The sequence below is a fragment of the Sabethes cyaneus genome, chromosome 1 (assembly GCF_943734655.1).
Source record: "Sabethes cyaneus chromosome 1, idSabCyanKW18_F2, whole genome shotgun sequence".
Lineage (NCBI taxonomy): Eukaryota > Metazoa > Arthropoda > Insecta > Diptera > Culicidae > Sabethes > Sabethes cyaneus.
The window spans coordinates 14554306-14623932 of NC_071353.1; the positions used below are offsets into that span (position 1 = coordinate 14554306).

Consider the following 69627-nt stretch of genomic DNA (forward strand, 5'->3'; position numbering starts at 1 on the left):
CATATGTAGAGCTGCCAGTTGTTCAAATTAAAAACTAACCCCGTTAGTTTGCATGAGGAATCGTTCACACGAACGGGGGTCCACTGTATTTGGGATCTATGGTCACCGCCGACAATAATACGAGTAAGGAGTTCCAACGACGCATTCAAGCTGGAAATCGAGCCTACTTTTCCCTCCGCAAGACGTTTCGATCTAGGAGCATACGCCACCGCACAAAGCTGATGATGTACAAAACGCTGATAAGACCGGTAGTCCTCTATATATGGACTTGAAACAGTAACTTTGCTTGCGGAAAACATATGTGCACTTGCTGTTTTTGAACGAAAGGTGTTGCGGACTATTTTTGACGGAGTGCAAACGGAGAGCGGAGAGTAGCGGAGACGAGCAACTGGCAAAAGTTTGGAGACTACGGTGGGCCGGTCACGTCACCGGACGACTGTGTAGTGAGATCCGTTCTCTTCAAGAACCCCACCGGCACCAAGAATAGAGAGGCTCAACGTGCACGATGGCTCGACCAGGTTGAAGCCGACTTGTGTGTGTGACTTGCGAATTGGTGGCGAGTAGCCCAGGACCGAGTACAATGGAGAGGAATTCTTGATACGGCAAGAGCCACCCCGGCTCTCGGCTGAATAACCCAACAAACATTTTTGATGAATAACAGCTTGTCAAACGCTTGTTACTTAGTAGTTAGCTATACAATGGTTGAACAAGCTACTATTCAAAATAAATTGTTTGTTGGGAAGTAAGTAAGTAAGTGCAGCCGAAACGAATTTTTTAAAACTCAACATTCATGATTTGGTGAAAAGAAATTCAACATTCTTGCAATTTGTGTTGTTTAAATAATCGTAGTAAATTCTAGAGTCAACGAAAAAATTTTTTTTTGCGCATGTCAAGGAGGGCTATGATCAGTAGAATCAATATATATAGAATGCCAGTGTCGCTGTTTTTCTACGGGACTCATTGTGGTAAACATGATGCTAACAATCTGTATCAAGTCTGTGAATCGGGAACTTCATTGTCAAAGTTGCTCATTGTTATTTATCTGTTCTTTATCTGTGCGCTGGATGGTGCTGTCATCAGTGCGCTCATCGCTGTCTTTTCATGCCAGTGAAATGTTTTTAAACGCTAATTTTCTTTTCGCCCGGATGAATTGAATCCCAAAACTGCGCCTTTTTGCACCGATTTTGACGTAGGACTACGTCTTACGGCAAGTTTTGAGATAGGGTGTCATTCCAAAAAATCGAAAAATGCGAGCGTCACGAAAAATGAAAGGTTTTGAGCGCTAATAGCTCAGCGGTTTTCCGATCGATTTTCAATATTCTTACACCAATCGATCGAAAAATCTTCTAAGAATTGACCCAAATGAAGAAAACTATGGATTCTTGATGTTGAACTATTGAAAAATTGAAAATAATGAACCTCTGTTTTACCAGAATTCTCGCTTCGTGATTGGTTGGAAGATTCTTTACGATGATCTAAACCTATACCAATTTGATATCTGTGCTTGGGAAGTAAGCCAAAACAAGTGACAAAGTTTCCTAATTTCAACAAAATTTCTTAACACCGCGGTTCAACCTAGACCATTTTGATGTCCTTGCTTGGGAAGTACGCCAGAGAGAGTAACAAAGCCCCTCGTGCCAACAGATTTCTTACCAACGCGATTAAACCTAGTCCAATTTGATGTCTGTGTTAGGGAAGTGTGCCAGAAAAAATGACGCAAGTTTGTTGTCCCGAAAGATCGCAAATTCTTTACTGCGAGACGATTAAACCTCGGCGAACTTGATATCTGTGTTGGAAAAATGTGCTACAGCTGTAGTGTTCGGTTATAATACGACTTTGTATGAATACGCATGCTTGCCGTTTCATTGGAAGTGTAGTGGAAAGATGTGCTGTTGTTAAAATAGGATTGAATTGGTAAAATCCCTTCAACGTGGGAAACCATGGATAATAAAAACAATCTTTAATTTCAGTAAGGTAGCAGGAAAGCAATATTTTGTGTTCTAGATTTTGTTAAATTGTTTTCAAATGCACAATCTTTTGAGAATTGAACTTATGCAATGTTACTTCTTTGATAAATATTACATACAACGCATGTAGCATGTATATATGTTGCATATAGCATGTATACATGAAGAATCGAATGATTACACGCATGAATACATGCCACTATCACTACAAAGAGACTTACGTAGTCCTGCGTCTCCTATATATGCGGTCGTGTCTTGTACACAACCCGTCTGATTTTTTTCAGAAATTTGAAGCAAGCGAAGTTTACAATCACATTACTTGGCAGCCATATTCGAAATTTCAAACTGGTTGTCAAAGTTTGACAATGAGATTCCCCTTTTGATGAATCTCAGGCACACACACATATGCATATGTACTGTAAATACATTATCTGAATATGTATGATGTTTACCACGCGCACTGCAGCGACACTGGCATTCTATATATATTGATTATACTGTATGATCTGACGGAAAACCTCTATTGTCGACAGTCGCCCGCCGAGCTTGTGGCATCCAATAACTTAATAAAACTTTATGAAATTATTGCTGATTGCAAAAAAAAAATTACTGTCAACAGTGCGCAATTGCTCATAAAACTGCTGTTTTAAAATGAAATGTTTCGGTGTCTTTGGCGCCCTCATTACTTGGAATATAATGAAAAAGTGTGCCGAAGTTTGCGAAATTTTTGAAATGTTGCTCGAGATATGCCAGAACCGAGGCCAGAACGCAATCCTTTAATACACAACTTGATATATAAAATTCATATACAGTAATGATTCGCTAATTGGAGGTTTGTTAATTGAGTGTTTGTTAGTTGCTAACTGAGAGAGAGAGAGAGAGAGAGAGAGAGAGAGAGAGGAGCCAACTTAGTGACAGATGGATTGTTTTCGTTTTCCTCTTATTCTTATATTTGATGCAGAAAATTCAAATAGCACGATTTAAATCAAGTTATAGCATGCTCGGGTTTGCGAGGGGTTTGAGATTTCATATCATCGCAAATAAATACTTCCCCTTTTTTATTCAATCAAGCTAGCCCGGTTCACACCATAGTGACAGTTCTTACCCGGTTTCACCCGACAGTTCGATGCACAAAAACAATCCCTCAGCTGGCTCTACTCTCTTAGGTTGCTAGCGAATTATTGCTGTATTTAATTATTTATTTAACACCAAAAGCTTTTAATTTAATGTTATACCGATTTTACAGCAGTACCGTACTAGATGTACAGCAAAATATGTTCAGTAAAGAGGTTTGTTACATAAGTGTCATTTTGTCACGCTATAGATGGATTGCTGGACAGCTCGGGAAAAGCACGAAATTCGGCAGGGATTCCAGCGATAATTTTTAACTGTGTCCGTACAAGCGTTCACAGGGTTGAGCCACGTCATTGCACGTTTGAAGAAGCTGCGTGCTTGCGTACTTTGGCATCCTTCTCGCTCATACCTTTTCTTCGTTCTTTTCTTTTTCGAAATCGTATCGAAAACAAAAATGGCGCCTGGATAGTTTGTTGAAGTTGTGAGAACGTTTTATTGGTAAACATTCAACCAAAAATACACTATTTAGATGTAACCGATTTGAACTTAAATATCGCTAATTTGTACGTAAATGTATGAGAAATATGAAGAGGTTAGTACAACGAATTGTCTTGCAAAGTAAAATGTAATTTTTTGCCAGTAAAAGGGCCTAAACAAAATGCCCAGGTGCCCAGTAGGACTGGGGGTGAAAGTTACTCGCATATATGCGTAAAATTATGCAATAAGGTTCTTAACTGGTTACCGCCTTTGGCGAAATATTAAACTCTTTTTAGAAAACTAAATGCATTGGAGCTACGACGGTTGAAAGAAAATGAGCAATTTCCGGAAAGCGGGCAGAATGCTGGCAAGCAGGGAAGTACTCGGAGGAGGCGCTCTTCCTACCGAGAAAGCCCCATTAAGAACGTCGGAACGTTTGGTCGCAGTGGAAAAAAATTAACACGCCGGGAAGATCCCCGTGAGCATCAAGATCTAGCACGAGACGAGATAGCGCTGATGTTTATGGAGGTGGGGAGTGTTTTTGTTGATAAGCGCTGTACACTGAAAGAATTTACATTTCTATTTTCATCATTGTTTTAGGTTTCCGAAAAAATTGATCGATGTTTTGATTTTGATCTCCAAAAATGGTTGAATCGATACGAAAATCTTACTCGTAATTCAACAAACTTCCCAGAAGCTGCAATGCTGATCATGAGTGCGGCTCAAATTTACGGGCGCAAAGTTGACTATTTGGAGGATATCATTTTACATATGGACCAGGACCAGAAAGGTAGAGAAGTAAACGAGGGTGACGATAAAAATGAGAAACAGGAAAAAAATGTTGGCGGAAGAAGACGAACGGCTAGGTTTCAGCCGCAGTCGCTTTCCGATTGTTTTAGTGATTTGGAGTTTACGTTCGTGGACAGAAAGGTGCTCCCTATTGATTCACTGGTTACGACTGTGCAGAAGATGACAGTTGACAAAAGAAACAAATTTCAACAAATGCAGGAACTCTGCAATGAACTAAGAACTATGCCTGCCAAGCAACGCAGACAGGAAATTTTGAATCGTCTCAGAGATGAGGCCAATATTCCTTCGATCTTGTCCAGCCACACGGCAGCTAGAAAGCATCAAATATTAGACTTGGAATCCGGAGAAACAATAGGAACGCGGTACGATTATCAAATCTATCTGAACTTTATCGATGTCAAAACGGGATCTTTGACACCGGAACACGATTTGAAGAAGTTTTTCCAACGCTGCGATGTGATAGATTATCTCTATGAACAGCAAGAAAGCGAACGGGAACGTTGCGAGCGCACCGGAAGACCAGCACCAGAGATGGTTTTCCCTTTGAAACCTCGTGAGTTTAAAATGTATATTCCTCCGAACTATCTCAAAAATAAGTATCGAATAGAGATGAATGATACATCGGATTTCGACAATGAATTGCACCAAGCTAAGAGCAGCAATTACCGAACAGATCCAATTTTGAATTTGATGAAAAGTAAATTTGCCACTCGATCTTCAGAGCCGAAGAAAGTTCCACAAGCAAGCGATGATGAGCCCTCATTTTGCAATGTATTTTCTTCATCGGCAATCGGAACAGAAATGAATAGTGCTGACGTCACTGCTGAGAATTTGGAAAGTGCAAACCAGGATGAGTGTGAACCATCCGATAATGCTATAGAAAGAACAGACACTATGAATAGCACTGAGACATCCTTTAATGTATCCAACAGCACGATTTCTATGTCCCAAGAGCAAGAAACCGAAGTATCTGAAAGCAATCCTGAAAATGAAACATCTCAGTGTCAGGAAAGTGAGCCTTCTACTAGAGAAGAGTCGGTATGCGAACCATCGCAGACCACAAACAGCGGAGAAAATTGCCTTCATCTGTCCAAAGAGTCCTCCCCGGAACCGGAGTTGATGGCTCTCGAACAGCAGTCAGCCCAAACAGCAGACAAAAGTCCACCGGAGAAAACAGCATCATCACCTGTTTGCCCTTCGCGGCTTAGCTACGAAGACGAAGGTATCGGTGCGGATCGAGAAACACCGCCAGATCAGTTCTCTTCACCGAGCTTTTCTCGCACACCATCCCTGGACGTTCTCAGTGACTGCATAGGGTCGTTACCGAAAACACCGGAACCCCAAACGGTGCCTTTCTTCGGAGGCGGCGTCGTTATTCCGACACGTAACACCGCTGGCTCACCGCGAACTATCACAATCAAACCGGTGCTGGTTAAGCTGAACATGCTAAAGATCCCGGAATGTTATTTGAAAAAACATTTGCTCTTTACGCTGCCGGTAGAGTACAGGAAGATGAAAAATGATGTAAGTAATGATTGAAATTGTGCCAGAAGGGTGGAAACCTGATATGAACTGATGGGTTTTTCTTATTTCAGTTGGTTCGTAAAAGTAGCAATCGCAAGAAGGATGTATTAACGGTGGCAGTATATGATATGAGTTCGGGTATCCCTAAAAACTCGAAGTGGTTTGGTCGGCCAGTAACACCGGAACCGGAAGGTAGGGTCATAAAACTTACTCAAATTCAATTGAACGGTATACAATTAATTTATTCTGTTTCTTCACAGATTTCTACGGATTTGATGATTCAGCTGATGTTCTGGATGATTCAAGGGACAACAACTTACACAGTTTAAGTGATGAGTTGCAGTCCAACATATCACGGTCATCCACACCGGAGAGTGACTTTTATGGTTTCGAAGACTGTGATTTGGAAGTCCAAAAAAGAAAAAAGGCAGATCATGTCCAATCCAAAGCTGCAGTTGAAAAAGACGTCCAAAAAAAGAATACTGAACGTCCAAAATCTATAGTAGCGGAATCGGTAGCAGAAGTTGCGGCCGAAAATCCAGAACCAAACGCACAACTTAACCCAATTCAGCAGCAAGATGCCGAGAAACCAAATTCGCAACATTCGACACCGACTAGAACTTTATCGCGTGATTCGGGAATTTCCGACGACCAGAACGATCGTCGGGGGAGTCGTTCTAAGGAAACTACTCCGGAACCAAGTAGTCCGTCGTCAAAACAAGACCTTGGCAACATGGTAAGCCAAGAAACGGCAACCGAACTGTCCACCTCAGCAATTGCAGCTGAGCCGCAGCCTACTGAGACGAACGAAAAATACATCCAAAGCGTGACAGAAGCAAAAGAACTCATTGAGAAGGTCAACAATTGGCATCGAAAATTGAAACCGATATTGTTCCAGTCTGAGCAGCGTAATCACTTCGATATTCACGCCTACGGGACGGAGATTATAGAGTCGTTTGCTCCGCAAACGGACGCAAACAGTTCTGCTTCGAACATTAGCTTTGCGCAAATTATGGACAATAAACAGCAGGACTATACGGCTCGGTACTTTCTGTCCATGCTAATGTTGGCCAACACAAATAATGTACAAATTGTAACGCGCAACCAGAACCCGAATCGGTTAACCACTAAGGAGGACATTGAACTTCGATTGCTGAGTCGGAAACGTCACCACCAAGAAATGGAGAGCATGGGCGAGAGGATACCTTGCGACAATTCGGGCAAAGTTGTTAAAAAAGGAAAAATATCTCGTGGAATCAAACGCAAACGGGAGTCTGAGGTCGCAACAAACCAGGAGGGCAACGGCGACGAGAGATGTTTGCGAGATGATGACGAAACGGAGCACGACTTTCTGGATAAAATTCGTCGACTCTATCCGGACATCAATAGCGAAGAAACGATGCGCAAACGAATGGCTTTCCACCGCGGCATGCGGCGATGCGCTTATGGACTGCCTGCGGACGCCGAAGAAGCGAACAGTAGTTTGCAAAACTCCACTGACGAGCAAGAGCATGTGAGTCAGGAAGAGCCTATGACGGAGGAGCTTCTATCAGTTGATTTGCTGACAAATGAAGCTGTTATGGTGCCGATGATTGTCGATCAGGGTCCATGTTACTCTAAAAGTATCTCGATTGCGGAATCTGGTTACGGGTCAATGCTCGGAGATGGCGATTGATAGTAGGGTACGTACCTACGACAAACATAAGTGGACATATACAAGAGACAACTGTTCTGTATGAATTTTGAACATATTTTCTTCTATAACAGGCACTTGATAGATAACATTCACACTTGGTACGCTCTACTAGAGCGTACCTCTATTGTAAGTTTAGGAAAATTAGTTTTAAGCTAAAAATTCTCAGTTTAGATGTTATGCAAATATTTTCTTTGCTCGATTTTGCTTCACTTTACGAAGTACAAAATTAATAATAAAGTGTATTCTGACCTTAGCACCTTAGCGAGATACCACCCGAGTAATTTACTTTGCATATAGAGGCGTCCTATTGTTTGATGACCCGAAATTGTTAGACTAGTTTGTCTTTCGTACTAAAGTCTATATTGATTCCCACAAAGAACGAACAAATGCGTTTAGACTGTAAAAAATTATATACCTATTACAAAAGCATTTCTGTTGTTTTGCATTTTACTTAACTTTCATGCCAAAATATTTTCATTTTCTATTTTGCCTGACTAAAATAATTTTAAGCTAAAACGCTCTTTAGAAGCACCGACCTTAGAGAACCCAGTGACAATTCGAAATAGCAGAATTTATTATTTACACTTTATTTGATCTGACGAGATGTATGTATTAGAGTAGTTTATTTCTCACAAAACTTTCAACAACTTTAATCGATTGTGTATCGAATTTATTGAACACGAAGAGTTCAACAGAAGTTGATAAATAAAATGATTAGTAGTGGAATTAGAAGAGTATATTGTATAAGCTATATTTTGTAATAAAATTGAACATGAAATCGAATTTAATCTGTTGTGTTTATACTATTATCGGATACCACTGTTGTAAACCCACCCACAAGAACATATGTGATTTACGTACGTCTTTAACACTGGATCTATTCTTTATCGACAGACTTCGTGCCGATTATTAGATTACCTTACTCCTTACTGACTCTAGCAGCTCCACCCAGTCGAGAATCGAAGGTACGACGACTGGCTTGTTAGACGAGCATCGTACTTCGAAGCTAAGTGGGCGGTTGCCCATAGATTTAAACGATCTAATTGTCTTTCGAATAGAATTCGCGGTCGGAGAGCATTGTTACATACGAGATATGCAATAGAAAGCTATTGACACCAAATCACTTTGCGGGCTTTTCTTTCAGCATAGTTATTTCCAAGCAATTAAAGTGCAGTCTTAAATGTCTAATATTTTAAACCGAGTAATATCTAATTTTTTAACCTAACAGTAAACAAAATAGCTATTTAGGCTAAGAACAGGTTGCTTTATGTACAAATTTGTATTCTTTTTTGTCGCTGAAATGCCTACAGATCATTTGCATTTGCTATACGGGTAACATCGGGTCCTAGAGTAACAATAATTCACTTTGAAAACACAACTAGATGAATGAAAACAATCCAAAACAACATACCTCCATTACACCTTCGTGTTCCAGTTGCTTCCGTCTTCCGGCAGCAAATTGTTGGTAATCAACAGCACAATATCGACAATCCACCAGATGCCGATACCGCCCAGGGTGAGCAGCTTTCCCACCGCAGTACCGGTTTGCCCCAGGCAAAACCGGTCCATACCGAGAAAGCCCAACAGAATACTGTACAGCAGTGTGGTCACGAAGTAGTGATCCGTATACTTGACGCACGGAAAACCATCCCGCATGAACTCACGCGGACCAAAGCATTCGATGTTATCGAAAACCACACACTTAACACGGGTGGTTTCGACGTCATCATAGTGCACGCCGCCAAACTTTACACATCCGTGGCCCTGCTCTTCCTTTGCCGTCCGGTTGCCTTTGTGGTCCAGCGGTTCGTCGCAATCCATAAACTCAAGAGGCAGGAAGGAACACTTGACCAACGGTCCCAGCGGGTTGAACTCGTTCGACTGATTGATCGACGGGTTGTCCTTATCCTTTGTTATCTGAGCCGTTTCCACAATCAGAATACTCGTGAACAGGATCAAAAATAAGCGATTTTCAATCATATTAAATTTTCCTTTTCGCTAGCTGCTTTTATTTACTTATTGCTTTAAAAAACAAAAAAATTTAATGTTTATTCTGTTTGTTTGTCCTATTATTGTTAAGCTCACTTTACACTAATATACACGCGCGTTTCTTTTTGTTCAATATGGAGTAAAATTTAAGTTTCATTTGCTTGCACATAGATGTGCTGAGTAACAACGGTAGCTGAATTGCTAAAGCAATTGCTGTTTACGGGTTGGTTTAAGGCGATTAAAGCTGCATAAAGTCAGCACTTAAATGGTGTTTGAACAAGCGATGTTTAAGCTCACGTTTAAGCTATACTTTAATTTTTTGAAATTAGCTTTTTAGTGATGCATCCTGAGTTCTGTGAAAAATACTTGGCATCTCTGTTTGCATGTTTTTTTCTCCCTGCTCGTTGTTCTGTTTTGTTTTGTTTACCGTCTGGATTCGTTCGTTCGTTTGAGTTTGAGTTTGACTTCAGTCAGTGCTGTTTTTTCTGGTGCCGGTAGCAACTTGGTTAACATCTGAGAGATGTCATTGATTAATAAATAATTACAACATATAAATCAACTCACCAAACTTAAGTATGAAGTGCTGCTGTGTTGAACCATCCTCTCGATAAAATGAACGTAAAAATATACGTGTCTTCCAAGCTGGTAGAGCAGTGCACTTTTTGCCAGTTGTATGGGATAATCGAAGTGCAGCGAGATGAAATCCGTTTTGTGGTGCTGGATGACAAACTTCGACCCGGTACCTATTTGGTGGGAGAAATCTGCAGTGAATCAGATTATCGGCGATTGATGCGGCAATCGGATTCTAATGACAGTCGGGATTTGCTACTGCTAGAGGAAAACTTCCTGCGTCTTTCGATCTCAGATCGTGGCCGCGTGAAGCATGTTACCATCAAGGTAAAGGGAGTCACTATAGAAACACTAAACAAGGTGATGATCGTTTACGACGAGCGAGGTTTCTCTAATTTGGCCGAAGGAGGCCTGATAGACGACGATGATGACAATGATTTGCTACATCTGGCGCGGCTCATCAAATCCTCTAAGCCTCAGTCTAATTCGGCTTTGCAAGACTTGCTGGGCTGGGCTAGCTCCAGTCAATTGACGAATTTGATAGTTTATATGCTGGGGCCACTTGTGACTCTGTTACGAATACTTTTTAAAAAGACAGCCTTGTTTTATCATTGCTCAGAGTGGAATGAAAGCATCAAAAGCAAAAGTTTTAATGGGTAACAACGCTTTTTATCTTCCCATAATTTCGTATAACTGGATATAAATTTATTTCCAGAGCAAAATGGGCCTTACTGTTCGATATAGGATTTGGTGTAATCGTGTTATCAATGGTTCTTTACTTTGGAAACCCTGGAGTACATTTCATGGAATACGCCGAGGTAACATTTAATAAAAATACTCCCCGCCATATCACATGTCAGTCAATAAATGCTACAATTTATTTTCAGCTTGTAGTAAACCACTTGCGAGAACTCCTGCAGACACTACGTGGCAGTCCTATCGGTTTAAAACTTAATGCCCCACTGAACGACTTTTTCCTGAGCTGTTTTCTGTACCACGTGGATTTGTGGTGGACATTTCTGATACTTGTTTCGCCCGCAATAAAATTTCTTTTTATACCACTGTCAATATTGGGCCTGCTGGGTCTCTCATTCCAGCTGGCAATGCTGTCGGACCTCCTAATTCTGATCAGTTTGCATGCTCATTGCTTCTACATCTACGCGGCTGTGTAAGTTTGTTTGGTATCATTCACTTCTGTGTTTCAATCCAATTACATATACAAGATAATAATACATTGCAGTCTATACCGCATAGAAATAGGGGGCATTCGTGCACTTTGTCGGATAGTTCTGGGCAAAAAGAAAAATGTACTACGGAATCGTGTTGAGTCGCACGAGTACATGAACCGTCAGCTGTTTCTGGCAACTTTAACTTTTGCAGTTCTGCTTTTCCTACTTCCAACTATACTAGTGTATTACGTCGTATTCGCCACGGTAAACCATTTAGCTTAGTTTAAAAAAAACTCTAATAAGTATTTAATTCGACAGCTCCGTTTTGCCATCTACTGTGTATCGTACATACTGATGACTGTAAGAAGGATGATACTTCAGTTTCCGTTTGACGCTATGATCCTCTGGATGCGGGGCGCATATACGGACGTGGACAGTTTGGAAATCTATAACATTGGTTCGAACGCACATGAAAACATTACCATCATTTATGTAGCTCCCAAGGTAAGCAATTGTTTCTGGAAAAGCCGATCTCATCGATCACAGAAAGGGATCGGAAATAATCAGTTTGACGAAATGGCTGCGAAAAGAAATACCATTACGATTGGACGCTTTTTAGTGAGTCTAATTCGAGGGGAGATGGTTGCCTTTATTCAGCCAGATGAAAGTAACTATCGGAAAGATTTTAATATAGAATAAATATAATAATTCAATTTTATGGTATAGAAAATAAAATCCGAAATACTGTAAGGGAGTATCATTTATCCTCACCATCATCAGAGAGGGTGCATATATCAGCTCCTAACAATCTACTCGAAATTTTAGGCATCGATTTGATAAACCAGTTCGGTCTATAGAATCAACTGATCACTGCACTCTACAATCAAGTTGTAACTTAGCAGACTCAAAATGTTGCTGCTCTCGGCGCCCATTTCCCTAATGTGTTTACCGCGGAAATGGGGCCTGTATAACAACTCAACTGAAGGATAATTTTAAGCCGGTGTTTCGACCAAAACGATCGGTAGCCTACAGCATTCAGAGCGAAGCCGGAAGCCGAATGGAACGGTTCGCTTGTGCGCGAATTACTCAACTGGTTTGAATGTTGTGCTAGTCCCGCGCTCCCTCTGCTCGAAGACTTCTTTAACTGCCAGCTACTTTAGTCACATTGACTTGTCGGACCTAGGTCGGACGCCTACCTCCAGTAGCCTAGCAGGTCGATGACGCAAATCAACCCCTTCTTACAATGAATATGCACAAAGGTCTCTATTTTTTAATCTAACTCTAACTCGAACTGGAGGATAGCGTTCACAGGTTCATCAATGAGTCGTTAAAAGTTTTTCCGGTTTTTCCACTCTCGTTCAAGGCTCTTCAGAGTAAAACCAAAGGTAACGTAAATCTGCAGCAAGTCATTCGTTTCGGCAACGAAGGCTAGTCATCGAAAAACAGCATAACCGATCCCGCAGTTGAACAATTCTACCAACGTCGAGAATGTCTTTTCGTCGTAACAGAATGCCTCTGTTACAGCAAAAAGGGTATTCGTCCCGCCATCGTTTAGTAAGCGTGTTCTCCAATAGCTGTGCAAGGGGCACCCCGGAGTTGACTGAATGCGTGCCGTTGTTCGTCAACATGTGTACTGGCCAAACACCGATGAGGACGTAGCGATGCTTGCCGGTTCGTGCAGTGAATATGCCAACGGGGCCAAAACACATTGGAATACTACCATGGAATGCTGCCCTATAGCGGCAAAACCGTGGCTGCGCTCACAGACTATGCCGGTCCGCTGGATGGGAACTATTTTCTCATTCTGGTGGATTCATACACAAAATGATCTGAAGTATTACTAACCAAAGAAATTACCACAGGAACCTGGCGAATCTTATCGATACATATCGAAACGTTCGCAAAAGAAAATCGTCGAAGGGGGGTCTCGATAAAGCCATGGACACCTTTCTTATACGCTTCTATGCTTTCTTCTATCCCACCGTAGTCACGCTATTGCCGCCTGCGTTCATCAGACGTTCCGGTCCTACGTGTGAATACGGGGAAAGGGGCTCCCAAAATTCTCTTCACGGCAAGTACACATTCGTTAACATACATTCGACGACTGATTCGTACCGTGTTTCCAGTACTACGCACCTGCATGATCCGACCGGTCCTTACTGAACGACATCTTGATGACGACTAACGGCACTCCAACTGCTGAACTTTGGATATTCCACCAGAACGACCGTGACCTCAGACATCCGCATGTCTCATCGCCCAACGTGATACTGGGACGCACTGTAGATGGAATTATGGACGCCCCCGTGACGTAAATATTGCCCCTCCGACCGTCTCCTACAACTTCGCCCATGCTGATTTTGGGGACATTCTAAATGTGTTAAGCAGCATCAACTGGAGCACAGTTTTGGATAATAACGATACAAACACTGCTGTCACGACCTTCTCAAATATCTTGAACTACGATCCCCACGTTCCCAAAAGAACTGTTCCCGCTCTGAACCAGACACCCTGGCTAAACACTATGTTGCGTCGTCTCAAATCCGAAAGGAAAGCTGCTCTAAAGAAATTTTCGAAGTACAGGACCTTACCCCTCCGCAACCACTTCCTGATACAAACGCCTGAGTCGTTCTTGCTTTCGAAGCTACCTGAGACATGTCGAGCGAAGATTGAAACGTAACCCTAAATCTTTTTGGAAATATGTCAACGAGTAACGGAAAGATGACGGTCTACCCTCGGTTATGTTCCTGGGTGATAAAACAGCGAGCAACTTTGAGCAAATCTGTGAACTGTTCTCGATGAAATTCTCCAGTGTATTTACTGATGAAAGTTTGACAATTGCACAGATATTCACTGGGACTGAGTATGTTCCTTCCCTGGGCCATTCATTGAATAGCCTCACCATCGATGAAGTGATGGTTACATCGGCCGCCGCGAAGTTGAAACTTTCTCGATTCTTTGTACCGGACGGTATACCATCTGTTTTCCTGAAAAAAAAAATGCATCCATGCTCTCGCCACTCCAATGAGCCTTCTTTTCAGCTAATCCGTCAACTCAGGTGTCTTTCCCTCAGCATGGAACTCGGCATACATGTTCCCTGTGCATAAAAAGGGAATTAGGGAAAACGTATATAACTATCGAAGAATCTCAATTTCGAAGCTGTTTGAGCTCGCCATGTTTGAACCACTATTTGCATTTTTCAAACAGTACATCTCTGAAGGAAAGGACCGCCTACCGGTAGAGCTTAATAAGCCTGGCGGAGAAACGCTAGCAAAGGCTCTATACTGGGTTATTTCGAGGGTTTGGGAGGAGGAACATCTACCGGAGGAATGGATGGAAGGAGTGGTTTGTCCCATCTACAAAAAGGGTGATCGACTAGACTGCTGCAACTATCGCGGTATTACGCTGGTAAACGCCGCCTACAAGGTGCTTTCCCAGATCCTGTTACGCCAGTTGTCATCGATAGCACAAGGTTTCGTAGGGAATTATCAGGCGGGTTTCATGGGGGCTCGCGCAACTGCGGACCAAATTTTTACTATCCGACAGATCTTACAAAAATGTGGGGAGTAGAACGTGCCCACGCATCACATCTTTATTGATTTTAAAGCAGCATACGATACAGTCGATCGAGACAAGCTATGCCAGATAATGCACGAACACGGTTTTCCGGACAAACTGACGCGACTAATCAGAGCTACATTGGATCGAGTGATGTGTTTCGTACGCATCTCTGCGACACTCTCGAGTCCCTTCGACCCGCGGCGAGGGTTGAGATAAGGTGACGGTTTATCCTGCATGCTGTTCAACATCGCTCACGCTCTTGAGGGCGTGATCCGACGAGCGGGCATCGAAACGAGAGGCACGATTTTTACCAAGGGTAGCCAACTTCTAGGCTTTGCAAATGGCCTAAATTGGCCCAAAAAATAAATGCGTCGAAGACCAAATGTGAAAAGAAAAGGCTCAAAGAAAACAAACGCGCGTCTCCCACGGACGGTAACCGTTGACGGCGGAACTAAAAGTGGTAGAGGAGTTCGTGTATTTGAGATCGCTGGTGACCGCGGACAACAACACTAGTAAGGAGATCCAGCGGGGCATCCAAGCGGGAAATCGGGCCTTCTTTGCCCTTCGTAAAACGCTACGATCAGGAAGCATACGCCGCCGCACGAAGCTAACAATGTACAAAACCATTATTAGACCGGTAGTTCTTTATGGACTTGAAGCCGTGACGCTGTTTACGGAGGACACACGCGCCCTTGCCGTGTTTAAGCGGAAAGTGCTGTGGACGATATTTGGCGGAATACAAACTGAAAGCGGAGAGCGGCGGAGGCGTATTAATCACAAGCTACAGGCACTGCTTGGGGAGACTCCCATCGTACATCTAGCGAAAGTTAGCAGGCAACGGTGGGCCGGATACGTCGTAAGGATGCCGGACGACAGTGCGACGAAAATAGTCCTCTTCAACGACCCCACCGGCACCAGGAACAGGGGAGCCCAACGTGCACGATGGCTTGACCAGGTCGAAAGCGATTTGCGACATCTGAGACGACTAGGAAATTGGCGACGAGTGGCCCAAGACCGAGTTGAATGGAGACGAGTGCTTGAAACAGCACGAGCCACCCCGGCTCTATGCTGCTGAAGAAGAAGACATCTCTGATAACCAACATGGGTTTATGCCCAGCGCTCCACGACTACCAATCTCTTGACTCGTACATGCTACGTGATAAATAGTTTCGATGGTCGGTCGCAAACAGATTTCATATACGTTGATCTTTCCGCAGCTTTCGACAAATTGAACCACCAAATCGCCATTGGCATTGCCAAACTGGATAAGCTTGGCATAGCTGATCCGTTGCTGCGTTGGTTCCGTTCATACCTATCCGATCGCCACTTAAAGATGAACCACCTGGAATACCACAAGCAAGCCATATCGGTCGTTTAATATTCCTTATCTACTTCAATGCCGTCAACTACCTGCTTAAAGTTCCGCGACTCTTGTTTGCTGACGACCTCAAGTTATACTCAAAAGTTGAAAATCTATCCGACGCCGCTGTCCTTCAGGAGGAACTATCGACCTTTGCCAAATGGTGTGTCGACAACCGCATGCTGCTAAACTCCAACACGTGTGAAGTCATCACATTTTCTGGAAAGCTGAACTCGTTCGCTTTTGACTATAGGCAGTCAAATACGCCATTACGTCGCGAAAACTGCGTCAAGGATCTGGGGATACTGCTCGACTCTAAACTTACATTCAAACAGCACATCGCGTTCATCGTGGATAAAGCCTGCAGGAACCTTGGGTTCATTATGCGTATCGGCAAGAACTTCAACGATGTTTACTGCTTGAAAGTTCTTTATTGTGCATTAGTCCGCTTCAATCTTGAATACTGTGCTCCAGTTTGGAGTTCCTACTATCAAAATGGAGTTAGCCGAATCGAGTCAGTGCAGGGGAGCTCTTCGGAGACATCCATGGAATAACCCTTTCCAGCTGCCAAGCTACGAACAACGCTGTAGGCTCAACGACATAGACCCCCTTCATGTTCGTCGTGATATGAATAGACCAGAAATTGTCTCCGATTTATTGACCTCGTGAGTGGATTGCCCGTATATATTGGAAAACCTTGATATTCTCGTCCGGAGTTGTACATTGCGCAATAGCCGCTTGCTACACGTGCCGAATCGACAGACTAACTACATCAGCTTCAGCACGATTACCGGTCTACTGCACCACTTTAACCGTTTTTACCCCACTTTCGAATATGACGTCAGCCGTAACGCGCTGAAAAACCGTTTTTTATCAATAGCACGTAGTTTTTAGGTTAGGGTATCACAAGGCCTGTTGATGTATAAATAATTAAGCAAATTGTCAGATACTGAACCATGCGTTGTCGCAGCGCACCTGGAGTAAAATCTCCCATTGATCTGACGATACCGGGAAACGTGCAAGTACCTCCTGAACAGTTGGGGTATACGTCCTACACTTCAGCCAGAGGCCAGTCTCCAAGCACACCTGTAGCAACCGATTCCTGCTACTTCAAACAAGTGCTCTGATGGTCCCACCATCTTCCCCATTCTAGTTTATTTATGAAATGTGGTATATATGGATAAAAATAGAACAATCTCACCAGCAGTCCTTCGAATGGAATAGAGTTGCGTCCTTTTAGTTTCCATACGTGCTTCTAATAATTAATTTAATTTTTTCTTCTGGTATCCAATATCCATGTGCAGTATTAACGCTCGCATTGGTCAAAATTTTATACAGCAGGAGGTGCTTCATAAGCTAAAATGAAAAAAATAATTAAAATAACTTATTTTATGTTTACCTATTAACAAGGTCCTGTGGCTCCGACGTCTGCCCAAAACCTCGATTTTGAGATCAGACAGCCAGGAACCATCCAGAACCTCCTAGCTTGACTACTCAACAGAGCATTACCGGGTATGGCCACGTGGAGGCGCTAGGTAGGGGCTTGGGATAGCTAGAGTTATATTGGACGCTCCTCATTTGCCTTCCCCATTTCATACCCTTTCACACTCCATAGTTTCACTGTACACAAACTGGGTTATTATTGTGCCTAAAAATAATTGTTTTTTCCGCTTTTCCATACATTTATTATACGTTGTACCAAATCATTTGCTTAAATAGCTGAACATATTTTATTTAGGTATTTTTAAAACTTTGTGAAACAATGTTCTCACAATTTAACTTACTTCCGTTTTGGCATTAGACGGTGCGTAATCAATCACGGTTTAGCACCCTGCGGTGGTGGCAGCAACCGCGACTAACATTGAATTAGTTCACTTTGCAATGCTAGACGTAACATTTTTTTCTATTTTTTGCGGGATTCCGTTCAGTGTTCAACTTCGTCATGAATTTGTCCCTAAGAAAACTAGAATAATCAATTCGTTACCGTGTTTGAATGCTTTATTCAATTTATGTTAAAATCCGTAGTTTACCTTGGCACTTAATAACTGAAGGTAGGTATATTTCATGCACTATTCTTGCGTTTTCTAATGTTGATGACAATTAAAACCTGTATACAGTGCATTATTCATCATCTAAAAGTAATCTGTAAATCACCAATCGTTCGGTATTTCTTCGCTGAATCTGCTGAGGCGCGCAAAATTTCACCATGGTGTCGCGTTTTCCTCTGTTAGATAATAGTGTTTGTAATTGTAATGCGAGTGATCGGAAAACACCCGATCGATATCTAGCCGGATATGCCGAAGATGTTTGCGACAGCTATTTCGTCGCATCGTACCATCCGATCATTAGTTCGATCTCGTATCGGGTGACATTGAGTAATCGGAATCGGCAATTTAAAGCAAACTACAATTGTTTAACAAAATTTAATCGATCAACTGCGATCAGGAGCAATACACGGTGAAGAGTATATAAAATAGGTTGCTCCTTGCAAGTGGGTTAGTAGGTCAGTCACAGAAGACAAAGGATAGAATGGATATTCCGGTAGACGCACAGGAGGTTGGTTTGCCGCCGATTGAGTCGTTCGCAAACTGCCAGTATCATGTGCGTGTCAGTGGAACAACGGAATTAGACAAACGTGTGATGTCGTTTGTGGATAACCTTTGGGGGTTCGAGGTGACCGGCGGAGTTGATCAGTTCGAGCCATTGACGGTTATTTCCGTCAAGCGGGAAGGTTTGGCTAGACGCGCAGGTATCCGGGTCAATGATGTGATCACCAAAATTAACGAAACAAATGCTGACAAGCTCACGTTGGCCCAAGCGCAGGAACTGATTGCGGAGTCTGGTCGAACAGTGAAAATCTTTGTTAGAGGGTATGTTATGGTAAAATTCTCATTTGGTAATCATTCTCATCGACCTTTTCCTTTTTCAGAGAAGTCGAGGAGGAAAGCGAAGATGAAATGACCGTTGATTTTTGGTTCAAACCTTGTAAGTACAGTAGGCTTATGTTTGGTTCATTCACAAACATGTCTCAGATCACGCTTCATTTGGACGACAAAGGGTTTTTGACGTGATTCGCGACAAAATGCACTTTATATGTTTCTTTCTCACATCCGACCCTCGAGACGAGCTCATCCTTTCAATGTCCTCTCCCATCCTCAAATTGTGTACGAAGACTGGAGCAGTGCTTCACCTTTGTTGATCGAAAGTTGGTTTCTTTTCCTCAGTAAGCGATGCGGAACGGGCTTTGCTGGATTGGGAAGCACGAATGCGAGCTAATCGAAACGTAAGTTTAGTTCTAGCTGTGACTTTAACGCCAATTGATAACTGAACTCTTTTTCGTTCTAGCCGGACAAATGGAATGGACTGTGGCCGTGGAATGATCGAAGGAAGGTGATCTACAAGTAAGTATGGTATGCAGCTCTGTTTACGGCTGGCGCCCAACTAAGGACGGCTATCAGCTGTCGGGCTTTGGCAACGATTCTCGAAACTAGATACTATGTAGTCAACTATGGTATTTTTGTCAATTGCAGGGAGTCCAATTGCTACATGGTGCCAAGTGTTGCCGAGGAAAAGCGAGAGCGGGAGCTCAAGCTACGAGTATCCGAAGCGGACTACAAAAAACATCTGGAAAACGAAAAGGCAGAATCCGAACGAAAGCTCGAGGAACAACGGCTAGAAGAGGCTAAGAAAGCCGAAGAGGAACGACGAATCGAAGAGGAAGCATTTTTCGCTAAATTTGAAGCGGAACAAAGACGTTTAGAAGAGCAAAACCCTCAGACGGCTCAGGAAACTGATCAATATATTGAAGAGTTGTTGCAACAGGAAGAGCTACGAACAGCTGACTTTGAGGTTGAAGTGAGCACTGACTTTCCGACGGAGGACCATTGAATTATTGAATCACATAGGATATAAAATTTTAATTTAAGCTATGAACATTCGAGAGGTGTTTAATATTTACATGTAAACAATAAACACACATTTATCTGTAAAAGGGTTGTCAACGATACGGCAGACAATATTGAGTTTGATTTATTTTATTCCATCCTAAAACCCTAGCTCTAAATACGTTTCTTCTGTATAGAAGCAAAGAGAATGGTGCAAGTCTATATTTATCAATCGATCGAAGACGACCCGCGACACGATGAAGCACGTTGTCCCCGTTCTAACCGAATATCAGACGACGTGCTGCGAACAGGACGACAGGAAAGTGCACTCGACTCGAATGCAAACGAGTCAGAATAGATTATCACACGGAACTGTTAACACGCGCTCGTATTGTCGCCGGAGTTTTTGTATCCCTTCGGCAGCTCGCTTCCAAAATCCGGTCGTCGACTGTCAGTGACTTCATCTACGAGTGGTGCTTTTAAGTTAGTTGCTGAAAAGTAGGAAAATTTACTTAAAAGACACAATTTTTCTATTCGCCATAACCTAGGACGAATACGTAATCAGTTTTGTGCAAATAGCTGAGACCTCTCTGCGACATGCCGGAGTTTGTGATAGAAAAGCGCAATATTCCAGTGCTAACAATTGCATCTAACAGCACTGACAGCGGTGGCAGTCATGCTAACAACGGCAATGGAACCGGCGAAAATCCGCTTGGTTTTCGCATTACCGGCGGGGCAGATTTCGAAATGCCTATTACAGTGTTTCAGGTGAGATACTTCGACGGTTTAGATGTGCGCCGGGAACGTAGTTCGGGAGCATCGCTAGTTGAATCAGGGAGCGGTCGGTAACCGGTCGTCAGCTGCTAGACGGCCTACTGGTGGAAATAGACGAAAGATTAGTGACGACATGTTCTAAAAATAAAAGTTGATATTTAAAACGTCACCTGAGTGAGTGCGTTTACGCAGTATGCTGTGGACACTTGGCTTATCATGCACGAACAGAAAACGCACGCATTGATGTTGATCGTGCATTTGCATAACCTAGTGTACAACGAATTGTGTTGAGATCTACATTGCATACAAGCTTTTATGTGATATTTAAGCTTTCGATAGGGTCATGTGCCAATGCTTACCGAAAAGTTGGTTTAAATTAAAAATCATGCTCATTAAACTGTTTCCAATTCCAAACGGTTTTTAAACAATTTTTTATTATACCCAGTCAATGTAAAATTTTAATTTTAGGAAATCTTAACTTCCCACAAGTTGTTACAGTTGTTAACAAGCTTTTAATTTTAAACAAACAATTAATTTCCGACGTCTGCAGTTTAAGCTTTGAATAAAATTATACCTAATATTCAAAATTTCGTTATCCGATCGAAGGTGGCAAGCCTCACGTCTGTGCAACAGTACTGTCGCTTTCTTCAAAATCAATTCAAGGCCTTTGCTACTTGATGCGACGTGAACCGTCTGTAAGTGAACTCGGAAAAATGCTAAGCGACGTTTTCTCGAGAGAAAGATCCGATCCTGTTTGATTATAAGCTCGAAGGCACAATAATTGAATGTGTTTCGCCTAGCAAAGACTTGGGTATTATCATAGATTCAGAGTTCAGAGTACGATAGTAATGCCCCTGCTTCTGGTAGGGAGCGCCCACCGGCCGAGCTTTATAAACATGACCGAGAAATGCTGACAACGGCTCTACACTGGGTTATTTTCAATACCGCCTACTAGGTACTCTCCCTGATCCTGTTACGCCGTTTGTCACCGATAGCACAAGTTTTCATAGAGAACTATAAGACGGGGTTTATGGGGGCTCGCGAAACTACGGACCGAATTTTTACCACCCGACAGATCTTGTTGAAATATCAGGAATACAACGTAATCGACTGATCAGAGCTACATTGGATCGAGTGATGTGTTTCGTACGCATCTCTGGGATACTCTCGAGTCCCTTCGAGACGTGGCGAGAGAAGGTGACGGTGTACCCTGCACGATGTACAACAACGCTTTTGAAGGGGTGATCCGACGAGCGGACACCGTAACGAGAGGCACGATTTTTGCCGATGGTAGCGACGGAGGAGGCCATCTACGCCACACTGAAAGCGGGGTCTAGGAGGATTGGGCCAAAAATAAATGTGTTGAAGACCAAATAAATGAAAGGAAGAGACTTAAAGAAACGTTAAATGCGTACCTGTCAGACAGTAGCCGTTGACTAGAAATGGTAGATTAGTTCGTGTATTTGGAATCACTGCTGACCGCGGACAACAACACTAGTAAGGAGATCAAGCGGCGCATTCAAGCGAGAAATCGGGCTTACTTTATCGTTTGCAAAACGCTACGATCAAGAAGCATACGTCGCCGTACGAAGCTGACAATGCACAAAACCCTTGGTAGACTGGAAGTTCTTTATGGACTTGAAGCGGTGACGCTGCTCATGGTGGACATAGCACCCTTACCATGTTCAAGTGTAAGCTGCTGCGGACGATATTTGGCAGGGTACAAACTGAAAGCGGAAAGTGGCAGAGGCGTATGAATCATGAGCAACAGGCATTGCTCGGAGAGATTCCTATCGTACATTTGGTAAAGCCCGGTAGACTACGGTGGTCCGGTAGCAACCCCACCGGCACCAGCAACAGGGGACTCAGCGTACAGGATGGCTCAATCAGGTCGAAAATGATTTGCGACTTCTGAGACGACTGGGAAATTGCCGACGAGTGACCCAAGATCGAGTTGCATGGAGACGACTGCCTGAAACAGCACGAGCCACTCCGGCTCTACGCTGCTGACGACTACGACCACGATAGCGCTTATATGAGTTTTGCGTTTGAGAATTTTCCGCTGGAACATTCTCCTTTATCTTTACATCGACGCGACGATTCGGCAATATAAAATAATCATGCTGAGAACATTGAATTATACGTATGCATTAAAAAAAATGGACTTTTTTCGGATGGTGATAGAAATAAAACTAAGACAGCTAATTGAGTTTGATAAACTTCCCTTGGAAGATAATGGACCCTTGGATAGATATTAGATTACTTGCAAAAAAATCTATGCCCATGTGGTTGCGAGCGACCTTCCGGTAGTTAACAGGAACATTCGCCATGGCGGACGAAAACATGCGTGTAGACTTGTTTTTGAGATCTTTCTTCGTTTTATATATCAATTCCTCCTCAGTTTGCGCGACAAAATTGTTGGACTAGATCTTACGCTCCAGGTTTGCCCAGAAATAGTCGATGGGCCGCACGTCGTTGGAGGGTTCGCCGACTTCGATATTCAGCCGCTCCATCTCCTCCAACGATCGCTTCGAGTAGTGGGCCGACGCCAGATCCGGTCAGCACACCGCGTCTTCGTTCTTACGGTATTTCTTGCAATTTACGGCAGGTATTTCGTTCTATAACTTTCCCCGTTCCCGACCAGTTCGGAGCGAATGAAAAGCGGCTTTGACATCCCCTTCTCACTGATTGTCAGCTGCTTGAGTGAGCTACTCGACTTAATTACTCGATTCGACACCTTGACAGTTTTGCTTGACTTACTACTCGACTCGACTGCTCGATCCAACTGCACGATTGAACTGCTCGACTGGACTGTTCGACTCGGCTGCTCGACTGGACTGCTTGACTGGACAGCATGATTCATCTGCTCGACTCAACTGTTCGATTCGACGCTCGACTCAACTGCTTGACTTTACTACTCGATTGGACTATTCGAATCGGCTGCACGACTCAACTGCTCAACCCGATTGCACGATTCAACTGCTCGACTAGGCTACTCGATTTGATTGCTCGACTCAACTGACAGCTTGATTCAACAGCTTGACTAGACTATTTAGCCACTCAACCCGACTGCTCGACTCAACTGCTTGACTTAATTGTTTGATTCGACAGCTCGACTTAACTGCTCGATTCAACTGCTCGACTTAACTGCTCGACTAAACTGCTCGACTCAACTGCTCGACCGCACCGCTTGACCCGACTACTCGACTCAACTGCTCGACTAAACTACTCGACTCGACTGTTGGAGTCAGCTGCTCAACTGGACTACTCTACTCAACTGCTCGAATAAACTGTTCGACTGGACCAATCGACTCTATTGCCCGACTCAACTGCTCGACTCGACTGCACGAATGAACTGCTCGACTTAACCGCTTGACCCGACTGTTTGACTAAACCTTTCGATTCGACTGCTCGACTAGACTACTCGATTCAACTGCTCGACTGGATTACTCGACATAACTGCTCGATTAAACTGCTCTACTGGACTGCTCGACTCGATCATTCGATTCAACTGCTCGACTCGATCGGACTGCTTAACTGAACGGCTTGACTGCTCGGCTGGACTGCTCGATTTAACTGCTCGACTTGACTGTTCGACTCGACTGCTCGACTCAACTGCTTAACTCAATTGCTTGATTCGACTGCTTGACTCGCCTGCTCAAATCGATTGCTTGTCGCGATATTATATGGTCGATGTTAAATCAGACCGGACCAAGTCGCAAAATTTTAAAAAATGAGTTAATGATAGCATATGATCAAAAATTTTCTTAGCAACATTTTTCTAATCAGACTACATAAATGTTGCAAACAGCCAGAAGTTTTTATTCAGTCAAATAAAATCCAATACGACCATAAAAACTATTTGTTTCAGTTTCCGGCTATGACTCTTTTATGTACAACATCTTAGAGCTATATCACAGACAAACAGACATAACTGTTGGAAGAAAAATCAACAAAAATTATCGTACCTAACATTTAGCCTGAACACTAGCACCATCTATGATCGACATTCCCAAATATCAAGCAGTAAGAGGAGTATCCCTCGAAGTAGCAAGTATTTTTTATGGGGAATTCGCCTTCTTTCGTCTAAGAGCGCCACTTTGACCAAAACGGAGGCATTCCCAACTAAGCCCAAATTTGAAATGACGGTTTAATCGGTACAAATGGAAAACGAGTGTTACATCTGTTTGTCTGTGGCTATATTATGCAATATAAGAAAAGAACTCAAAGAAATAATACAAAGATTTAACATCTTCGCAAACACTGGCCAATGGAATGTATCCGCAGTTTTCTGAGTTCTGAACAGACATTTATATTTTCCGGGTCGTAAGATTCGGGCTCAACTAGTTTTAAATAAAGTAAAGAACGCAAATGCTTGCTTAAGCTCAAAGAACGGCACAAAAACGTATGATCTTTCATCTGGCATTCATACGTATGATTTTGATTCTTACGGCGTCACCCGAATCTGCTTATTCGGTCAGAAAGCCATAGAGCATTTCGTTCAACTGAATCGTACAACGACTTGAAATCCACAAACGGTATCTAATTTTTGAAAGTGCTTATGTCTCCAGCTATTTTTATTTCTATAAAAATTTCCATGGTGGCCTAGAAAACTTATCTTTCGCTGCTGCAAGACGCACTCTATCAGATGGAAGCCAGGCATTTTGATTCCCGGTTTAAGGTACGATTGCTGTTGACACTGCGATTGTTTAGGTTATACAAAATCCAGTTGAATAATAATAATTTATAATAAGGAATAATAATTGTTGGAGTTAAAGTTCACATTGTTATTATTGTTATTTCTACGGTGATTGTTGATGTTACTGCTATTTCAACGGTTATTGCTACATCTACGGTAGTCGTTGATGTTATTATAGTTGTTATTAGTGGCGTTATGATTCCTGCTGTATTTATTATTATTACTTCGTTGGCTGATGTGGCGAGAATTTAGTTTTCCATGATTCCGCCTCCTTCGGAATCTTCCTTTTCAGAATAATTCTAAAACTGTCATAAATTAATGACTGCTGTAAAATTGATTGTAAAATATTTTAAAATACCATTGAACAGCCAAGGGTTAGCCAACAATTTTCAACGACACATCTCAGTATCGTCAGCTTGACCACATCAATACGGTTTATTATCGCAAACTCAAAACCTAATTGGAAGAGCCGGTATGTGGTTTAAATTTAGACATTGAAAGTGCCAGTGGCAGTTGTTTTGGTTAATATCCTTGTCCTGTCATGGCGCAAGTTATATTGATGCACGAGTCGATCGTGAAGAATGTTGACCCTCACTGTTGGAAATGGCATTCACTGTTAGGAACACTGTTAGGATAAAATCCAGAAAGTTCACAAAAATTTGCATGTTTACAAGTTCACACAAGTTGACTTGTAAGTAAAAGTGCTCTTTAATGCTTATTATTTTTTATCAAAGTTATACGAAATTGGCAGTGAAGAGTTTCGTGTTGAAATTCAAAAGAAGATTCACTTTTTACATCCTTCCTTATCCTGATATATGCAGATTTGTCGACCAACTATTGTGACGAAACATTATTTAATTACACGCTAGACGTCATACAATCAGTCGCAGAGGCAGCAACCGTTTCAAATTCAACAACAGAGTTCTCATTCTCTTAGTATCTAACCCGATCGTTCACGTGAGAACAATGTTAAAAATATTACCATACCAACACCACCGAATATTTGAAAATTAAATAAAACAGAAAAAAAAAATCGATTGCGGCGTGTTAAAGATGACCCAGGCGCAAAGATCTGGTGTTCGAGTGTATATCGCCATACGTTTGGGTTCAGTCGTCGGTTAATTGTTCAGTCTAACGCCAATATTTTCCCGCTGGCTCGTCTTGTGCGCGGATCGAGTACTATTTTACTCTTTTAGCCAGCCAGATTTAACCGGACGGTTACTGTTTTTCGAAATTTAATTGGTTCCGAACGAGCATGGCTCTGGACGAACTAAAACTTGCCGCGGAAGGCAGTGCCACCGATCAGCAGCCGGCGAAACGCGACGATGCTCCCGATTACTACAAACGGCCCAAGTTCAAGCGGAACATTATTCCGTTCGATACCGAAGACCTAAGCGTGCGGGTCATCCGCGAACGGTTTCTTATTCCGGACCAGGTCAAGGAGAGCAGCCCAGCCGAGAAAGCGGGTCTCAAGCTGGGCGACCAGATCGTGAAGATCAACGGAGCCGATGCATCGGCCATGCGGCTGGCAACGGCCGAATCTGTTATCAAGCAGGCCGGGGAGCAGCTGCACCTGGTGGTGGCCAAGTAAGCGAATCAATGTGTGTGAAGATATTTGTTGAAGTTTTGCATGGACCTTTTCTCATTTGTGCTTCAATTGTGCTGTTTTTTTTTCGTTTGGTGCATAGTTCGGTTGAGTTTTATCTGTGAAAATTAAAGCAATGAAATTACGTTTGTGTCTCGCAGTAATGTGTGGTTTATTTTTAAAAAAATTGTTTTACGCCTCTAGGCAATTTTTGATTGTGAGAATGTGTGTGGTTGAAATTGGGTTTGAAATTGTGCCCGTTGACGTCTAGGAATCCAAGTTTTTAGGAAACAAAATAGATCAAGGACGTTTTAGGGATTTCCCATTGAAAATTTGTTTGGACCTCTGCTGGAATTATCGGATTAGCTTGCTTTTTGTTATTTCGTTTGAAATATCTAACTCTTACTTTCATTTCAAAAATGATCATTTTCTTGTTTTGATTTTAAAAACCAAATCTTTAAACGAACTTATATGAAACTGATTATGGTTGTGATTTATCGATATTACATACGTTAACTTCGTACCAGAGCCGGCGTTTAGGCCGGAATCCCGAGCAAGGATTGACAACAAAAGTATATCAAAATTATTACATACTCTGCTGTTGATATCAACTAGAAAACATGTTTTGTTACCAACTCAAAATAGCAATAATGATATATCAGACTTTGCTATCATTTTGTTTTCATTTTTATTGAAAGAAAATGTGTTGACAGATACTATTTATGATGTAAATAAACCTTCAATATTTAAGTTAATCTATTTTCACATAAATTTTTTTCTAGTAAAATGGTTCAAATTATATGATGATAGCAAAATGATGATGACATGATAGCAAAATGACTTCTAATTCTGCTTTCCTATTAATATTGTGTAACAGCAAGATTAGTATTCCGTTTGATATTTTTGATAACAAAAATAGTATTCAATTTAATTTCACGGCGTAGAATTTTTGCAATCAATTTTGATATTTTAACCGCTAAGTCGACCAAAATGAAATCACACCGAGTATTTAAAATCCGTTACATCAAGATATCAAATTTTGTTTTCAATTTGGTCTAAAACTTTGCTCGAAAAACCCGTGCGGTCGCACAGAGCCTTGCGCTTGATGATGACTAGAGCAAAATGTTTAAAAAAAATCTAGAGGACCGGCTGCATACAACACAATTTGCTGTTCAGAAATATTTGTATGATTTCCATTGCTTCCTTTTGTCTTTTATTTAAGTGCAGAGCACGACAACAACTTTTTATCATTTTTGATATTGACTTATACTGGTCAAGTTAATTTGTACTTTTTACTTCTTACTAGGGAGTAAATGTGTTTTTTGTGAAGAACGAACATTGGAAGAACTGGGAAAAATAATTAACTGTCCAGGTAGGAGGGACATGAACCCACAACTCTCAATCTCGCATCGAGTGCGATACCACCGGTCAATTTACCTGGCAGTTAATTATTTTTCACATTTTGTATATCATTTTTCCCAGTTCTTCTAATGTTCGTTCTTCACAAAAATATATTTACTCCCTAGTAAGAAATGCAGAGTGTAAAGTGTTGAGGAAACATCGATGACATTAGGCCTCGCTGCTTTGGAATGAGTATAATGTGCCAAACGACTCGGCTCAGCTTGCACGCCGATTGTTTACAGAGGCTTCGATCAAATGGGCTCTTAGCTCTTTTGAACCAATGAAATCTTCATGTTCGGAGCGTCTTCTACCCATTTTTTTTACAGAAAATAGATGACGTTATAATACCCGAGCTCATCAACCTGCCAGTTCCGTTTTGGGTCATTTCCCGAAGAATTGGCCGAAAGTAGAGGTGGTGTTCATACCTCAGGGAGATAAAAAAGAGAATACTATGCGTACGGCTTTCAGACCAATAAGTCTGACACCAACGTTTCTTATGTTATCAATATACATACCAAAACGGCAAGTCTACAGAAACTGCACTGCACCGTGTAGTCACGTTAATTGACAAATTACTCACATAATAGGAGACGGCACTTTGTGCTTTCCTTAATATTGAAGGAGCTTTCGATTACACATGTATTGCTTCAATTATTACGGCTCTCTTTCAAAACGGAATCGACTACACTACAATGAGCTAGATTCAAGTAATACTTTTGAGTAGGGAAATCATAGCATCATTAGGAGATACGTCGGTCACGATTTCGGTGATCAAAGGATGTCCACAAGGAGTTCTCTGGCACTTGCTTTTGGACACTGGTGGCCGACACACTCCGTCACAAGATATCTCAGCTTGGTTATGAGACTATTGCTTAGGCCGTCGACGTATACTGATTGGTGTCAGGCTGAGCTTCAGCGATGAAGTCAAACTCCTCGAAATAATTATGGGTAAAAAACTTAATTGGGCTGCCCGCCTAGATTATGTTGTTGAGAAATCACTCCGTTGAAATCAAATACAGGGTTGTATTTGGAATTGGGGCATATGATTACAACTAAGCTCAACTCCTTCAATGGGTATGAGCAGTCCGTAAACTATGAGAACAGTCAGTTTCTGCCCCAAAAGAAGATCATTCTAGGTTCGAACAATATACCAAAATACAATTTCGCTGCTTATTGAGAAACTAAGAAAAAAGTAACTCAAATTTAAAAGCGTGTTATTAATTCCAAAACTCAAAGATTCCGTAAATGTTAGTAAACGAATTGGTATGAATAAATACAGTTTGAACAAAATTCATCTATATTGTTCTGGCAGCCGCCTAATATGCTGAAAATAGGTCTTCTATACTATTTACCTACTTCGAGTTTTTGGCAAATTCGTGGTTTTCGCTCTTTTATTTAATAACAAAAGTGAATAATAGGAGTTTTCTAAGATTATCTTTTATCGATAATGAAAAGATAGTTTATAGATATTGACGCTCAGTAATTGTTTGAATGCAGTTCTTATCAAAATTGGTCCTAATACTATTTTTTGTCTACATCTCGAGCGTAGACGAAGACAAGCCGTAACATTCTATGTGTTGGCCAAACTTGTACTTATCAACATGCTTCCCCAATGCAGTATGAATTCGTTAATTAGCTCACGACTGCAGTCCAGCTGATTCGCTAGTTAGGCCGACTTACTAAACTCAAAGAATTGTGACATTCAAGTTGGAGCATGGCCCAACTAACGACCTACCCTATTAACGAACCCTCAACGGAGTTAATTAGTTTACCGGCGCTTTCAGAATTGCCGCTAAAATTAAAACAAGAACTATACAACAGGTTTCACAGGTAGTTAGACAGCATGGCGCCAAACATTAGTCGCTCGTGTTGGTTGGAACACCTGATCCACGAAGTTTTGCCAAAGTATAATCACCTGTCCATTTAAATATGTGACAACGTGACGTACTTCCATCATTCCGAAAGCTAATGAAACAGCAGTATTTGACAACTGTCTCTTTCCCAATCTCCGCACGCTGTAAAAAAACGAAACTGAAAACCATTTGAGTCTATGTATCTATAAGTTCGTATAACCTACATCAACATGAATCTCAGGCGATTCGGAGAGGTTTGTAAATAGAATCGTGTCGCGGTCAGTCAAACAAACATCTATATGTATTCAGGCAAACTGGTGCCCGCCTGGCAGCGAACGCTCAAGAAAATTATACTTATTTGAAAACAGAGTAGTAAACCATCTGGGATATTCGGATGCTATTTTTGATCCCACGAACCACGACTATCCGACAGCAAAATACTTATGTCGTCACCCGCTTCGGCTCGTGGATACTATAATCATTCGATAGCGCTAGAGATACTGTATCATTGAATCTTTTCTGTGTAAATATTGATCAATTGCGTTGGGTTGGTGAACTATACAGTCTGATAGCCTTCACCAGTTTGTTTTTGATACTGTAAATTTTATTGAAAAGAAAAACTATGTCGTCTAGGCTTATTTTTTCTGTAAATATCGTGAAGTTATATTAAGCAATTTTTTATTTTACTTTATTATATCGTGGTAACAGAGGTATTCAATCACAATCACACTATGAGATATGCACTTTTACATCAATTCATATCGAGGAAACTAGGGTAAAATGCCCTACTATTGGCCAAAGCACAGAAACAGACAATTTTCCCGAAGAAAGCAATATTTTTGGTTACTCATATCATGATGTATGACGTATATGCATATACGGTAGCGCCGACCGAGGAGAAAATTCAGAACTATTTTCAGTGCCATCTCCGAGATGACAGTCATTTGTCATTAAAGGTGACTGTCAGTTGAATAAACTTCTCGAAGACCGCAACTTTCTAGGTAATCAGTAGCGTTCGTTACAGCCTGTACAGTAATATTGCATATACGGTAGCGCCACGCAGTGAGGCAATTCTGCAATATTTTCTATACCATTTGCAAGGCTTCTATTACTCAAACAGCTTTTGCTAAGAAAGTAATATTTGAGGTTACATGGATTATAAGCTATAGTAATCAAAACGAGGTCGCATGTATACTAGAGCCGCACGATGATAATATTCTGAACTATTTTCAGTGCCATCGCCGAGATGACAGTCATTTGAACAACCTTCCCGAAGACTTCAACTTTCTAAATAGTCAGTAGCGTAAGATACAGACTTTACAAGAATATAACATAAGCACTAGTGCCACGTAGCGAGACAATCCTGAGCTACTACTGCCTGGCCGCTATCCTACCTTTCTATGACGATGATTGTCTGATGATCTCATGATGCAAGAAACAAAATCCTTTTTTATGCCAAAAACATGTATTTGACAAACAACGTTTTTTTCTAATCTAATCTCACACTAACGCAGCCAATTCTGGAAGGCATCCTGGAAAATGACGATTACTTGAATCAATCATTTTTCTTGTCAACGGCCAGGCCAACTGCGCAGCATGTACCGCAGAGAGAATTCCAAGGAATCAAGTGGAACTAGAAAAAATACCTAATTCCATCAAACTCCTTGAAATCAAGGGAAGGAAGAAAGCGTGGACCTCCCGTACCAAACGCTTCCCATATACATAGATAATGATTTATTTACAGTCGTTGGGAGTATCTTTGCTAATAAGGGTTAAGTGATACTCCGGACCCTCAGGGATGAACTAATGGCATTTAGACCAGAAGCCAGGCTGCAATTGGCCAAGGATATAGCGCCTTATTTCGCTCTCTGAAAATAGATTAGTTTACCAAAAAATTAGTATAAATCATATAATACTTGAAATTAAAGTCGTGTGGTTTAATGGTTGCCTAAAACTACATTTGTAAGGTTAGGAACTAAAAACCGCACGACCCCGCACCTCCTAGCTTGGCTACTCAATTATACAAATTGAAGTATTTCCAGGTATGGCCACGTGGAGGCGCTAGGTAGGGGCTTGGGATGGCTAGAGCTATGTTGGGCGCTTCTTCCTAGTTGCCTTCCCCATTTCATACCCCATGTATTTGACAAACAACGTTTGGTGAAAAACAGTCCAGAAGTTCCGGAGCTATGGTGAAACATACATTCATACTCACGTTTCTCGTCCCGCTACATATCGGTTCATTCCTAGTGAGCCCCCTCTTCTGTCACGTAGCTAATGATGCATCGGTTTACTCAATGAAAATCCCTACAATGGTAACAAAACAAAGGTGTATTTACTATATATTCCTCCTCAGTGGAACCCCTCTCTTTTCTCAGTCAGTTGCACAACTGCAATCGGTTAAAATGCAAGAGAAACGCAACCCCTTTTACTTATTTAGATCTCCCCCCCCCATTGTTAGGGATTCCCCCCATTTGTCAACTTCCCAGTGTTGATTCCTTAATGTCAAGAAACATGTTTACCAAGTTTGATAAAGAACCGTCCAGGTGCTTCGGGATTATGCCACCCCCCCTGTTATGAACCCCCCAGTGCTGATTCCCTTATATCAAGGAATATGTGTGCCAAGTTTGGTGGCGATCGGTCAAGGCGTTCTAGAGTTATGGCAAAACATACATACAATCATACACACGCTCATTTTTATATATATATAGGGTGTTTAATAAGTTTGATTATACACACACACTTTAAAAATGTGTTTACAAGACATTCTTTTCTGAGTTAATTTTTATTGAAGCAGTGTTTATTCAGAACTTTTACGGCATATTTGAGGGAAGCACCCCCCCCCCCCCCCGCCTTCGGAAGAATCAGTCAAATTCTCCCGACACCACGCTTGGACGATATTCGCCGTGTGGGCTGGTGCACCGTCCTGATAAAAGACGTAATGATCTTTCCCGTAGAGGTCACGAAGCACCGGGGCCACAACCTTCTCCAGAACCTCGGTCTTATAGTACGTGGCGCTGATTTTCACGTTTTTCTCGATAAACACCAGTGGAAGCTTCCCACGCTTGGCTACGGCCCCCAAAACCATCACCGACACGGCGCTCTGGAACCGCGGGATGTTTATGCGGGACGGGGGGATGCTGGCCAACGTCGGCGCCCACAGCTGATCATTTTGGACACTGTGCGGCTGTTGCAAGATGAAGAGTTTCTCATCAGAAAAACACGAACTCCTGATCAGCTTGCCGCGAAAGTATCAGTTTTGCTCTGTCCAGCCTCTTCTTCGTTGTAGTCTCCGTTACCCCGTGAACCTTGCGTTTCTTGTACGGCTTGCATCCCAGGTCCTTCGCCATAATGGTGTGGGCAGTCCCGATCGACACATCCAGGTCAACAGCGGTCTTCCAGGTCGAGGGGTTCATTTTTCGACGAACCAACTGCTTCACCACCTTGATGGCTGCTGGCGTCTTCGCCGAACGCGGCCGCCCGGATCTAGCACGGTGCTTCCGGTACCGACGGATGGTGTTATAGACGAAATTCCGCTTCACCCTGTGGGATTTCAACCGCCGAAATATGTCGCCACTCACCTCTCGCAAACAACTTAACTACGACGTTGCGGTACTCTTTCATCGCGTGCGGTAAGCAAATAACAAATGACATCAAGTCGATACCTTGCGCGTCGGTTAGCCTATATAAGGCTAAAGCTGACACCAATACCAATACACAGAATGCACATGATGCGCACTTATACAATGATGAAAAGTTGTATTCAAACTTATTGAACTACTCCTCAGTTTTCGCGACAAAATTGTTAGACCTATCGCGTTAAGCTTGACCAGAAATTCTAGATGAGTCACAATTGGGGAACGTTGGGCGGATTCTCCCACTTCGATGTTCAGTCGCTCCATCTCCTCCAACGATTGCCGACGTGGGCCGACGCTAGATCTGGCCAGAACACCGCGTCTTCGCCCTTATGGTATTTCTTGATGAACGACGTAACATCCGGCAGGCACTTTGTACTATAAATTTCCCCGTTCCGGACGGTCCGGATTTCCGGACGGCCAGTCCGGAGCGAAAAAAGAGTGGTTTTGACATCCCCTTCTCGCTGATTGTCACCCACAGCAGCTTCTTGGGAAACTTGGTGTGAGAAATGAACTTCACCTCGGAGCTCACTTCCTTCGTGGGGGAAATAAAATACGAAGTGCCCTGCCAGTCATTGCCATCCAGGGTGAGATAGGTCTCATCGTCCATCACCACCGCCACGTCACGATTCGCAGGGAAAATCTTGACCATCTTATTCTGCCACTGCCGCTTTGCCTGCAGCTCCGAGACCAGTCGACGTAACTGCCGCTTCCTGACATGTATGTCCATGTTTGCCAGGTATTTTTTTACCTCCCGGCCAGGCGCACGCAGCGATGTAGTCACTTTTCCCTCGGTCTTCCTCTTCAGGATCCTTTGGAGCTTCTTGTCGCTCAGGGTCGTCGGCCGTCCGGAACCGGACTTTCATTCGATGCTCTGATTGTTGTCCAATAGTCCCAAGATGTTGTAGATGCCGGAATGGGCGCATCCGGCGTCCACAAAGTGCCGCACGATGTCCGTTTTCGACGTGGCAGGGTACCATTCTTTGAACGCGCACAGTTCAAATCGGAGTAGCTTCACCGTCTTCGCCATCACGGTTAGAGTTCGACTGACAGAGCTGTCAATTTTTTCCTGCTAACTCATGGGTTGCTATGATTGATACTGCATGGGTAGTTTTGATAGTGCGTGTGAAGTTAAACCCATGAAAAATTGGCATTTTTTGTCCATTTTTTTTTAATGCAAACGTTAATGTCAAAATATATCTTTTGAAACGGTTTAGGTTATTTACATTTTAGTTAATGAAAAAATATAATGCATTTCAGTTTATGTCGAATGTGAGATTCATCTTTTCGTTCTGTGTAGGCATGATTTGAAGGTTTTGTCTTACAAATTAATAATCCTTCAATTCTCAACCTCATTACACATGCACTGCATTTTTCATTACATTAACACCATCAGCGCGACCATGGTCAAATCATAATTTATTTTGATATTATCTGTAGTGTTTTCTGTATTCCGCACTTCACTTTTTTGCAATATTGTGTTTGAGTGATCGAATGGCTTATGTTTTATTATCCGTACTAGTGTGTATGACATTTTTTTCCTTTTTTATCTCAAATTTTTTGCGTTGCAATATAAATTTCACTCCTAGCATCAGGAATCGGGGAAGAAATAAAATTTGTCCTATGCGGAATGCCTTATATAATAGATTGCCTGAGCCACTACCACTTGCCCTGGTATCTTCGTTGATAATAGCTGACGGAACTAAAGGAGGTCTCAGGTAGACTAAACTGGATAATCTTCAAAGCTTAAATAAACTATGAGTTGTTAGTTGTTCGCTATATCTCATAAACATCTACCGTCAATTTTATAGAAATGGAAATTTAGATTCATAGTCTCGCCGTAGTTTTGACTTACATATGTTATGTTGCTTCAACCTATTTATAGCTCAATGAGTGACGTATAACAGTTTTTCACCCGACTATTTATTTCAGGGACGACGAGGAAGCTTCAAAGAAATCGGACATACCCAAGGAAACCCGCGAGATCAAGTTCGCAGGTAACGAGGCTGATCGTAACGCCGATGTCACTAACAACCCTTCCGCCCCCAAGCACAAGCCAGACGAAGGACGTGGTATGTTGCAGATGCTAAACATCATCTTAGACTAACCGAAAGTATCTTTCCGTTTTCTTTGTTTACCCGTGTTTGGCGTTAATTAACAGCTGACTGGATTCAGCCGCCAGAACGCAAGGTTTGGCATCCGATCGTGTGGCAGCAGCCGCCGCCACCGATTCCACCGGATGTTTACGGCAAGGATGCACCTCATCAACGGCTGATTGCAAATATTCGTCGATTGCTCACGGAGACGGCCGCGAAACCCGAGGAACGCAAGAAGCACATCGAAAATATGATGCTTTCGTTGCCAACCGGTTCGAAGAGATACGAAGACGAGGAAGATGAACCTCCGAAACCGGTTCCAAAACCAAAACGAAAAACCAGAAAGACCCGTAAGGTTGCTGTCCGAAAACATAACGAAAGCTCAGAATCAGAGGATTCAATGTCGCAGGATTTATCTGCTTCTTTGCAAGATTAAGACTTTTCCGAATACTTGCACATACAGTGTAATACATCGCAAGCTGGTGTGTATTTTCTCTTGTTATATTTAGATTCTACACCAACACTTACACAATAAACGACATAAGAATTATTTTATACACGAAAACACTTTATTTTTATTCAACAAACGGAAACAACGAGCAAACCCAGATTCGGATGGGCAAATGGAGAAGTTTAATGGAAATATTCAATAGCTGTTATTAAAAGTTTTCTGCAATATACTCAGACGTATTTCGATCACCGGTTGTACTTCCTCGTGAATTTTACTTGCTTGTTTGTAAAATACGGTGACTAACAGAAACTGTTTATACAATATTATGTTAATAACTTCTAGTATCCTTATCGAATAAAACTTGTTTGTTTTCAAAAATTATAGCTGTTTTTCCAGAATGAATATCCGAAACAATTCAACTCTCAAAAACTTTTCATTATTACGTTCTAGTGGAATATTCTGTTATTTCCAGACCGCGTCACCCGCTCGAAAACTCGTAGTCCAAAGCGTTCGCCAGAGTCCACACGATCGCCGTCCTGTGAGTCCTGCGAATACAGTAATGCAACTATCGTCGAGGAACAGCTGCGTCAAATGCAGAAGCAGCTGAATGAGATCAGCATCATTCCGATGCAGATTCAAGCGACGCTTAGCTACCTTACGAAAGCTCTAGCGAAATTTGCGCCACCGGAATTGCAACGGGAACTTTCGGTTTCATTGCGTAGCAGCTCGGTTAGGGAAACTATCCCCGAAGAAGTCGAAGAGCAGGAGCAAGAGTCGGAAGATGAAACGGAAGATCTGACTGAATGCTTGGAACTGATGTTTGACGAGTCGCAAGTGTTGGAAGTTGTTCCACCGAGGGATTTTGAGTTTGAGAATCATTCACAGGATGATTCTGGCGAGGAATTAGAAGAAGGGCAAAACGTGGATGAAGAAGAACGGCTAAAGCAGGAGAAGCTCGAGCGTGTTATTAAACTGGAGCGATCATGGCCTTGGAGTCAAACTGCCAAACCGATTCATAAGTAATAGTCCGGTTTAACGGAAAGTTCAATCATTTATTTGCACTTTTTCAGGAGATCAAACTGCCATCTTGTGCCAAGTGTGGCCTTGGAAAAATCGAAAATAAAGCAACTCACCGAAGGAGATCTGCCATTCTACAAACGTGGTTACCGTCAACGGTTTGGAAATTAATGAAAGTAAAAACTACCTGTTGTTTGAAATTAAAATACATATTTTTGAGTTATTTGGTCATGTCAAAAACATTTAGCGTCTTTAAGTTAGCGCAGTTTACGTTCTGATGACTGTCCTTATCGAAGCATGAACAGGCTTTAGAAGTAGATTCTTCGACTGTGCTCTAGTTTTTCGAAGTACTAGGTCAGGTGACAAAAGCCACATATACGAACTACTTTTTCTTGTCCTTAGCCTCCACTTTCGGCTGCTTGATGTAATTGTGACCAGAATTCCTTCCAACGCGCAGCTTAGAACCCAGATTCACTTGCTCTGACATTAAGCTATTGAACGTGGATGCCCACTGCAACTTCAACGGCGTGGATAGCTTATCAATCAATTCCTGAAGCAGCATCGGGTTAGAATGTAGAATGCACTTACTGGTCGGTCGGATAATGTGATCAAAGTGATTTTGAAGTACACAATATGCTACTAAAAGGTTTTTTCCGGCGCCGGCGGGGGAGCGTTCCTAACCTTCTTCAGCAGCGAAATGTTTAGTATTTCTGGTTTAAATTCTCGACTTCCATCGTGTTCTTTATTCTTCGAGATGGGAAAAACACGCGGAAGTAGATCGACTTTAACGGCTGCTTTTTCAGCAGGCAGAAAACCTCCATTTTTTGCATCAACAGATTACACACCAATCAGAGCCGGCGTTTAGGTGTCGATATGTTTCGATCGTCGGTTGCAGCGTTCCGCCTGAACAAACGCACCCTTGGTTATCTTCGTTCACAACCGTAGGACCCTTTTGCTCCTGATCAAAATCGTTAAACAGCTGCCTCAACCATACGGTCTCTTGACACGCCTCACTCAGCGCCAAATACTTCGCCTCCATAGATGACGATTGACGTTTGACGATGACTAGCCCACGAAACTAAAACACCTCCGAAGAAAAACACGAAGCCCGATGTCAATTTTCGGCTGCAAACATCTCCGGCCCAATCGGAAACCGAGTATGCGACAAGCAACTGCTCTGAATATCCTCCTAGTCGTAGGCTGCAATCTACCATTTTCTTCAGGTATTTAAGCACCCGCTTTGCTGCTGTCCAGTCAGCCTCCCTCGGATTACTGAACTTGCGACCGAGAATTGCCATACACTCCGCGATATCTGGCCTAGTATTCACTGCAAGATATAACAAACCTTCTACAAGACTTCGATATTTGGTCGCATCTTCTAGCACTGCACTCGAGTTATCATCTTTCATAAACCCAGGTTGCATTGATGATTTCGCTGTCTTGGCCTGTTCCATTCCATGGTTAGTAATCAGCTTCTCGATGTAGTTTTTCAAAAGTATTTTATAAATTCCTGCTTCCCGCCGTATGTCAATTCCTAGGAAATGCCGAACATCACCAAGACACGTGAGCTCGAATTTTTCTTTCAGCGAATCAATCAATCGTAACACTTCTCGTTCACTAGTTGATCCAAGCAGCATATCGTCGACATACACGAGTAGAAACACTTTGATTTAGCCAATGGTTCGTATGAACAGACACGGATCAGCGCTTGCAGGTTTGAATTCCAGCTCAGTTAAAACTTCGTCCAGTCTCTTGTGCCAGCAGCGTGCTGACTGTCGCAAACCATAAATGTTGTACTGTTGCCGACAAACATACTCCTCCTGGCCACGCACAGCCCATCCAGGTGACTGATGCATAAAAATTTCTTCGTCCAATATCCCGTAAAGATACGCTGTCTTTACGTCTAGAGGTCGCACAACCATATTTTCCTTTGAAGCTACTGCAAGAAACGCTCGTAAACTTGCTTGACGCGTTACCGGAGCAAATACTTGATTGTAGTCAACTCCATATTGTAGCGTATATCCCTGAGCGACAACCCCGGCTTTAAACTTTACTACTTGATCCTATTCATTGCGCTTGATGTTAAACACCCATTTTGAACCTACTATCTGACGTCCTTGAGGTGCAGGAAGCTCCCAGGTTCCACTACGCTGGCTGATGGGAAGCCCGCGCATCCTCCATTGCGCTTCGCCACTCCGATATTTTCATTGCTTCGCGGTAATCCGAAGGCTCTTCAATTGCGCATGCCGCAATACCTACGGCGTAATCCAAAACAAAATCATCGAATTCCTTAGGCGGTATCCCGCGGTTAGGGCGATCCGATTGTCGAACAACTTTCGCAGTATCAGCATGATCAGCAATCAGCAACTTCATGGTATTCGCCATCGTCGCGAATCAACTTCGCAATCCGTAGCAGGCTCCTCTTTAAACGGCAACAACTTGATATCGTCTTCATCATTTGAACCAGATGAGGACGCGGGAAATTCTACTGAACCACTTTCATTGCCATGTTCAATGAATCTGGCATCTCTGCTCACCGTTGTTCGATTCGTCAGACGATCCACAAAGCGATAGCCTTTGTGCTCTATTGAGTAACCTACGAAAGTAAGTTTCCGGGCTTTTCCTTCTAGTTTAGATCGCTTCACTGCTGGAACTAATACGTATGCTTCACTTCCAAAAATCTTCAGGTGACTCAAATCCGGCAACGCTTTTCAGAAACACTTTTTAAGACCAGCATCTATCAACATACTCGTAGCCATTTCGGTAAGTGACCTATTCTTACGCTCAGCCACGCCGTTCTGTTGTGGTGAGTAAGGGGTCGTAAACTGTGATCTTATACCTTACTTACTTACTTATGTGTCCATGTCCGCCGGTCCGGCAGAGCAAAGGGATGAAATCAGAGATCTCCACTGCTGACGGTTACCCGCCATGGCTTTTACCTGTTACCAGGACAAGTTCTCGTCTACAGCCCGGATGTCGTTGGCCAAGCTCCGTCACCATAAGCCTCTGGGTCTGCTTCTTCTACGCTGTCCTTGTGGATTCTAGTCGAGTGCTTCTCTGCAAACCTCGTTCGCTTTTTTCCGCAAGGTGTGTCCGATCCACTTCCACTTACGTTCACGAATTTCTGTGGCTATCGACCGTTGATAACACCAACGATGGAGTTCCTCATTGGATATCCAGTTATCAGGCCACCAGGCACGAATGATGTATCGCAGGCACCGGTTAATGAATACCTGCAGTTTTTGCGTTGTCTCCGCTGAGACGCATCACGTTTCGCAGGCATAGGTTTTATACCTTCTTCACGGTAAAAGCATCGGATTGGCATTGTTAAATTCTCCTTCACTGTTCGAACGAATAACTTTCGGTTTCTTATCGTGCAAATTATTCACCCACCGAAAGTATAGTACTTAATATTTTCTGCCGCTGCATCAGAGTGCAGCGTGCAGTATTTCATGAGGTACGCTACCTTGAATCGACTATGATCATCGATTATATTCATAACAAATCGATTACCGATTGGAGTAACATTCTTCATCGGGGAACACAGATCTGTGTGCACGATGCCGAGAATTGCAGTCGATTTCCGTTCGGTTACTTCAGGGAAGGATGGTCGGGATAATTTCCCAGCTAAACAACATTCACATTCAAGTCTCAAAACACAATCGCTTACCTTCATTCCAGATGCGAGGTTCTCTTTAACAATACGCTGGTAGTGATGTCCGTTAATCGTTCGATTAATTCAACTAATCGAATAATTATAAAAATATTCGAATAATTTCTAATCGAATACTGGCAGCACGAGTAGTTGAACTAATCGAATAGTTCAAAGGAAATAATATGAATGCGAATAATCCCCGAATAATGGTCGCTAATCGTGCATAATCGTTCGATTAATCGAATTAATGAAAAATATATTCGAATATTTCTAATCGAATACCACTAGCACGAATAGTTGAATTAATCGATTAGTGCAGACAACGCTCGCCGATTAATCAGTAATCGAATAATTGAAAATTTCGGACATCACTATACGCTGGGCAGCAGCACAATCGCGATGGCCTAAACGTCGATGCCATACATGCTGACAGTTATCAGTGTGCTGCTTGACGGTAGCCTTCAGACTCTACTACTCTCAGGTGATACAACCCGCCGCAACGGTCGCCCGTTCTCCACCACGATACCATTTTGATCAATAATCTGGCAACTTCTATCTTCAAAATGCACTTTTAATTTCTTCTGCGCTAATTTGGAGACTGAAATTTAACTTGTGGACAAACCAGGCACAAATTTCACTTCACTGATATCAATCTTCATATCTTCTTCTCCGTCGAGGCCGTAAAGAACACTACTTCCTTCACCATATATCTGCAACTTCTTCCTATCCGCTTTCACTTGTTCTTCTTTTCGCGAATAAGAAACACTTTGTTTCCTTTTTCGATGCCATCAACTTTCTACAGTTACGTCGTATGTGGCCAGGCTTCTTACAAAAATGGTACACACGCTTTTCTTTTCGATAATAATTTTCTGCAATCGCTTTTTCCGTTTTGGGAACACTGTTTTCACGTTCAAGTCGCCGAGCACAATCATCCACCACCTTCGATTTCACAACATCCACGGTAATTTCGTCATCCGGATCCGGCCGACTATCGAGACCCGTAACCAAAGTATCAAACGAGGGCGGTAGGCTACGTAAAAGCATACAGACTTTCATGTTTTTGTCTAACTCGGTACCCGCACACAGCTAACTGGCACCTTTATCTCATTTGCTTTGCGTTGACGCTAACATCAGACGGGCTCAGGAGTCGTGGGCCCCACTGACAGCTGAAGAGCTAACTTGCGTGAAGAGTGGTGAATATATGATTTCTCGTTTACGCTAACGCTAACATGTTGGCATCGAAAACATGACTGCCTACCAGCTACTTGCCCGCACAGTCTAACCTATCAAACAGTTCATCCATCTCCAACAAATGCCTATCTAAATCACCATTTTCCGGTAAATTTATCACGCACAGTTTCTTCAGCAGGGAAACACGAACTGATCCGGTGCCTGGTGGTATACTTTTAAAGCCAAAAAGGCATCACGAATCACGAAAATGAACGCTATTCTGACTGATTGACTGTAAGGCTGTGAACCATTTCGCGAAATTCTAGATAGAATTAACAAAAGGGCGAATGTCGCAAATGTAAACAAAACGAGTGAGAGTTACTTTTTGCTGGACCAGCATAGGAAAATCAACCCACACTCGGTTTGTTTACGCTTGCGACATTCGCCCTTTTGTTAATTCTATCTTCAGTTTTTAACTCTTTGGTTAAAATTTGACAGTTCGATGGTTTTCCGAAAATAACCCTGCTCGGGAGCATGGTTAGCTTTAACTAGAAATACTCACAGTAAGAAATACGCGGAAACTAAAGCCAAGATTTTAACTAGAGTGACTATATACAGAGTGGCGATAACTCATCCCAAATGTATGCAATGCGGTTTTTCTTTCTTTTTCCTGCATACGCGTTGGATTGAGATTGCTGACAGCTACCGTACGCACACTATGCCGCGTATACGTATACACGCGATTTGTTGCTGCTGCTGTTGGTTTTTCCATGACGTTTTTCAAACTGGGGGAAAACAAACCACCAACACAACCGCAATTTAGCAAGCTCTATAGATCGTCTGCTCGATTGGAATGACACTGACAGATAATTATCATTCCGATTTTGACATTGTCACCACTCTGTATATAGTCACCCTAGAGTGACTATATACAGAGTGGCGACAATGCCAAAATTGGAATGATAATTATCTGTCAGTGTCATTCCAATCGAGCAGACGGCGTATCCGACGCGTATGCAGGAAAGAGCAAGAAAAACCTTGGAAAAACCGCATTGCATACATTTGGGATGACTTGTCGCCACTCTGTATATAGTCACTCTATAGTCTTCACATGTCCTCAAGCGAAGACATTTCACTTTTTTGTAACAAAAATGTCTTCTAAATGAAGACATCACGGAGCGAAAAAGCTCCAGTTTGTGTCAAACAAAATGATTGTTGATTTAATCCTCAATAAAATATTTTTATGACAACCTGAAAATATTGTTGTTCAAAACGAGATTCTGTTTGAATCAAGAAAATAACAGTTTTGAATTAGAAGTAAAGTATTTTCAAATTTGAAGTTAACATTGATATAACAATAAATATTTCCATTTCAATCATACATTTCAGTTTGAAACAAAACGAAATTTTTGTTTGTGCGTAAAACAACCATAAATATGGTTGAAACTACATTTTTATTCTCCGTGATGTTTTCACTTCTGGCATCTCTGTATTTTAGTCCGACAAACTGACGTATCTATCTAAATAAAACTGACAGTGACAGCCGATTTTTCGCGTCCTTTCGTTGAACGAGCATTGCGTTTTGTTCTGAGATCTGCTGAGTTATAATTGCACGAGTTTCGTACCGATTATTAAAATATTAAACCGTTTAATTGCGTAAAATATGTAGGATACTTCTTCATAAGTGATAGTTATTTCTTTTAACATGCCACCAATTTTTCAGGGCACTCGCAAAGCCAAAATCGGAGCTGACGCCGGAAGAGCTGGCCCGCCAAGAGGAGGAAGAATTCAATACGGGTCCGCTGTCGGTGCTTACCCAATCGGTGAAAAACAATACTCAGGTTCTGATTAACTGTCGCAACAACAAAAAGCTGCTGGGAAGAGTGAAGGCTTTCGATCGCCACTGCAACATGGTCCTGGAGAACGTCAAAGAAATGTGGACAGAAGTGCCACGAACAGGGAAGGGCAAGAAAAAAGTAAAACCGGTTAACAAGGATCGGTTTATATCAAAAATGTTCCTTCGCGGCGATTCGGTCATACTGGTTCTGCGTAATCCACAAGCCACTGCCGCAGGAAAATAAGTCGATGCATACAAAATAATTTTTAAGATAAGTTTTTATATTTCCTTCGTGAATGATAAACGAATAAATTGTAATGGATCCAACTAATCTTTTTCTGCGATAGCAGTTAGATGAACTTCGATTTCCTCCTCAGTCAACGTGCGAAATTCTGGATTCTCCTTGGTTACCAGTCCCAGTTCAATTTCTGATGGTTTAAAATCCACGGCGAGCACGGTCGACAAGCAGGTTATAGCAAGTTGAATTGCTTCCTCCTCCGTGAAACTGGCTTTTTTCTTGAGTTTCTTTTCCAAGTAGCTATTTGCTTCGGTTTGTTTGACTCCAACGGAAATGGCTCTATAGCCACAGTAATAACCGGCGGGATCAGTTTTGTACACACACGGACCGTTCTCGTCGTCGTAAGCAATAAGCACCATACCTTAGTAGTTAAAAACAGATTTCAGAACAATATGCTTATACTTTTGCGAAGATACTTACTGCATCCTAATGGTCTCATTTCGGCATTCTGTGTGTAAACTTGTGAAATATCAGCCATTCGTCGGCAGAGAACATCTACCGGCATATCATAGCCGTACTTGTAACGCCAGTTGGCAGCTTCGTACCGCGCGCGTTGAACCTGCGACTTGGAATCGGCAATCCGACCGGTCATTACACATCCCACATTCCGGGTAATCCGATAGAGATGAGTAACGGTCTTCGGGTCAATCAACTTGTCAGGAATCTTTTTCTGAGTGGCAACTACTGCCACATCTTTTCCCTTCAAGGCAACCGAAGTCAATCCTTCTTGGTTAATTGCCTTGAATGCATACTCTGCGGAGGACCAAACAAATATGCACCGTCACTAAAAGAGGAATCAGTGCGAAGAAGTTTCCGACTTACCAACTTGATACAGGCGACCTTCCGGAGAGAAAATCGTGATATGACGATCGAACCCGGCGCTGCTTCCACGAGACATGTTGCTACAGCACTTTAGTCAAATGAAATTGCAAAATAAGAGTTTGTTTCTTGTGATTAACTAGCAAATCGCTGTTGTTTTTGGAACCTCGAATTTACACTCCAAAAACTTCTAGAGAGGTTAGGAACAATGAAGCAGTGACATGACAATACAATATCAAATTATTGGGTAAGCACTCGTTTCGATATCGATATCAATAAGGATCGATATCAAAACTTCGACGTTATTATTTAGACAACATTTATATATTACGTAACTCATATAGCGGTTATTTAAATATAAAGATTGCTGATGTACGACTGTGTTGGATTGGTGGTTTGTTGGCATCAGGAAATGATTTCGCAATGGGAAAACATTTCCTGATGAAAACAAATCGTGTATACGTATACGCGGCGAAGTGTGTGATGTGTGTGAGGTAAATGTCAGTAATCTATTTTGTTTATATTATATTAAATTATTGGCATATTTTTAATAAAAAACAATTGATTTGGTATTTTTTTTGATTCGTTGTGTCATATTGGAAATTGTGAAAAATAACTGTATGGTTAGAAAATATTGATAGTTCACTTTCGTCTTTCGTATCTTCATGCAACGTAAGAACTATTGAGCTAATAATATAACGTATGTACTGGACACTATCACTTATTGTTCTTATACTCAAAATAAAAATAAGCATTTACCTTATTCGCCAACCGGTTTCGGGTAGATGTTACCCATCATCGGGGCTAGGCCCTGCTTATTTTTATTTTGTAAGAACAATATGTAGTAAGTGATAGTGTCCAGTATATACATTACATTGTTAGTTCACTTTCGTTCGTTTCACTGTTGTATATCAATTCAAGCAAATTTCTACATTTAATTTTAGCTGCAAAAAGAGTTTTGCTAAGTTTGTATTTTTGTTGCTATCAAATTTTTCATGCAAAATGTTCAAGTTTTGCTTATTGAAAATGATGCCACTGTATATACAACCAAGTTTTCTGGAAAATGTTACTGCTCTAATGACTTTGCCCAAGCGAATCCCCTTCCTCTGTGCGTTACATAACTTGTGAATGGTCTTTCTGCGACTATTAAAGTAATTGCGGTAATTGCAAAATAGAAACATGTCTTCACATTTGGCAACTCTGCTACAAAAGGCTGCTCGGTTATCTGTCGGAGTCGTCCCTTCAGAAATCACTGTTTGCTGTCAGCTTTACCAATTGCCGCTGGCAATTTACCTCGAGTTTTCTTAAATTTAATATTTTTTCACACATTTGTCAGAAACATTGTGTTCTGGCGCTGATAGTTGCTTTTATTCCGTTTAAATCGTTTTCATAAGTATAGAAAACACTAGCAGTACTACAGCCATGACTGTGACAAATGTGACCAGCGTTGAACAATACAATAAATTCATCGGGTAAGTTACGATTGCACAACGTTTCATTAGCCGGCTCATGGAATTAAGTGGTTATCTCTTATCAAAGGTCTTCCTCGGTTACGGTAGCATTGTTTTCGGCGGAATGGGCCGAACAGTGTAAACAGATCCATGCAGTGATGTTGGAACTGGCGAAACAGGCACCATTCGCTGGAGTTCAATTCATAGACATTCCCGCAGAGGATTTATCCGAAGTGGCGCTGAAACACAAGATTGATGCGGTACCGACGGTGATCTTTTTCAAAGCTGGAAGCGCAGTCGATCGAATAGACGGTGTGGACATTGCGTCTTTGACATCCAAATGCCGGAAATATGCAGGAATTAATGCGGCTGCAGCGGAAGGCGCCGGAAGTTTGGAAGACCGATTGAAGGCACTGATTAACCGTTCTAATGTGATGATCTTCATGAAGGGAGATCGCGATACACCTCGTTGTGGTTTCTCCAAGCAGCTTATTGCCATTATCAACGAAACAGGGTTAGTTAGGCAGAAAGATTTTATCTGTTATTTCCTTTGAAATGCTAATGCGATTCCGTTTTCAACTGCAGTGTGGCATACGACACGTTCGATATTCTTAGCGATGAAGAGGTGCGACAAGGCCTAAAGACGTACTCTGACTGGCCAACCTATCCGCAAGTTTACGTGAAAGGAGAGCTTATCGGTGGTTTGGACATCATCAAAGAGTTGCTGGCGGGCGGGGAGTTAGATGCAACGTTGAAGGCTTGAAATCTAATACCAGGAACCGATACCTCTCCTTCTTTACGCTGGTTCACTTTTCGAATGCCGATGGCAAAAAAGATCTGCTTAAAGCAAGGATAAATAAATGATTGCTATAGGTAAAAAACGTTGAAAATTGTTGGTTTCAGGACATTCGTAATAAGTTAGTTCCTAAATCATTTTCGCTACTGGTTTGTTTGTTTTTTGCTATTACTTTGTGGGTTCTTAGATAATATTAAATTAAAACTAGCATTTTTTCTGTGCAGGTGTATGTTCAAAAATTTATTTGAAATAAGAAACCGAATTACTACGGTTTAAACTTTGGGTTTTTATTTCGCTTATTATATTTCAAGCCTGTTCTTTAATCAATTGAATTGATTCCTAATCACTACAATCCGACCATGGGAAGTGAATAAGAAAAAAAACTTCTAAGGATTATAGCAGTGCAAATTGGATGCATACAGAAATTAGTGCCATGCGCGATGGTCCTACGACGAGACAAAAAATTGTAGGTAACACTGGAAATTACAGATCGCAACCATAGACTGGCCATAGACTAGCAATTGCGTGAAGACTAACAAACCAGAAGCATGGAATAGTAAGTCGCTTTGTTTCGTGGGCTATTTTCGGGACAGAAGGTCGACGAACTTCTACCCTACAACCTCAAAATCGCAGGGCGGTACTGCCACTGGGAACGTATCAGTTCCATGTTACTAAATTAAAAAGAAGTTTAAATTATAATCAAAGTTGAAAAACTGATTTTGATAAAATTATTTAGTTTCGAAGTCATTAGACACCAAAATATCAAAAATGTTATGCTTCCACCGGTAGTGCAAGAACTTCGCTGAACAGAACAGAAAGTATGCAAAAGCGGGCATCGTCTACCACCGTGTTTCCTAAATAGGGGTGGCTCCACGTGTTCGCCAACAATTCGATTCGCAGCAGAATAATATAGGGAATTCTACCAGGGGGTTTGCGAGTCAAAAAAGGTTAAGAACCGCTGGTCTACCAGAATTGTGGCACAACTATCCAGCTTGGAATTCTCTTGGTAGTGTTGAGCAGTATTATACGCCAACAGGCACAGAAAAGGCAAAACTCGATTTTACGCCGCGAAGAAGCCCAGACAGAAAGAATGGGATTGCGAAGCGGTGGAAAAACTGTATCACGCAAACAAAAACGGCGGTACAGTAGTAGAAGTGATAAATCGAAGAGCACGTGCAAACCACGAAGTTAAGAAGGTGATCGGAAAGCTTAAAGCTGCTAAGATAAGAAAAATGAAGCACGTTTACCGGAGGAGTGAATGGAAGAGGTTGCGATCACACTGTTTAGCACCACTTAGAAGGTACTCTCTCAACCGCTCTGTCACCGCCCATCATCAATAGCGAAGAAATTCACTATCACGGTCACTATCAAGCGGGATTTATAAATGTCCGCTCAACCACGGACGAGACTTTCGCGATGGGACAAGTTCACGACTACAACGTAGTCACTCATCGCATTTTCATTGCTTTCAAATCAACTTATCAGGAAAGTGGAGACAGACGGAAGTGGTACCATTTTCCAGAAGTTAGTCCAACTTTACGGCTTCACCGAAAATATTGATTTCTTGAAATGCAACTTTAAGACGATAAAAGAATGCCCAACTGAAGGGTGAGCTTAGGGGTATGAAATGGGGAAGCCAAATGGATGGTTCTATGGTGCCTGATCTCAAAACCGCGGTTTTGGGCAGACGGCGGATCCACACGGCCTTGCTAAAAGGTAAGCCTAATATAAGTTATTTTAATTATTTTTTTCGTTTTAGCTTATGAAGTACCTCTTGCTATACAGTGACAACTTTGGCCAAAACGAGTTTTAATGCTGCACATGGATACCAGAAGAAAAAATTAAATTACCTAATTATTGGAAGCACTTATGGAAACTCAAAGGACACAACACTATTCAGGGACGTAGCCAAAAAAATTTCTTAGGAAAGCTTTTACAAAAAAATATCTAACATAGCCTAAGCTTGTTTATTCAGGAAATGGGGAATTTTGCAATCAAAGCTATTTTGTTTTATACTCAGGGTTCTTCATTTAACAAAAAAAAATCGCATTGAAATAAAAGAAGGTAAATGTTGAAATTGGGCCTCCCAGTTGGCGTCGTGGTGTGTTGTATATTCCATTCTTGGCTGGGACAGACTATTACAGTTAATAGGATCGAGTCCCTTCGAGGCGCGGCAAGAGTCGAGACAAGTTGACATGCTTTTCATCATCGCCCTTGAGAAGTTCCGGCGAGCAAGATCGAAACGAGCGACTCAATTTTCAGTGAAGGTAGCAAACTTCTTGGTTGCGCAGATGACTTTGATATTGTAGACCGAAGCTTCGCAATGGCGGAGGCCATCTGCGGTGGACTAAAAGCGGTGGCTAATAGGATTGGACTAAAAGTAAATGCGTTGCAGACCAAATACATGATTGGCAGAGGCTCTAAGAGACGAACGTACACTTTTCGTGGACGGGAATCATTGACGGAGACGAACTAGAAGTCGAAGATGATTTTGTGTATTTGGGATCGCTTTAAGCAGAGTCTATTTTGCCCTTCGCAAAACGCTACCATCCGCTAGCAAATGATGGCCACCGTACGATGCGGACAAGGTCACAGCTCTTATTAGGCCGGTAGTTTTTATAGATTTTACGATACTCACGGAGGATAGCAAAAGCTGGAAGCGAAGAGCGGCGGAGGTATACTAGAATCTCTTTTTACGTCAATTCTTGGACGCGATTTCCTTTTGCGTCTGTTACATTGATATACATTTCAATTAAACTGACAGTACGGGAATAATAAAAAGGAGAATAGTAAAGCTATAAGTTAAGAGGTAAACAATCTCGTATTTATTGAGTTCGGAATTTCTCAAGCTTTATATGTAACAGCGTCAACAGTTTTACATCTAAAATATGAATTAAAGTTCTCCCTTTTTACGACCGATTTTTTACGTCCCCCAATAGTGGACGGAAAACGAGATTTGAGTGTATCTGAATCACAAGTAGCAGACACTACTTGGGGAGATTACCATATCGGGTGAATCAGGTGAAAGTCGGTAAGCTACCAGACCAGACAGTCACAAGGAAAACGGTTCTATCTAACAACCCCACTGGCACCCAGCACAGAGAGGCCCAATGTGCGAAATGGCTCAACTTGGTCTTGCGACCTTGCGCCTTTTGAGACACCTGGGAAATAGGCGACGAGTAACCCAAGACTGAGTTGAATGCAGCTGACAAGTTAAAACAGCGGAAGCCACCCCAGTTCTATGCTACAGACGACGCCAACGAGGATCGTACAACTTGTCCCGTAAATTTTCCTGTGCTCTAAGCAGCTGGTAATTTAAGCTTCGCTACTGCAGAATCGATACGCCCATGACTCTATTCCATTCGAAGGACTGCTGGTAAGATTGTTCTATTTTTGCCTCCAAATGGGATACCAAATACCAAACCGAAGGATGTGGCAACTAGGATGACGACAGCCCAGTGAGACCAAATAGCAACGCCAAGCACCCACGGCGGAATACACCAACGATGTTTGCTTCTACACGCCGAAAGGATTTTTACTTTTCAAGCCCTTAAAAGAACTATTTATTTCAGCTTCAGCAGGAAAAGAGAAAATATCCGATTTTACTTGCACTTTATTCTTCTTGATGTGTTCAACACAAAGGTTATGTTTTCATGTGTAAACTCATCACCTTCATCACTGCGACCAGTTCAACGCTTGATCTACTTTACCCAGTTATTCCTCACTGCCAGTACTATCCCATATTATAGCCGTCCCTGGCGAGGACGCATTCGTTCCTCTGACCAGTACACTTAACTATAGGAGGGACTTTTGCACTGTCAAGAGGCTTCAATGGGTAAATATAGAATTCAGCATGAAGGAAAGGTAAATGGAGGGGTCTGAGAATAAACCCATGCTAAAGTCATTTGACATCGAATGGCTTTTAGATTATTTACTTGTATATGACACTATACGCGATCATGAACGTAAACTCTAGTTTTAGGAAGGGAGGAATGATCAGTCAAATTCAGATCAGATCAGTCATATTCAACCGTCTTCGAGGTTTGAAGCACCTAACTCCTCGGAAGAAGGCAGTGCCTCATTCAGTATTCGCGCGTAGTTCTCGGCAGTTTGCGGGTTATTCAGCCGAGGAGAGCGGCTTTGATGTGTCCGGTATACGGTGGACAGCTTTGAGCGCACATGTACTGCTACTAGGTAATGGTCAGAATCAATATCCGCACCCCGTCACGTCGGGAACGTACGTTCCTGATGTTAGAGAAAAACCGGCCCTCTATGAGAACGTGGTCAAGTTGGTTCATTGTACGTTGGTCAGGTGCTTCGGATCACCAGGCCTCGGGAAGCTGCGAAGTTTATACATCGTCGGCCGTTATCGTTCGTGTCGGTGTGGCTATGGGGCCCTACCACCGGTCTATAGATTTCTTCCCTACCGACCTGGGCGTTCATATCCCCGATGACGATCTTGATGTCCCGTGACGAGCAGCTGTCGTACGTTGCCTCCAGCCTCGCGTAGAACGCTTCTTTCTCATCGTCGGGTCTGCCTTCGTGCGGGCAGTGCTTTATCCTCAATACACACATTCTCTCGTTGATCGCCTTCCAATCTATCACGCGATCCTGCATTCAGCCCAGCACTACAAAGCCCGTTCCCAGTTCGTTGGTAGTGCCACCAGAGCGGTAAAACTGGGCCTTTCCGCCACGGATCTTCCATAACTTCTCTTCTTTGCGACAGATTTCCTGCAGAGCTACGATGTCGAGTTTGCGCTCGCAACCTGCGAAATTTAGCGATCTGCAGTTCGAAGTACCGACTCTCCATTCGTCGTCCTTGTTCCGTTTGAATTTTGTTAGTTATTTTATTTAGGTGTGTAGCCGTACTGGGGCAATACTACCGAGTCTCGCGATGGGGCTGCCATCTTATAGTGCCGAGACTCACTATACCTCCTTCCCGGTTAGTATACGACCTTAGTTTCCACCGGGGTTGGTTACCCGATCTCCGCAAAGGTTGCTCGTATTCCGGCTGGTACCACGAGGAGGTCGGGATCGGAGTTGCTGGATAAGAGGCTAACGACCACTATGGGGTCTATATTCCGCATTATCCAGCCGTTTACCAACCAGACTTTTCATAATATCAATCACTAAATAAGGCTAGGGTGAACACGCAATTTAGCAGCAGCATTCACGTTGAAATCTGTTATTTGGGTTTTATGCACTAGTCGGACAACCGTGCCGTGTAAATCGGCAAGGTAGGCCTGTAACTTACAATAAGACTCACTATCACCACCTGAAGAAAGCTAACTTGCGGACCATGTCCATGCGTAGGCCTCAAAGCTGGCAACGAACAGCCATGAGCCGGGTTAAATGGAGAATCGACTTCTGTGTACAGTACAGGTCACTGGGCTCTTTTCTGAATTACCATCATCATCAAACAACACACGGTCTATATATAGTTTCTAATTATGTTGACTGAAATTACTATCTCGCAGAACGTAAGATACAACCTGGCTATCAAACGTACTAGAATAAAGAGAAAAGAGGAAGACATTACTGATTACTGAACACGGTTATCAGTAGAAGTTCAACGGTCAATTGGAGAAGACCTTACTGAGAGGGTCAAGTAGTAGGCATTGAATTTCCAGAGGAGGATTGTGTTACAAATCAATGCGTCGAAAAGCAAATATGGAGGGAAGAGGTTCCAGAAAAAATAACGTGCACCTCCCACGGTCAATGTTTATTGGCGGCGATAAACTGAAATTGGTTACAATAATACGAGTAAGGAGACTCAACGACGTATTCAAACTGGAAGTCCAACCCACGTTTCCTCCCGCAAGACGCTTCGATCAAGAAGCATACGCCGCCGCACAAAGCAGGTTATGCACCAGACGCTAATCAGACCAGTTGTAGTCCTCTACGAACTTGAGACAGTAACTTTGCTTACAGAAGCCATAGGTGCACCTGCTGTATTTGAGCGAACGGTGTTTCGGATTATTTTAAGCGGAGTACAAACGGAAAGCGAAGAGTCCCGTAGTCGTATGGCCCACGAGTTGCAGGCACTACTTGGAGAGAACCCCACCGGCACTAGGAACAGTGGAGCCCAACGAGCTGGATGGCTCGACTAGGCTAAAGCCGACTTGCGTGTGTCGAGACGCTCAACGAATTGGCGACGAGTAGTCCAGGACCAAGTACAATGTAGAGTAACGGTAAACGGTAAGAGCCACCTCGGCTCTACCCTGCTAGAAGTAAGTAAAAGTGATTGAGCGAATAAGTAGGATACATCGAATAATCTTGTTGGTCTTTCTCAAACAACAAAGTTGCGACTCATCATCATGTACGCGAAATGCAGGTTGTCTTTAATGTATAATTGCTTTGTTTTTTTGTATTCATTCAGTTAACTCATCTATATTGCAATAAAAAATGGCAGCACAGCGTAATATAACAAAATAAGCTAATTAAATTTACGAACGGGAAACACAATATGAAAGTCCATCCAACTGTCAGCCATCTAGACAACAAAATAGAAAAGCTACGGCTGGCATTGGAGTTCACACTATAGTTGCAAGCTAAGGTTGGGTTTAGTGAGGTTTAGTTGAATACTAGTTTTGTTCGATGATCAAGCGGAACATTCCAGCTGATGCTCGGGGTGAGCCTTGCGGAAATTGTCACACTTTGGCGTGACGAATGTTCGGACGTTATCGTATTCCGCGGCCCCGGAGTGCATTTTGGTTTGCCGTTGGTTCCGGTCCTTCGGGCTACCGATGGGTGCGACGGGCCGCCTCCGACTGTGCCTAAGGCCAACCGTGTATTTGGTGTCATACTCAAGTCGAGGAAATTCATAGTATGTTTTCTGCTGGAAAACGGGAAAATTGTTAATGAAATGGACATAAGTATATATCCTATGATTGATGTAGTACCTTAACGATAACGTCGTGTGAGTGGATACTCATCGGTTTGGCGAGACAATCACGTGCACCTTTGCACAGATGCAGCCGAAAGCGACCGGTAGAGCTCTTTTCGGGCCACGTCAACCGGACCGCCAGGCCGGTTTTGCGCGGTACGAATTTATAGTGGAGTTCCTGTGCAGCCATGCCGGATTTTGTTCGACGATGGTAACTGCTAAAGAAAATACGTTTTAGCTACGACTTAGTGAGAGCACAATGAGGGCTTATGAGTTATGAGGATAATTATCAGGTTAATATAGAAATTAATAGAGCGACGGAAACATGTTCCCTGTTGGAAAGAACCCTATGTAACTCTTGGAATATCTCACAAGCAATCACCTCGCATCATTCATCAGCATGTTGTCCATGTTGGGCAGCTTAATACTTTCGTTCACTTCGCCTGAGGTTAGCATCAGTTCGTTACAAGCTTGCGACTTCAGGCGTCTCTTGCCGTACACGCTAATAGCATGTATTTGCAGATAGTAAATACTGTTCGGTTGTAGTCCTTTGATCTCGAAATGTCTTGCAGGCTGTGTCGAAAATATACCAAGAGATAAATTCAAAACGATTTCAAAATTATTAATTACAGTTGGTCATTTACCGCTGATATGGTGACCGTTTCCTTGAAAAGTGACGAATTGCCCATTCGAGCGGCGCTGCTTGTGTTCAGATACAAACTCCAACTAATTTTGTACTTTTCCACTGGAAGATCGGACCGCGGAAGCATCCACGAGATTTTCCTGTTGTATGTGCCGTTGGCGTTCATCATCAACGGTCCTAATGTGAGATTCTTGGGAGGTTGCGGCGGATTGGGCTCTGTTAAAAAAATTGTATTAGTTATAAACAGCCATAAGAAACTCAGTTACCGACTTTTACTAAGCTGAAATTCCTTAGAGATGGTCGAGTACCCTTTGGTGCCCAGTTCGTTAACAGCAGCAACCCGAACTTGATACCAGCGGCCGGGTTTCAACTTCATCTCTCCGATATAACGTTTCTGGCTGGCCGGTCTGCCCACTTCGTAGATGACAAGTGGCATATGATATTGCCAGTCGTCTTCCAGTTTCCGCTCCGCAAAACTAACACCGATGTGATGTCGAGATTCTACCACAAAGTAGACTGCACTGGCGTTCTCCTCCAGTGAGATATCCCACTGTATCTCGGCCATTCGAAAGCTTCGACCAGCCTCTCGTAAACTTACATGAAAGGGAACTGGCGGCAAACCAGGTACCTTATCCAGGCCAACCGGAGCTTGGCAACTCATGCCACATGAATGAGAACAGCACTTTTCCACTCCAGGACAATGATAATCAGTACTCTGGCAGGTATTGAGGCATATCGCTTCCAACCGATTCAATGGGTCTTTAGGGCAATCTCCGAATTTTTTGTACGTAGGATTCTCCAGGTAGTCGCGAATGCAGTTGCTCTCGCACTGTAGAAAGCATAAACAGATAGAGGACATAAATGTAATGCCAAATTAAGACGATAGGGGCATAAAAATATCGCGGACAGAAATTGAGCCAATCTACTACTAAAGCCAACAGTTAAACATTCATCAAGCAAATTCAGAAAAAGTACCATAGTCTTTTTGTCGAATGTGTTCGTACATTTGGAACGACATCGAGCTATCAGTAGGTTGTCCGTGTGTCTTCGGCTGAGCAGTGTACTTCCGTTGGCGGTTGCCATGACCGATGTGGCACCGATCAGATGATGGATCAGGATCAACTTCACGGCACCAGCGATGGTCAACATCTGGAACGGAAGAAAAATGATAAGGACTTTCTGTTGAAAAATTGCTTTCATTTGAGTGAACTTGTGTATTACGTTGTAAAAGATATTTTATATTGGCAAACACTAGTTTGCCGAGACATAAACAAAAAGTGGGGAACCCGACCCTGTTTTTCTTTTCTTCTTTTTCAGTCCCATTTTACCATCCCATTTTCCATACCCATTTTGTCCTATTTGTCTCCTTTTATAACCCGTGTGGCCACTATTTCTCGTTTTTCACGTTTCCTCTATCAGTTTTTTGTCTCGCGCTGATCTTTTTTTTCTTTGGGTTTCATACTTTCCAGGTCATGCTCCACTTGGTCCAACCATCGAGCACGCTGCGGCACCTCTGCGTCTGGTACTAACTGGATTCGAGGCGAAAACCATTTTTGCGGGGTTGTTGTCCGACATTCTCACAACATGTCCCGCCCATTGCACTATGGGCCAGAAATTAAAATTTCGGAACAAATATATTTGCGGTTAAACGGGATGTCTCAGCTCAAAGTGGTCTTCGACAACTTTTTGAATGAAAAAATGATGCAACTTTTGAAGGGGTCGTCCAATATTTAGGTGTTACTTTAACAACAATTTAAGTAATAACTTTTTGAGTAATTTTTTTTTCATCTTTTTAATTTCAAAATATTAAAGATAAACCAATTTCAAGTATTTTTTCTGAAGATATCAAACTTCTACCTTTTACCTATTTTCAGCAATAGACCTTTGTTTATAAACGACCCCTCAAATCACATTTCTTCTTGTAACATGTTTATTTCAACAGTCAGCTCAATGTGATGTTCTAGACAACATTTTGCACATAAAAGAGGAATATTTTTGTGAAGACTGTTGTGCTTTTTCTGCATTAATTAATAAGATATAACTGTTTTAGCTGTAATCTAAGATTACAACCGGATTCGAACCCACAACACCCGCCAGGGCATGTGGTTCGCTGGTACTTGTACCTTTGAACCATAGAGGCGCCGGACAAAAGGAGACCGCAAAATCCACTTCTCAAGAATAGCGACGCGTTTGGTTGGGTTATCGACACATATTGTGCCGCTTCCTGCATCAATTGCAGATTACCACCGAGCGAGAAGTTTTAATCTAACTACTATTTACTTTCAGGACGACTACTGTCCAGCGCCTCTATGGTTCAAAGGTACAAGTACCAGCGAACCACATGCCCTGGCGGGTGTTGTGGGTTCGAATCCGGTTGTAATCTTAGATTACAGCTTGGTTCGACTCATGCACCTTCCAGTATTGGACAAAAGGTAGGAGTCAAAATGACTACTTGTCTAGCATATAGCTACCAATACCCCCCCCCCCCCTTCCTTTCCGCTCTTCCCCTCCTTCACCAAAAATTTTCATTTCTTTCTCCTACCGTCCCTTCATCAATTGTAGAACCATCGTTTCAAAAAATATTAATTTATATGTATGACCTCATTTCAAGGTCAAGACTAAAAACTTGAGATTAGTCTACTTAAATTGTTGTTTAAGTAACGCTTAAATATTGAACGAACCCTTCAAAAGTTGCATCATTTTTTCATTCAAAAGGTTGCCGAAGACTACATTGAGCTGAGACATGCCGTTTAACCGCAAATATTTTTGTCCCGAAATTTTAATTTCTGGCCCATAGTGCATTGTACCCTTCCAGCTTTAGCAACTTTCTGGATACTGGGTTTGCCGAAGAGCTGCGGCAGCTCGTGGTTCATCCTTCTTCTCCATACACCGTTCTCACATACACCGCCAAAGATGGTCCTAAGCACACGACGCTCAAAAACGGCCAGTGTTTTCAAGTCACCGTCGAGCATTGTCCACGTTTCGTGCCCGTAGAGGACTACCGGTCTTATTAGCCTGTTGTGTATGATACATTTCGTGCGAGGGTGAAGCTTACCAGACCTTAGGGTCTTGTGGAGTCCGTAGTAAGCACGACTTCCCGCAAGAATACGTCTGCGTATTTCTCTGCTACAGTTGTTATCCGACGTCATCAACGACCCGAGATATACAAATTCGTTAACCACTTCGAATTCGTCCCCATCGACTACCACAATATTTCCTATGCAAGCTCGATCGCGCTCGGTTCCTCATGCTAACAGATACTTGATTTTGAACGTATTTACCACCAATCCAACCTTCACTGCTTTACGTTTCAGTTTGGTATACTGCTCGGCAACTGCCTAGAACGTCCTTCCGACAATCGTCCACGTCGTCAGTTGAACATATAAATTGGCTAGATTTGTTAAAGATCGTGCTCCGCACGTTTCATAACACCATCTAGCGCGATGTTGAACAGCAGACAGCAAATACTATCGCCTTGTTGAAGTCCCCTGCATGTTTCAAACGGGTTTGATAACGCGCCCGTAATCCTCACACAGCACCGAACAGCATTCATCGTGGCCTTAATAAATCTGGTTAGCTTCCCGGGAAAGCCGTGTTCGTTCATAATTTTCCATAGCTCTTCACGGTCGTTGGTAGCGCAGGCGGCCTTGAAATCTATAAATAGGTAATGCGTAGGGACTTGGTATTCGCGATACTTTTTGAGGATCTGTCGCAGCACAAAGATTGGGTCCGTTGTCGATCGCCCGTCTACAAAACCGGCTTGATAACTTCCCACGAATCTACTTGCTAGTGACGATATTACTCCCTCCTTCTATTCCTCCGGTAGCTGTTCTGCATCCCAGATCCTGACTATCAGCAGGTGCAGGCAGGTAGCTAACCTATCCGGGCCCATCTTGATAAGGTCCTCTGCGATGCCTCCTTGCCAGCTGCCTTGTTGTTCTTGACCTGTTTGATTGCTTCAAACACTTCACCTATTGTAGGGGTTGGCACATCACCATCGTCCGCCGTACTGATATAGTCATTCTCCGTGCTGTCTTGCTATTCCGTCTCCGCGCCTTTCAGATGCTCATTGTAGCGCTGCTTCCAGCTTCCATGTCCTCGCACTCGATTTCTTTCGGGCGGTGCTTCTTATCCCGGAAAAACTGGGTTTGCTATCTGCGTTTCTGTCTATATCGTTCCACACGTTACGACGGGTCCCCTGCTGCATCGACGCCTGCACTGTATTCTTCTTATCTAATATCTTTTGGCATTCCTCGTCGAACCAGTCGTTACATCGACCTCTCAGCGATTCATTCGATCCAATTGAACCCACAAAGCGCAGTCCGACTAATCTGCCTCAGTGTATCTGAAAAATCAGATCTTCACATATCTTTTTGTCTTTTTTTGACTGCTTGAGAAATAAATTCCAAAAGTTTAGTTGCCACCTGTTACATCGACAGTAGCTCAAGTCAAGCTCAAGTTCAAACTTCTATCAGAGCATTGCGAGAAATACACATTTTGTGTTTTAGTTGCCTAAATAATTCTCATGTTTGGTTGAAATTTGTGTTTCATTTGTATGGGGAGGGGTCTCGCACCAGCATTGAAACCTTTCTTGCGGCCAAATTTGGTTCCATTTGCTTCATTAATTCTTGAGTTACGCAGTAATTTGTATTTCAGGGGCTTCGAACTATACCCTGTATGAAATGTACATTAAGTTAAGATAATATCTTCAGTTTGGATAACATCTTAACGGGTAGCAACTAAAATGTTGGAATTATCTTCTCAAGCTGTCAAAAAAACACAAAGGTACATGAAGAAAATCTGATTTACCGAAATTAAAGATACATTATCCATTGTTGAAAAAAAATTAGTGTTCATTTGAAAACGGTCCGTAATCGGCTGTTCGGCGAAGCTTTCGTTTGACATCGAAACAGGAGCGTTGTACGGCCATCATGTCAACTTTGCGAATGCATCTCTTGATTCTGCCAATCAACTGTTTGAAACTCGTGGCTCTCCAGTTATTTTTGTACATCAAGGAACTCAAAATCCCGAAGAAATCTTTGATTGGACGCACTGAGACAGATATGTCGGGTCGTGGTTTTTGGGTTCAAATCGAATGGGTATGCGGAAACGATTGTGTTTTTTTTGGCGTAATACGATGATGTATCCGGCCAAAACCCGTATTGTCCATCTGCAAAAAGTTTTTGTAGAAACGGGATCAAAATTTTCTTCAAACGTTCCTCTTGTGCACAACTTATTTGATAGCCAAACCGGAGGGCTTGTTGCTGAAGGCACGACAAAGAGAGCGATGTCCTGCTTCAATAATTTTGGCTGGTTTTCCACTACCTTGCTTGCGAATAGTTCTTGGGCATCTTAGGAATTTAGGATATGGTAAACAGTCGAAGTCGCAACATATTGCTGTTGCAGTTGAAAACCGTAATAATCGACTCGCGACATTCGCTTTTATTCTTGTTCTGTGTGTCGCAACTACGTCGCACGTGGTGCGCTGTGATCGCACGTTGATGCGCTATACAGCGCACCACGTGCGACGTAGTTGCGACACACAGAACAAGAATGAAACCGAACGTCGCGAGTCGATTATTACAGTTTTCAACTGCAACAGCAATATTCGCTTTTTAAATGTTGTACCGAATACGTTTTGCCGAGAGTTCTGTGTCAGTTCATAGAAGTGTACAACGCGCTCCCGACATGCTTCTTGTGCTAACACATACATACTCTCATTTCTCTTTGAGCTCATTTGTTGTTGAGTTTTGGGGCCGTCAAAAAATTCCCAGCTTTTAGTTGCCACCCGTTAGGTGCTCTAGGTTAAGCTTTTGTGGAGGTTTGTTGTAAGAACATTTGAATAATGACTATTTACGAAGTTATCTCCAACCAAAAAGCACATTTGAAGGGAATTATTTGTTATTTGCATCAAATGGAGCACTTTTGATATGCGAATTTTTCACGATACAGAGGCCGCGCAAAAAAAAAACTTTTTTGACACTGTAAAACAGCAAACGTATGTTTCTGAATAATCTGTTTTTACCGAATTTACTGAGTCGGAAAGCATTGCTACCTACTGTCAAACATAGAAAAAGTTCTCCTCAATATTTTTCGAATATTATTTTTTGTATTTCCCGGCATGCGGTCAGCATAACTAATAAGTTGATACAGAACCTATGATATTGCTAGGTTAGGCAGACCGCAAACGCACAAAAGTAATGCACCGCGGAGCTGTGCGCTAACCAACCAGTACCAACCTACATACTTTGTTACAGTTTCATCAAAAATGAATGCACATGCATTCGACCTTCATCATACCGATCAACAATGTTGTAAAAATAACCTCGAGCACCGCGACCGTTTAACGTAATGAAAAACACATCGGTTAACTTTGGAGGACTTGACATCCCAGGCTAGTTAACTGCCTGGCAGTAGCTATTTTACCGTGAAAAAAATGAACAGCCCGCAAATTGAATGAGAATCCGAGGCACAGTATAAATTAAAAATTAAAATCTGTTTTCGATATATTTATTTTTGAAATTGGTTTTCCGTTCCATAGTTCTAAGAAAAGCAGGTTGATGGTAAAGCCGAATGAGTGATTTCCGATACATAAATAAACATATTAGGTTAATTTTTGATAGTCCAACCACCACCAACCTCGTTGTTTCTGTACTTTGTATTACTTTGATAAAACATGTGATGCTAAATAATGTTTTCTATAGATTTTCGTTTATTTCCTGAAGAATACGAGTGAATTTAGGCAACTTTTCCAATATATTTGAAACATTACTTAATACAAACACCATTCAGGTTATAGTTTACAGTGTCGCAGAGTGAGCTTGGTTAATCCCGCCAAGAGTACTACCTTTTGGGATCTTTTGAGGGAGTTAGAAAGGAAGCACCTAAACGTCGAAATAATCCACACGTCCTTTCCACGTGAAAAATGTAAATTTCTCTACAGGGAGTTACGTGACTTTCAGTGGAACATTGTTGGAAAATCAAAATGCAATAATATCTATCTGATTTCCACGTAAATACAGGCATACTAATGCAAACTACGTTGAATTCACCTAAATAGTAAGAGATTGTCCCCGGTTATAAAACTGATTTTGTTTTTTGATCATAGCTTTTGATCAGATATTGAATTTTGCCTGTTTTCAAAGCATTTGAAAGATTGAAGACTTTGCTTGAAACAAAACAGCTATAGTGAAATTGGGAAACATAGATTTTTTTGACAAAACAAAGTGTCCCTGGTTGTGAAATACTTCGAAAAATCGATGAAAGAAAATAAAAATAAAGAAGAAAATTAAGAAATATGAAATGAAAATAAAATATTACATTCATTTATTAATACGAAACACCTTAAATGCAAAGTATTTTATCAGTTTCTTAATTTAATCGTCCAAATCTGAATTGTAATCAATGCATGTAAAAACAGAAAGTTTTTATTGAATGCTCATTTAGTTATTAATGACATACTAGCATTGTAGCATCGTAATTACAACAGATACAGCAAAACTTCATTCAGCAAAATTGAAGATGACAACTAGTTCTACAAATGTTCCATATGCAACTTTGTCAAATTTTGCTCGGCTGAGACGGTACTGTCAAATGAATCAAAATTGAGTCAAAGTGAACGAACAAGCCCTGGTCACTAATAAGATACTAGCATTGTAGCACCGTAAATACAAAAGATACAATCAAACTTTATTCAGCAAAATTGTAGATAATAACTGGTTCTACAAATATCCCATATATAACTTTATCAAATTTTGCTCGACTGAGACGGTACTGTCAAATGAATCAACATGGAGTCAAAGTGAACGAACAAGCCCTCAATATCTTCTTCGTTGCACGAAAAAACGTAGGGAATTTGGCTACTAGGAATTCTGTAATGAATAAAAGCATTTAACGGGAAATTAGCAGTCACTGATTTTTCGTTGGAGAGCCCAGTTTCGGAAGCAGTTTTTGTGCCCAAAAACGGAGTTCTGTTTGTAAAAATGTAAATTCTGCATTCTTCTTGTCTATCTGAACTATATTTTCATGAGCAAAATTTTTATTTCAAACAAAAAAACTGCTTTTGAAATTGGCAGAATTGATGACGACTAATTTCACCTTAAATAGGCCCACTTTGATTGATCGCGTATGATAGTCAACAAACTAAAATATTAGGGAATTACTAATTTTGCATTGTGTGTCATAAAAAATGCTGATATTTTTAATAATACAGTGGACCCCGTTCGTTTGAACGATTTCTCGTGCAAACTAACGGGGTTAGTTTTTAATTTGAACATCTGGTAATCCTAAATATGCTGAAACTTGTGTGAACTGGCTACCCTGCTCTTTGTTATTGTTTTGCTGGTTTGATTCAGTTGGTACTTGCAAGCAGCGAATATTCATTCTTCGATAGGATTTCTACCATAATCGTTGGGAAAACGCAATGTGAAACAGATTAAATACGCGGGATCAGCACAAACAAATCGTGTTTATGTGCATTGTCTGCGTAAGCAAATGATGTCATATTGAGTATGACGTTTGGACCATTTTTAATTTGCACGTCGTGCAAACCAACGGGGTTCAAATTAAAAAGTGTCCACGGTATGTGTCGGGTAGGACGGGAACAGATAATTACGACGAAGCAGGAACATACCCTACAATGAAACGAGACGTTGGTAGTGTTAGTTTAATAAACAGTATAATCAATATACTGCAGCGACACTGGCATTCTATATATATTGATTCAACTTAATAAACACGTCAAAAACGATGGGAGTTTCACAACCGGAACCGTTTCACAACAGGGCACAATCCCCTATGGAAAAAAATTGGATGGAAAATACTCACATAACTTTTCCCATCATTTTTACGATGATTCGTAAAAACGTATTTTGAGTGGGCGAACCATACATGATTGTGTAACTTGAAATAATAATAAACATGGAAGGAACACTGAATGAAAAAACGAGGGGCACCAAATCGGATCTCCGCCAAAGGCACTGCAATTTCATGCTATCGCTCTGATATCTTATAATTAAATAGGTGAAATCATGACCACCGTTGGGAGACACAGCCCCAACAATTGCTGTATAAAATTATGGATATTATAATACGCCAGAAAATGCTAAAACTAAGACATGGCATGACATTTAGCAGTTTCTCTATAGCTTGCGTGACAAAATCAAGAGATTTATTTTTATTGGAGTCAATAATCTAATGTGAAAATCAGGACGTCAAACAGTTAGTAGTAGTTCATTAGTTCTTCATCAAAAGACTCACTGAATAGAGAAAAATCAATGTAAACAACCCAGCAGCGTTGTGTCAGAAAAAGCCAAGCTGTAATATTCTGCTTCATAGTAAGTGATGCGAGGCTCCCTAGCAGCGAGCAGTACGGGAGAAAACTTGATAAAAACTGGACAAATGGGAAAAAAAGAAGAAAAACTGGTTTGGAAAAAAGAAAAATGAGAGATAAAATCGTGACAGAATGCGAGAAAAAACGGGATGGGAAACGGGAAAAATGTGAAAAAGAAGAAAATGGGAGAACAAAAGGAAAACGAGTCAAAAAAGCGGATACAGGACAGAAAAAGCGGGAGAACGGAAGGAAAATGGGAGAAAAGAACGAAAAACGATGAAGAAAACGAGGTAAGCATAAAAGAAAATGACGGCACTGGACAGAAAAGCAGAAAAAATGGAACGAAATGCTGAAAAATGTGATTAAAAAGAAGGAAAGGAAACTCAGCAAATACGGGAGCAGGAAAATTAAGGAAGAAGAACGATAAAAGAGGAAAATGGAAAGAAGAAACGGAAGATAAACGGTATAAAACAAAAAAATAGAATGTGAAAAGAGAAAATTAACAGGAAAATCAGAAATAAAATATGCGAAAAACAGAGCAAGAAAAGAAGAGAATGGTGAATGACCCTTTGGGTTAAAACCACTCAAAAAAAAAAAAAAAAAAAAAAAAAAAAAGAAGAGAAAGAGGAAACACCGGGTAGAAAAAAGAAAGAAAACCCAAGAGAGCAAAGGAGGTAAAACGGGACAAATAGAGGGAAGACGGAACAGAAAAGGAACAAAATTAACAAAAAAAGGTGAAGAAACGGGAAAAAAAGAAGGAAATCGGAACAGAAAACAAAAGGAACTCATAGGGAAACGAACACTAGCGAGAGAGAAAAAATAAACTTGGTAGCGGAAATGAGGAATACGACAAAAAAGGTCGAACAGGATTTAAAAGCAGAAAGATGCAACAAAAAGGGATGGCAAAATGGGACAGAAAAGTTGAAAAAACAGACCAAAGACCAAACCAAACAGATAAAACAGGAAAGAAAAAAGTCGGAAAAACAGGAGCTAAAAAAAGAAAACTGGAGAACAAAGAGAAAAACGGGACAGAAAAGACAAAAATCGAGGAAAGCAGATAAAAAGAGTTGCAAAAAGACAAAACAGAGGAAAAACGGAAGATAAAATCACAAAAAAAAATTAGTGAGAAATAAAAGGAAACACAAGAGGCCTGAAAGGAAGAAAAAATGGGACAATAAACAAAAAAAGAACAATGAAAAAGAAAACATTGGACAAATAAGAAAAGCGAGCGAAAAATAGGAAAAACCAAAGCAAAAAGAAGAAAAGTGTGAACAAACTATAAAGAAAACGGTACTTAAAAAAGAAAAAACGGAAAAAGTGGAAAACGAAAAAAAAACGTGCCAGAAACGGGAAAGAAAAATAAAGGAAAACGGAACAGAAGAGAGGTGAAAGATGAGACAAAACTACATGGCAAAATAATGATGATGATGGCCCACCACTTACCCCGTACATGGGAATTGGGCGAATTTATCTATTTAGATATTTAAATTGTTTTGTCTTTCCACTTGTTTTCACACATACTCTTTCTTCAATTGCCAGTTTATCAGTTTTCCTGACTAGTTAGTTTGTATATTCCCATGTACGTCCATCAACCTATTTAAATTTTTTTACTGTTTGCAATTTTAATTAAACCGTATTTAACTTCATCAACCTGGGGAATGGGACTATTTCAGGAACAGATCCTATCCCCGCACGTATGAGTCCGTTGAAGGGTTTTACCGCGCCCTAACTCGCGTTGCTTTGGTTGAATGTCATAGGACAGAAAAAGGAAGAAAAGTTGGCAAAACGGACCAAAGTAAATAGTAAAACTAGAGAGAAAAAGACGGAAAAACGGGAGATAAAAACAGAATAAACGGGACAGAAAGAAAAGAAGGAGCATCCAAAAGAAAACGAAACAAGCGAAGACGAAAATCGAGAAGGAAAGGAGATAAAAAGAGCTGGAAATAGACGAAGACTGGAAACGAAAAAAGGAAGAGGAAAACGGGAGAGAAAACTACAAAAAAATGCGTGAAAAATACAAGAAGAAACCCAAAATAAATAAGAGCTGAAAATAAGAAAAAAATGGAACGGTAAACGAAGAAAACCGGAACAATGAACTGAAAATATGGGACAGAAAAAAGCAAAATGAGAAAAAGAGGAAAAACGAAAAAAAGTGGAAACAAAAACAGAGAAAATGATACGGAAAAGAAGAAAAAGCGGAACAAAAAGTGAAAAACCGGGACTGGACAAGAGAAAAACGAAATAGTCAAAAGGTAAAACGTGTGAGAGGTAAGGTGAAAAATTATTCCAAGGACATGTCCGGTTTTAATCCAATTTATTTTAAAATTTTAGGTTCAATTGTAAGTCAAATTTAAGCTCTGTGTTCAAGTAAAATTTGAATTCCAATTTCAAATCTAATTTCCAATGCAATTCCAAGTCTAATTCTATTCCAATTTACAGTAAAATTACAAGCCTAGTGTAAAAATAAAAAATTTCGTCTTTTAAGTATTCAAGTCGTTTTCACTTCCAGTCCAAATTACTCCCAAATTTAATTTCAATTTTAAATTAAATTTTAAGTCCAGTTTTTCAGCGTTATTTGAAATAAATTTTTATCCCCAAATTAGTTCAAACTCAAGCCTAATTTAAGGTCCTATGTCAAGTTCAATTTCTAGTCCAGTTCAAAATCTAATTTCTAGTCCAGTTCCAACTTTGATTTTTAGTCCAGTTGTACCTCGAACTTCGGAGGTTTCAACCTAATCCTAGATTCGCCATCCTACGCTTACTTCATTCTGCTGAAGGTTTATGTCTGGACACGTTAGTATATCTGATTCGCCAGATTGGAGAGTGTTTATTTTAAATCTGCATGCATATAAGCTTTGGCGTCATATTTCCTGAAAACGAAAGTTACATTGTAACTTCCAACCTGTTTATATACAGTGAAATGCGTTGCTTTTTCATTATTCATCCACTGACCAGTACGATGCGTGACGTAAAGCATGCGTCATCACAGCACAGAATCGGCTAGAATCAATAGTTTTCGATACAATATTGTACCTCTATCCACAGACAGAGAGTCCTCCGAGTTGTCCCGCAGCCCCCAGTGCTAATAGTACGGACAAACATAGGCATCACCATTCTTCCCGATATCATTCATTATAAAAGCGACAGTCTGTCCACGTTCCGTCGACCGACGCCGTATGTTTTTGCTGCCTTTTTGCGGTGAAATAAATAAATCATAAAAGGAAAGAAAAATAAACGTCGCTGCGTGCGGAACAGTCAACCATTGACGACAATTCGTCGTTAAAAACCCTGACCCAGGGCAAAACGCTTTACGTTATTTGTTGATTGTATACAACTTTTGTTTACCCTTTCTGCAGCGTAATGCGAAAGGAAAGGTTACGCGTATGTCCTCGATCATTGTATTTGATCGGGTTTTGGGTACGTTGGCGAAATTCAATCAATAAATATAACAGCTCTGCATACCTTCTAGCAAAAAGTTGCGTTCTCTTGTCTGTGTTAATAAAATATGTCAATCGGCGTTATTGAATACTTTTGTCTAACTGAAAATGCTTTTTGCCAACGAAAAATATACATATCATTTGAAGAGAATAACTGCATCAAGCATTATCGCAGCATTGTCTCACGACAAACAGCATTTTGCCACTTAATTCGAAATTTGACATACTCGTCTTCGCGATTGTTACCGGTTCTTTTTTACTTGTCGGTCGCTACCGGGTAGGCCCGAAAAGGAGTCCGTTCCGTCTCATGCATGAACCTGACTCAATTGCACAAGTCAGCACATATTTCTACACAAAAGGTAAAAGATTGATGGGAACCGGTACCTTGATACGCGATATAATGTTGTAGACGGTTTTTCGTTGCTACAATATGTGCAATAAGGTTTTAAATTACGATACGATACATGATGGATTCCTCGGTTGTTGGCGTGATCCGCTCATTCGAAGTGTAGCTACATCGAATGGGTTGATTTATCGCTTCCTTAATGGAGGCCAGAAATGTACCTGACAATCGTAATGACTAAGCGGATTAATCCTTTTCGCCAATAACTAATCACCTTCACTCCTTGACCCCATTATCGAGGGAAGGGATCATTATCCGCTTAAAAGTATCGCCTTGCTCGTTGGTTCAGTCAGCTGCTGGTGCCAGGTTTCGTTACATCTGCGGACTTAGGGGACTAAAGCGTGTTTAATTCACCAAACACGCTACAGTAATCGGTTCCTAGGAAATACCATTTCATGAAAATTCATGAAAAAGTATTTCTTTTCTAGAGTTTCGATGAATAGCAAAACTTAAAATCAGATTCGAATCCACATTTTAATATGGCTTAAGCTCAAAAATCTCTTCGTTATTGTAACATAAATAAACCCACTTCAAGCTTATGTCGAGTAATAGATGACAAATATTCCCGTATTAACTTTTATCATAAAATTTTCGCATCGCAGAAATCGCAGAAGGAGGCGGAACGGAAATTAATCTCTAGGAGCGCCCATGGAAGATAGTACTGTCCTAGCACCTAACCTCCAAGAAGTCAAACGAGAAATCGGGCTGCTGAAGACCAATAAAGCCGCTGGGAAGGACCGCCTACCGGCAGAGCTTTATAAACATGGCGGAGAAACGCTAGCAAAGGCTCTACACTGGGTTATTTCGAGGATTTGGGAGGAGGAAAAGCTACCGGAGGAATGGATGGAAGGAGGGTGATCGGCTAGACTGCTGCAACTATCGCGGTATTACGCTGGTAAACGCCGCCTTCAAGGTACTCTCCCCGATCCTGTTACGCCGGTTATCACCGATAGCATAAGGTTTCGTAGGCAATTATCAGGCGGGTTTCATGGGAGCTCGCACAACTGCGGACCAAATTTTTATTATCCGACAGATCTTGCAGAAATGTCGGGAGTACAACGTGCCCACGCATCACATCTTTATTGATTTCAGAGCAGCATACGATACAGTCGATCGAGACAAGCTATGACAGATAATGCACGAACACGATTTTCCGGACAAACTGACACTACTGATCAGAGCTACATTGGATCGAGTGATGTGTTTCGTACGCATCTCGGGGACACTCTCGAGCCCCTTCGATACGCGGCGAGGGTTGAGACAAGGTGACGGTTTATCCTGCATGCTGTTTAACATCGCTCTTGAGGGGGTG

At 41.8% G+C, this 69627-nt stretch overlaps 11 protein-coding genes across 11 annotated transcripts; 7 read left to right on the forward strand and 4 right to left on the reverse strand.

The window, feature by feature from the left end:
- Positions 1–3514: 3514 nt before the first annotated feature.
- LOC128738840 (uncharacterized) lies at positions 3515–8291 on the forward strand. The gene is made up of 5 exons (XM_053834265.1): positions 3515–3633; positions 3815–4046; positions 4119–5852; positions 5924–6044; positions 6113–8291. The coding sequence occupies exons 1-5, from the start codon at positions 3617–3619 to the stop codon at positions 7525–7527; spliced, it is 3519 nt and encodes a 1172-aa protein (XP_053690240.1). The 5' UTR covers positions 3515–3616; the 3' UTR covers positions 7528–8291.
- Positions 8292–8722: 431 nt separating this feature from the next.
- Positions 8723–9557, reverse strand: LOC128745388 (TM2 domain-containing protein CG11103). Its single transcript, XM_053842452.1, has 2 exons — positions 8960–9557; positions 8723–8893 (listed from the first exon to the last, which is right to left on the reverse strand). The coding sequence occupies exon 1, from the start codon at positions 9526–9528 to the stop codon at positions 8965–8967; it is 564 nt and encodes a 187-aa protein (XP_053698427.1). The 5' UTR covers positions 9529–9557; the 3' UTR covers positions 8723–8893; positions 8960–8964.
- A 453-nt stretch (positions 9558–10010) lies between these two features.
- Positions 10011–11975, forward strand: LOC128745421 (uncharacterized). Its single transcript, XM_053842496.1, has 5 exons — positions 10011–10763; positions 10823–10925; positions 10995–11275; positions 11348–11540; positions 11595–11975. Exons 1-5 carry the CDS (start codon positions 10150–10152, stop codon positions 11973–11975), a joined length of 1572 nt encoding a protein of 523 aa, XP_053698471.1. The 5' UTR covers positions 10011–10149.
- A 6751-nt stretch (positions 11976–18726) lies between these two features.
- Positions 18727–20085, forward strand: LOC128745422 (uncharacterized). The gene is made up of 5 exons (XM_053842497.1): positions 18727–19067; positions 19127–19182; positions 19404–19480; positions 19543–19598; positions 19728–20085. Exons 1-5 carry the CDS (start codon positions 18727–18729, stop codon positions 20083–20085), a joined length of 888 nt encoding a protein of 295 aa, XP_053698472.1.
- A 6724-nt stretch (positions 20086–26809) lies between these two features.
- Positions 26810–36557, forward strand: LOC128745423 (uncharacterized). The gene is made up of 3 exons (XM_053842498.1): positions 26810–27141; positions 35958–36097; positions 36187–36557. The coding sequence occupies exons 1-3, from the start codon at positions 26810–26812 to the stop codon at positions 36555–36557; spliced, it is 843 nt and encodes a 280-aa protein (XP_053698473.1).
- A 179-nt stretch (positions 36558–36736) lies between these two features.
- Positions 36737–37760, forward strand: LOC128745424 (uncharacterized). Its single transcript, XM_053842499.1, has 3 exons — positions 36737–36740; positions 37045–37591; positions 37643–37760. Exons 1-3 carry the CDS (start codon positions 36737–36739, stop codon positions 37758–37760), a joined length of 669 nt encoding a protein of 222 aa, XP_053698474.1.
- Positions 37761–38599: 839 nt separating this feature from the next.
- Positions 38600–39226, reverse strand: LOC128745425 (uncharacterized). The gene has a single exon (XM_053842501.1). The coding sequence runs from the start codon at positions 39224–39226 to the stop codon at positions 38600–38602; it is 627 nt and encodes a 208-aa protein (XP_053698476.1).
- A 4753-nt stretch (positions 39227–43979) lies between these two features.
- LOC128737284 (probable small nuclear ribonucleoprotein Sm D2) lies at positions 43980–44571 on the forward strand. Its single transcript, XM_053831893.1, has 2 exons — positions 43980–44079; positions 44138–44571. Coding segments are annotated over exons 1-2 (360 nt in total). The 5' UTR covers positions 43980–44077; the 3' UTR covers positions 44496–44571.
- Positions 44518–45552, reverse strand: LOC128737274 (proteasome subunit alpha type-6-like). The gene is made up of 3 exons (XM_053831881.1): positions 45372–45552; positions 44970–45302; positions 44518–44910 (listed from the first exon to the last, which is right to left on the reverse strand). Exons 1-3 carry the CDS (start codon positions 45445–45447, stop codon positions 44579–44581), a joined length of 741 nt encoding a protein of 246 aa, XP_053687856.1. The 5' UTR covers positions 45448–45552; the 3' UTR covers positions 44518–44578.
- A 1109-nt stretch (positions 45553–46661) lies between these two features.
- On the forward strand, positions 46662–47844 carry LOC128745133 (glutaredoxin 3). Its single transcript, XM_053842127.1, has 3 exons — positions 46662–46840; positions 46908–47333; positions 47405–47844. The coding sequence occupies exons 1-3, from the start codon at positions 46791–46793 to the stop codon at positions 47580–47582; spliced, it is 654 nt and encodes a 217-aa protein (XP_053698102.1). The 5' UTR covers positions 46662–46790; the 3' UTR covers positions 47583–47844.
- A 6372-nt stretch (positions 47845–54216) lies between these two features.
- Positions 54217–56493, reverse strand: LOC128745426 (anosmin-1). Its single transcript, XM_053842502.1, has 7 exons — positions 56473–56493; positions 56120–56293; positions 55415–55973; positions 55146–55360; positions 54884–55074; positions 54518–54719; positions 54217–54453 (listed from the first exon to the last, which is right to left on the reverse strand). The coding sequence occupies exons 1-7, from the start codon at positions 56491–56493 to the stop codon at positions 54217–54219; spliced, it is 1599 nt and encodes a 532-aa protein (XP_053698477.1).
- Positions 56494–69627: the final 13134 nt, after the last annotated feature.

Bases quoted from the DNA above. Each gene is read 5' to 3' on its own strand.
- LOC128738840 (XM_053834265.1), top strand. The intron at 4,047-4,118 runs GTGGGGAGTGTT...TCATTGTTTTAG, and splicing joins TAGCGCTGATGTTTATGGAG to GTTTCCGAAAAAATTGATCG. The intron at 6,045-6,112 runs GTAGGGTCATAA...GTTTCTTCACAG, and splicing joins AGTAACACCGGAACCGGAAG to ATTTCTACGGATTTGATGAT.
- LOC128745388 (XM_053842452.1), bottom strand. From the start codon at position 9,528: ATGATTGAAAATCGCTTATTTTTGATCCTGTTCACGAGTATTCTGATT.
- LOC128745421 (XM_053842496.1), top strand. From the start codon at position 10,150: ATGAACGTAAAAATATACGTGTCTTCCAAGCTGGTAGAGCAGTGCACT. The intron at 10,764-10,822 runs GTAACAACGCTT...ATTTATTTCCAG, and splicing joins AAAAGCAAAAGTTTTAATGG to AGCAAAATGGGCCTTACTGT. The intron at 11,541-11,594 runs GTAAACCATTTA...TTAATTCGACAG, and splicing joins ATTACGTCGTATTCGCCACG to CTCCGTTTTGCCATCTACTG.
- LOC128745422 (XM_053842497.1), top strand. From the start codon at position 18,727: ATGGATATTCCGGTAGACGCACAGGAGGTTGGTTTGCCGCCGATTGAG. The intron at 19,183-19,403 runs GTAAGTACAGTA...GTTGATCGAAAG, and splicing joins TGATTTTTGGTTCAAACCTT to TTGGTTTCTTTTCCTCAGTA. The intron at 19,599-19,727 runs GTAAGTATGGTA...TGTCAATTGCAG, and splicing joins CGAAGGAAGGTGATCTACAA to GGAGTCCAATTGCTACATGG.
- LOC128745423 (XM_053842498.1), top strand. From the start codon at position 26,810: ATGGCTCTGGACGAACTAAAACTTGCCGCGGAAGGCAGTGCCACCGAT. The intron at 27,142-35,957 runs GTAAGCGAATCA...TATTTATTTCAG, and splicing joins CTGCACCTGGTGGTGGCCAA to GGACGACGAGGAAGCTTCAA. The intron at 36,098-36,186 runs GTATGTTGCAGA...GTTAATTAACAG, and splicing joins CAAGCCAGACGAAGGACGTG to CTGACTGGATTCAGCCGCCA.
- LOC128745424 (XM_053842499.1), top strand. The intron at 37,592-37,642 runs GTAATAGTCCGG...GCACTTTTTCAG, and splicing joins ACTGCCAAACCGATTCATAA to GAGATCAAACTGCCATCTTG.
- LOC128745425 (XM_053842501.1), bottom strand. From the start codon at position 39,226: ATGCTGCTTGGATCAACTAGTGAACGAGAAGTGTTACGATTGATTGAT.
- LOC128737274 (XM_053831881.1), bottom strand. From the start codon at position 45,447: ATGTCTCGTGGAAGCAGCGCCGGGTTCGATCGTCATATCACGATTTTC. The intron at 45,303-45,371 runs GTAAGTCGGAAA...GGTCCTCCGCAG, and splicing joins AGGTCGCCTGTATCAAGTTG to AGTATGCATTCAAGGCAATT. The intron at 44,911-44,969 runs GTAAGTATCTTC...TTAACTACTAAG, and splicing joins AATGAGACCATTAGGATGCA to GTATGGTGCTTATTGCTTAC.
- LOC128745133 (XM_053842127.1), top strand. From the start codon at position 46,791: ATGACTGTGACAAATGTGACCAGCGTTGAACAATACAATAAATTCATC. The intron at 46,841-46,907 runs GTAAGTTACGAT...CTCTTATCAAAG, and splicing joins CAATACAATAAATTCATCGG to GTCTTCCTCGGTTACGGTAG. The intron at 47,334-47,404 runs GTTAGTTAGGCA...TTTCAACTGCAG, and splicing joins GCCATTATCAACGAAACAGG to TGTGGCATACGACACGTTCG.
- LOC128745426 (XM_053842502.1), bottom strand. From the start codon at position 56,493: ATGGGTATGGAAAATGGGATG. The intron at 55,361-55,414 runs GTCGGTAACTGA...TTTTTTTAACAG, and splicing joins GGAATTTCAGCTTAGTAAAA to AGCCCAATCCGCCGCAACCT. The intron at 55,075-55,145 runs GTAAATGACCAA...TTTTCGACACAG, and splicing joins AAACGGTCACCATATCAGCG to CCTGCAAGACATTTCGAGAT.